Source organism: Humulus lupulus, chromosome X, assembly GCF_963169125.1.
Source record: "Humulus lupulus chromosome X, drHumLupu1.1, whole genome shotgun sequence".
Taxonomy (NCBI): domain Eukaryota; kingdom Viridiplantae; phylum Streptophyta; class Magnoliopsida; order Rosales; family Cannabaceae; genus Humulus; species Humulus lupulus.
In genome coordinates this window covers 215901017-215973105 of record NC_084802.1, presented here as the reverse complement: position 1 = coordinate 215973105, position 72089 = coordinate 215901017, and the positions used below count along the sequence as shown (strand labels likewise).

Below are 72089 nucleotides of genomic sequence, written 5' to 3'. Positions count from 1 at the left end.
TCATTGTAGATCTTCTATAGAGGATTAAGTGATAATCATGGTTGAAACAATGGATAACTAATAACGTATATATATATTGCTTATAGAATGTTCTATGAATTCAAGAGTGCAATTCTGAGTCTTTAGTGGAGTCACGAAGAATTAATAATTTAGTAAATTTATTTGTTAAATTTATGATAACTTATTGGAGTTTGATTTCATAGGCCCATGGTCCCCACAGTACCTTAGATAAAATCATCTAGATAGTCTCAATTAATTGATTTAATTATCAATTAGAATTATGAAAGTTGACCAAGTCAATTTTGGATAATTTCACAGAGTTATGCAATTTAGAGAAGAAAAGAGATTTTAGAGAAAATTTATTAATTAAGACAAATTGGTGTCTAAATTAATAAATAAGTTTAAATCAAGGTTCAAATTATAAATATTTAATTTGATAAAGGATTTAAATAATTATTTAATTAACTAATCAATAGAAAATAATACGGGCCTTGAATTTAAGTCCAACGGGCTTATAATTACATGAGAAATTTCATAGGCTTATAGCCCATGATAATTTCAACCTAAGGGCTGATAGTTTCTATTATTTTATTAATTTTTTAACTAAATAAGTGATCTAATTGAGCCTTTAAAGGAATGCTAAGTGAGAGTTGGAAACAGATGATCAGAAGATCTAGTTTTGATGCTTTAGGGTTTTAGACTCTCTCTACAACAAAAGTCATTTTCTAAGCCTCTATATTTTCTTCTCTTCTTCTCTCTGTATCCATCTCATGTGTTAAGAATTATCCACTCTAGTCTAGGTGATTCTAAGGATTGTGGAAGGTTGTGAAGAAATTAGAAGATCGATTCAGTTTCTTGGTGATACCCTGTGACAGAAAGGATACAAGGGTTAGAGAAACTGAAGGAATGACTTATTCATTCCACTGCATATAATGTAAGTGTTCTTATCATTATCTCTATTTAAATTCAATTATAGAAACATGTTCTACGTTTTCTTATATTAATTTGTTTAATATATAATTTACATGAAAATATATAAGATCATCTATAAGTATTCACAACAGAAGGTGGGCTCATGGATTGGGCTTCAAATCACTAATTTCCTTTTCTTTTCTTTCAAATCCAACACTTTTCTTTTCTTTCTTTTTCTGAATTTTTAAACATAAAATTGCCTTATAATTTCTGCAAAATTATCATAAACTAAATATTTTCAATAATAAAATATACAACATAAATTTCATGAAAATATTAATTAAAACTTAATTTACTTTGATATTTAAGTTCAATAAAACAATATTTTTGACCTCAAACTAAACAACAATAATTTAAATAATTAAACTACAACAATTTACAACAAAATAACTATAAAAAAACACACAAAAATCTATAAAATTAAAATAAACCTAATAAATTCAAAATTACTTAATAACTTAACAAATAAATTAAAAACTCAAGAACTAAGAAACAATTAGCATATAAAATATGGTAAAATAACTATATTTTGTAGAGTTATCAGTTTGCTAAAACTCATTGTTCCTGGTTACAATTTTAAATTTTGAGTTAGTTTAATTTGTGTAGTTATTTAATCTTGCCCCTTTTTGTCAATAAGTTGCAATGGCAAATACAAGGAGTTCTCCTTCTACTTCCAAATGTAAGGTTGTTGATGTTTTCGTACTCATCTACGAAATGTAAACTCAATGCAAGGTTCTTCTTCATCTAATCCTAAGAAGGTTAAGAAAAACTCAAAGTTTGTTTGTGCTTCTAAAGCTAAGGTATCCATTTTTGCTTTAGTAGTAACTGGTTACATATGGAATTTATGCCTCTATTATTGTTTTCTTTTTTGAGTTTCTGTTATGCTTTTTTTTTTTTAAATAAAACTATTTGTAACTGGTTTTAGTTTTAGGTATTTATTGATTTCGTTGCATTATTTTTGTTATGCTTTTTGCAGGCTCTTGTTTACAATACTTCTCTTCATTCTAATCAGTTGATAATTTTGTGAAAGATTCCTGTGATAAACTAATTTTTTTGGTTCTAGGGTACAAATATTTTATTCACGAGGCAATTGAGAAGATGCCTAAGTCTTTTGATGTTGACATTATTCGTGACGACCTTGATGTGTATTTGTTTACCCATGCAACCAAGAAAATTCACTATGGTTATGTGTCTGATAATGAAGATCCAACGAGGCCTACAAAGAAGAATTAAGGAATAATAAGGGCAAGGAGAAGATGGCTGAATAGTTTTAGTTTTGAAGTTGTGTTTTTTTTTAATGGTTAATCATAGTTGTATGATTTGTTTTAGTCAGTTGTTTTAACTGATTCTTTTTTAAGTAATGTTTTTTTTCTTTCTCATTTTAGGACATTTTAGTTATGTTTTTAATGTTGATTAGTGTAACTGGTTCCAGTTTATGATATATTCCTTAGATACATTTTGTAATTGGTTGTAGTTATTATATAAAGTTTGCATTTCCTTAATCTATTTTGTAATTTTGGTTTTTTATTTATTTATTTTTTTTACTTCAAAAAAATATCAATATGTCCATATGTAATTTTTTATTCATATGTTTTAATGGTTTTAATATAACCATATACTTATGTTTCATTAAATATGTTGTATTTGATTTTGTAACTGGTTTCAGTGTAACTGGTTTTCCGATAATGGTTTCGCTATAACCAGTTAGATATCTTTCATTTGAAATTCGCTGTAACATGTTTTTGTAGCTGGTTTCAGTGTAACTAGTTTTCTATTAATGGTTTCAGTGTAATGTTACATATGTTTTATTTGAAATTCATTGTAACTTATTTAAGTGTAACCAAATCAATTACATTTGTTTTAGTAGATAATGTTGAACTGGTTACAATGGGTGATACACTAATAATGAAAAACATCAAGAATAATCTCATTACTTATCCTGCATTTCTTAGGATAATGTTTGTAAAGATTCTATGAGTAAATCATCCAAATTTTGAGATCAATATTGCAGTGTTTCTTAAAAATAATCAATTTAAATATCAACATCTAGGGTTTTCTTGGTTTTTTCCTGTTTCGGTTGCCTTGAGATTGATTAATTCCTGCAAGTTTTTAGTTGTGTCCCTTTCTCCATATCTCTCACATTTGTTCTGAACTTTGGTTTCTCTTGTTGATCTTATTCTTATTTTTTAAAGCCTCCCTGATGGTATGGTTCCCTTTGGTGGTAATACTATTTTTTCTAGATGTTCCGCTAGTTTTCATTCACTCTCGTTGGGTAATGGGTTGACATTTATTTCATATGTTGCTCTCATTGTGGATGTTTTGTAGAATTTGGAGCAATAGTCGTAGCAACTTAATCTTCTTTATGCAATTACAATCAATGCATGACAACATTGTAACTGGTTACACCTTATATTATGTATTTCTTAGATACATTTTGTAACTCGTTTCAGTTTTCATATAAAGTTTGCATTTTCTATTTACATAATTTGTGTTGCTTTTGAACCAGAGTCTTGTTCTTTATTCTTGTTTCATTATCAAATTTGAATCTTATTGGCTACCTTATTACAATTTATTTATGTTAAATTGTAACTGGTTTTGTTTGTCTTTCTCAGTTTGTTATATCAAATTGTAAAACACTGCAATTGGTTATAATAGCTTATTACAAACCAAAAATTAGAAAAAACAAGAATAAATTATTTATTTATCTTGTACTTCTTAGTATTATTTTTGTACAAATTTTCTGATTAATTCATATAAATATTGAGATCAACATTGCAATTTTTCTTTTTTGTATCTGTACTTTGAGGCTCTGAATAACCAGTTACAATTTTCATTTACACATACATACATACATTCTCTTGGTTCTGACATTTACACCTTAAACTGAAATGAGTGAAATAAAGCTAAGTAGCTCATGACAGATTTGAATACATTTTTGTCTTGAAAAACATCCCCTCGTTCATATTTAGTACTTTGTGGTCAGTAATGATTGTGCTTGGAGATTCCAAGAGTTTGTTGTCTTTGACGTTGTTCTCTCGGAGGTTCGTTGAAATCATCGGCTACTGATATTATTTGATTCTCTTGAGTGGACATGTTGGTGTTACTTGAGGCAACTTCTTGAAGGTTCATGTTCTCTGCAATTGGTTATTCATTTAGTTGGTGAAATATTGTTCCAATTTTCATGTCTTGTATTGTTGTAATGTTTTGAATGGTTGTAATTTGATTTGTTGTGTTGCTAGACCTGCCCCTTGAACTTTTGACACACAATGGTAAGCTGGTTATTAAATTTTCTTGCTTATTTAGCTCCATGTAGAAGGCTGCTGAATCGTATGTCAATATTTTGTTTGGCTGACTTTTCTTTTGTAATTGGTAGCTGATTTCTATGGAGCCTTTAGGTTGGATTTCATTCTTGATTAATTCCATCAAATATTCAAATGAGCAATTGCTAGGAAGCAACAAACCAACAAGTGTGTAGTCAACATAATAATTAAAATTTGTCTAGACTCCCCCATGATGAAGCATCAAGATTGTTCCCCAAAAAATGATAGAAAATGGGAAAAAAAAGCACAAATCAGTTTCTGTGTTACCAGTTGTGTTTATTGATTTAAATTATAATGATTTTTTTCTGTAGTGTTTTTACATTAGTTTTGTGTCCAAACAACAAATATCATAGCAAAAAAGTTTTATAAACAATTAGAATTTAATAATTGTATGTAGTTACAACATATATAAATATTTAACAAGAAATACAGTTTCTAATGGTGTAACCAGTTTTGAAATTTTTTTTTTTTTTTTTGCAACAATTTTTTTTATTCGTGATTTTCAGTGCTTTTGTATGATGTTTGCGAATCAAATAGTTTTTATAAATCAAATTGAGATTGAATCAAAAATTCAATCATATTAATTGTAACTACTTTTCCTTTCTAGTACTTTTTTTGTTTTTGCATAAACTTGTCTTTTCAATTTTGAAATTTCTGAAATTTATTAAATTATTGAATTAAATTGTGTTTCGAGTTTTACTTGTTGATTTTCGATAATTTTGATTCTCGTTTCTGTATTTTTTTGCTGGTTTTTTATGATTAGCCTTTGATTTTGGAGAGATTTGAAGCTCCAATTACCCTATTCTGCAACTCTTGCCGGAATCAATGGTGATGAAGTTTCTAGTAGATTAATTCGATCGTAGTTAATTGACTGAGCTCTGAATTCACATTCTACATATTTCTTGGATCAATTGAGGCATTTTTCTTTGAATCATACCAATAGAATAATAACATGTTTTTTTTTGTTGGAAATGAGGATAAATTTCCCAGTTCAAGAACCTCAGATAAATCTCGGTAAACCAGAGATGAATCTAAGAACACAAATCAGTAAGACTAATTATCAAACAATTATTAAACGAAAAATATGAAAGCATAAATCAACACAAGTATATATACTGGTTCAAAACAAGATCAATGTGATCTTGAACCTAATCCAATTTTAGGAACCACTATCTCTTCTTTATTCAATCAATGAAATGAGTACAAGACTTCAATGGAGCTTCTTGGAACAATCTTGGATCAAACTCTCTAAACACTCAATCACACAGGTGTTTTCCTCTCAATCCTTGAGCAAGCACTTTCCCAACAATTGTGCTTCTCAATACAGTTCCCCAAACCCAGCTCTCACAACCTTTCTCAATACTCAATCTTGATTTTCACACTTGAGCTCTCTCTCTCTAATATGGTGTTTCTGTTGTTTCAACTGAACTTTCTCTGTCTTGTTTTCGTGTCTTCCAACAAGTGAATCCAACATGTCCTTTTATAGACCAAGGACTGAAAGTTAATGAGGTTGTTATAATAGTTGAGAACTAAACAACCTATTAACAGAATTAGTTGGGATTTGGAGAAACTACTCCCACATGTTGATCGGAGGAGCTTGCTAAATCCGTATCTCCGGTGCTAGAAAAACATAAATTGAAGATGGACAATTGAAGTACAAGGTTGTTGGATAATCAGAGAAGAAGACTGATGGAGATTTGATTTTTGATCAATGGATGAGCTTCATGAGAGAGAATCTGAGAATCGTGAATGGGAAGGATAATGTGATTGCCTCAAAATTTCAAAATCAAATTTGAAAAATTTTGTTAAATTTGATTATGATTTTTTTTAGAAACTCAAGCACCATACTGTATCCCTTACTGGTTTTTTTAAAGCCAAGATTTTAAAAAAATTTCTCTATGCTAATACATAATAATTTATATATTAAAGATTAAAATACCATATTTATAAAAATTTACCTTTTTCTTTTTGGTATTAGTTAATTAATGAATGAATGAATCTACAAGTGTTAATAAGAATGACAAATAACTTTTTCTTCTTCCTAAATTATATGTATGAATCAAAGAAGTTACTTTTTTCAGTGCATAAATATGGTATGCATTTTGCTATTTTAATAATTGACTTATATTATTTGATTAAGATACACGTGTCATATTACTAATATTTACATAAAAATAGGGACTGTCCTTACAAATAAACTTAAGATAAACTATCCGTGCAGCTCATACTCATAATCCAGAGAAGAGCGCAGGTGGTTCGCAAAAGTGGCGAAAAACCAAATATCAATATGGATACTCTGCTCAAGTGCTACAAGCCCTTGTTATCAATCCAATTGCCTTCAATTTACTACCACTGGGGCGATTCAAATCACAACTCACCGACCTTACCCCTTGTTCAAGCCTAGTAGTATTACTACTTCGAGTATCCGTAGCCTTAGTTCTTCATCTACATCGTCGATTACTCAGAAAACTCGAGGTGAACCTGAAGAAGGTGCACCAGAGAATCCATGTTCGTCGGAGATATGTTTGTACAACACAATGAGCAGAGAGAAGGAGGTTTTCAGGTCCACAATGGAAGGGAAGGTAGGGATGTACGTATGTGGAGTCATCGCTTACAATCTCAGCCACATCGGCCATGCTCGCATCTATGTCACGTTCGATGTTCTCTACAGTTCCTTCTCTTCCCTTTTTTTAGGTCAAATTTTGTATTCTTTAGATATTAGTTATAATGGTATAGGTGTTATCTTTGTTTGGAATTAGGCAGATATATGAAGCATTTGGGATACCAAGTATGTTATGTTCGCAATTTCACCGATGTAGATGACAAAGTAAGTTGCGTATTACTGTTGAACACCACAACACGTGAAAACGTAATTACTTTGTTATTACAAAAGTAATTTCATCAAGACTCACTACACCAAATACCTATTTCCATAACACATCAATATAATACTAATAGAAAAGTATTATGGTAGAGTATTATATTGGGCAACTTTTTATGTAAAAAGGGCGGTAATATATACATCCCGACACTTAGAAATTTTTTTTCATTTCAGACCTGAGAATCCCGAGACACCCATCTCCTTTCTCTTCCCCATTTTTGAGACCCGAGACACCCATTTCTGCCCATTTCCTTCAACATATCAACACAGCACACAAATTTCTTCAACATATCTGAGCTTTCCTTCAACATTTCTGCCCATTTCCTTCAACATATCGACACAAAGAAGAGACCCATTTCTTCGGCTTAGTCGTACGGTCTCCGAACTCCTCACCCTCTCTCTCTCATCTTTCTCTATCACTCTGTCAACCTTCGATTTCCAGTCGTTGGGCTTTACAAATTTGTTCTTCTCTTCGCTGGCAAGCCAAGTAAGTAATTAGTTTAAGATGTTAGATTTATCAACTTGAATCTCATAGAATCTATAAAATTTGTGGTTTTCAAAATTAATTTTCGATTTTGCATATGTGTTTTCGATTTTGCATATTGATGTACATATTCCAAGATTTGCTTGGTGTTATGCTTTGCCACTGAGAACTTGATTTTATGTTGTTTGTCATAGACACAAGCCTCACAAAATGGTAATGCACATGTTTTTATCTTGTCTATAATTCTCTGGTTGTGTAGTTCCCTCAAGCCTTGTTCACTTATATGACCTATCCTTTGGTGCCATAGTTGCATCTCATTTTCTTGAACTTTAATAGCATCAGCTTCAGCAATAGATACAGTTTACCCATCTAACACATACAATCTATTTACTTTATTCCATTTCATAACTAGCAGTGAGCCTTTAGTAATCTTTATGATGTCATTTGAAGACTTGTAGTTGGAGCCTTCATCCTCCAATGAGTCGAGAGAGATTAAGTTGTAGCCCCAAGCAAAATATAATTCATCAATCCAGTGGATCAATCTGGGGACAGATAGCTAAAGCGACCATGGTTTCCATCATCTTTTTCGCATTGTGTTTTTGTCCTTTTGTTCTGTTTCATTCTTCTAAGTTAGACTTCAGCATTGCAAATATGACCTCCTTTCACTACTTCCAGTTCAGGAAGTCCTCTGCCAAAAGTATTTTCAGCTCAATCATCTACGAGTCTTTGGATGGTTATAGTTGAGATGAGATTAGCCTAACCAGGTTCCAGTAGCCATGTTAACACTGCAACCTATTCCACATTTGGAGCCAAACCCCATCACAGCTTTACAAAAGGATCCTGCAGATTCTTTAGCACCAAAAGCAGGGACTTCCAGTACAAATCAAATTGAAATGCATGGCAAACTATCCTCCAAATCTCATAAGCTAAAGATTTAAAGAATAAGAAACATGATTAACAATGTATGTTTAACAAAATAAGCATTGTCCTTGTCATGTATTGTGTTCTACATATCTATATTATTATGTCAATCTTTTCTCTCAAACATCTTTCACTTGCTTTAGAATATGTTCTTTTAATAAATAATCTAATTGAAGGATAACATGTTCAACCTTGAAAAATGAGAAGGCTGAATCTGAAATGGTGGATGGTAGTTTATCCCAATAATTAAACAAATATCCATTATACATAACCAACCCTGCAAAATCCAACTCCTCAAAGGAGCAAAACTTGTATTCCCACATATTGCTCTGGAATAATGAGCTACAAAATTTCCATTTTGTCAACTTCAATGAAACGTTAGAAAGGCTACCAAATACAGAAAAACCAGAACAATCCATTGGATATCTGGTTTCATCCCAAGCGAAACACGCAAAACTACATCATCAACCACAGGACCACAAAGAATACCATCTTTTGTTTGGCTTGCAGCGTAACTCATAAAACTGATTGTTGTCACACTTGAATTGTAAAGAACGCCCTAGACTAGTACTTATTAAAACGTTCACATATCGTTGGTCCATAAAGAAAACCACTTTTTATAAAGGTCTCAGTGGGGACTTGCTTAAAACAATGCAAGTTGGGCCCATTAGTTTAAAAAGAAAATATGAGTTTTTATGCAAAGTTCAAAAGAAACAATATTAAATAATTAAGTCCCACCGATAATTTAGAAAGTCTCTTAAAACATAACATATTTAAAATGGCGTTCTAAAGTGATCGTTTATTTCGTCCATAGGATACCCCACGCCATACACCCTACGACGATAGAACTCCTCACGTCACCACGCGTGCCACAGAGAAATCCTATTTGCTACCTGGAAGGGAAAGTAAGGGGGTGAGCTAAAAGCCCAGTAAGGAAGTACAGACAATAAGCAAGTAAGGATACAACAAATACGAACACTAACGTTCATCTAACACATCATGGCATATCATAACATTTTCATAACATATCATCATAGCATATCATAACGTAATCGTAACATATCATCATAGCACATCATAACGTAATCGTAACATATCATAACGTAATCGTAACATATCATCATAGCATATCATAACGTAATCGTAACATATCATCATATCACATTCATACAGCATACATGATGAGCATGGCCCGCTAGTTGTCCATGTCACCCTATGAGGTAAACAAGAGTCTCTGGTCCTTGAATAACCTCGGCGCGCCCGCCCTAGGAGTTATGTCTTTATATCCTTAGTAACTCGGGTTACGTCTTTATATCCTTAGTAACTCATTTGATGTGTCGCGTTCATCACGCTAACATCCATAAACATATCATATTCATACAAGTTACATATCATCACATTATAGCATTCATAATTCATAACAATTCATTCATACAACAGTCTTACCATTCATAGCATAAAATCATATAATCTATCTAACTTCCTTTCCTCAGGTCCGAGCTAAGAAATTTCACAACCTCTCAATGAGCCTATACCATAACCAAAACAAAATTTCTTAGGTTCATAAAATTACTATTTTGCCATTCCATACAACTCATGTGTGCATGGGCCATGCACACATAATAATATTTGCACATAACATGCAATTATTCTTAACTACACATAAAGCCATAAAAGAATAATGCTCATTTTTACCTATTTTACATGCATGATATTTCTATAAAAACCATATAGTTGAATATTAAACATAATTTTGGACGTAAAAGTGGATTTGCATGTAACATGCATATGTGGGAACATTGCGTAATTGAGACGTTTTAAAAACGGTAATTCTACATTTCTTACTTTTATCGTTTTAAAATTAATAGACATATAACATGCTTTATTTTTCTTAAAATTTCTAGGTTGATTAAATTTCTCAAAACATTATTTTAATTTATAAAATAATTTGATTTAGCTTTAAAAAAAAAATGTGACAATTTCCTTTATTATTCTCAAATTATAAAGAAGTAACAAAAAGCTCGGAATTAATTAAAATACCTATGGTTAATATGTTTCTTTAGAAAAATAAATTTTAACATTGGTTAATTGTGTTACATAAATAATGTGAGAAAAATATATCTTTAAGTGTGAGAAAAATATATTTTATTTAAATTATTTAAGACTTAGTTTTATGTAACATAAATCCATATGTGACAATTAAATAATCATTTTTAATCATTTAAACCAAACTTTCAGCCACTATTTAATTTCTTTAAAAATCACAAATAAATTGAATCTAAATATTTTTCTCAATCAAAATAAAGAAAAATCATAACTTATCAAAATATGCATTCATACCATATTAAAATACCATTTTTAATATTACCATAACTTAGGATAATAATTTTGTTTCAAAAACTCATCAAATTCATTTTAGTGAAACACACTTCACATTTTTTTACAAAAATTCTTGCAACCAATTTTGTCTTTAAAAATCACCATATTCAATTTAAAAACTCCTATTTTTCTAAAAATTCAATAAAAATTTTGTAGGTATTTATTTGAGTAAAATATCATTTTATTGGGACTTAAAATACCCTTTTTAATTCCATAAAATTAACATAACATCAAGGACATTACTTATGCATGCAAATTTTTTTTTTTTTTTATCAAACTTTTACCCAATTACTTACAAAAATCAGCAAGCTTAATTTCTCGTGAAATTTATCTTTTATCCCAAAAATTTCACATAAAATCATACGTGTCCAAAATCTCATCATACTCTTATTATATACATAATTCTATGAATATTACTAACATATTCACATGCAATCTTATAAAATCCCATTTTTTTCTATTCCATTGAATCTACACATGAAATCCAACAAAACACTAGCAATAACAATAACATACATTAATTCATAAACACCATATTCACATATGCCTTTATTTTAACCTAACATGTTTCTATCATTATTTTCATGCATCTTAAAATTTATTCATTCACAATATCACATGCATCCTATCAAAATTTCATGGATCCAAATAGCAAGATTTCCAATTATCATTTTACCCAAATTAAATAGGTCCTAAAACATGGATCTAATATATTGAAAATCATACAACATCAAACAAAATATCAAGATGATCCTTAGGTATGCCTAGGACGAAACCCCATATTTGCATTCATAATTACCACTAATCATTATACATAGAAAATCAACATCAAAACACTTTTATACATCAAACCATAATACCCTTCATGCAAATCAAACAACTTATTATCATCAAGATATCAAGAACACAAAGTACCCATTTTTTTCCTACCCAAAACATAAATCCCCTTTAACCATTATCCCTCTAATAATCTATCCATCAAAACCAAAAATCACAAAATTTAGGGAGGGATTTCAATACCTCTTCTTGATAGAAAATCAAGAATCCAATAACCTCCTTGCTCAAACCCTAGGGGTTGTATATTTTGAATAATCAAGATGGAGAAGAAGATGAACAAGGTTAGAGACAACCCAATCAAAATACTAGATTAATCATAAGGAAAACAACCAAAAACCTTACCTAGCTTGAACCTTTTTTCTTCTTCTTCTTCTCTCTCTAGGTCACGCCCTCTCTCTCTCTCTCTTCTCTCTATAATTTGGCAGCCCTCCATCCCAAATGAGCCTTCAACCTCTTTCTTATTTTCTATTTAAATGACTCAATCTTCAAAGCCTAGCTAAGGAAAATGTAATTATCATTTTCCTTTATTTTCCCTAAATCAAAATATAATTCAATTAAAAATTATACTCAGCCAATCAATCCATTTTATCATTGACAGCACACTAATTCCTCTCTTGTCTTCCTTGGCTGTCCATGGCTAATAAAGGAAATAATGCTATTCTCGTAACTCTAGGGTGCTGAGACTTGGGACTGGGTTTTGACCCATTTCTGTTACGTTTTAGGAAAAATGATATTCATAGAAAATGTAGATAATTTTATTAGCTTTCTAACGGTATAAGTTGTGTCTAAATTGGATATCCACAGCCCATTTTATACCCATTTTACCAAGGCTGGGTCTAAGGTTACGGGAATTCAAAAAAATGACAACTCTATCATTTCTCACCATTTGTTTCCCAATATTTTTCTTGTGTGAACACAAGCCTCTTTATTTCCCTTTCATTTTATTTTCTTTTTAAATCCCTTAATTAAATAAAAATAAATAAACCAATAAAAGGAAATTAATGTGTAGAAAACTATTGCATGCACACCATGCAATCATGCACATGCACATACTCAATCACTAGGGTGCATCACTACCTACCATGCACCTTAATGCATTAAACCAAAACTCACACAATCACATTTTAAAATAAAAATAAATATATATCATTTAACAAGTAATTTAAAAAATATATTCTACCAACAATTCTAACAATTAAATAAAATATCAAACAATCAAATAAAACAACAACAACTAAATAAAATAAACAATATTTAAATAAAACAATTCATCACACTTAACACTTAAATAAAATAAATCACAAAATTTTAATAAACTAAAAAAAAAATTTGGTGCACTACATGAATCTGCCTTGAACTTCATTGAGAAATTCTTGGCTGAGCCTGTGCCACTGCTGAGAAGAGTAAAATTTTGAACTGTTGACCCTGCTTGGGCAGACACTAGGAAATATTTCACACACAAGTTGTTGGCATCTCCTAGAATAAATTCCAAATTATAACTCGATCCCTCTTTAAGGCTTGCTGCTGTTTGTATGCCGGTTGAAACAATCTCGATTGCAGCATTGCCTTGTGGGACAAAAAAGTGCTTGGAATCTATATAGTTTACAGTTCCTAACACAGACCACTCTTGCAATGGGGATTGGATTGGATCAGACTAGGTGCTGGTTCAATCAATATTCCCTCTTCACTATGATGTTCTTTCCCTAGTCTATCTATAAGTACTTTGTTCAGTTTGTTCTTGATATATTGTCAATCCATTTTCCTCAATTTAAACCATTTTATTATACTTTATCTGATATAAGAACAGAGAAGTTGTCCATGAAAAATGTTTGGGTGCATGTGATACTCTTACCAATATGTTTGGTCTTTAATCTTTATGAGAGTTTGCTTAATGTTTGGGACTGTAGAATGCGCTATTTTTTGTGTGTAAATTATAGTATTCTCTGTTATATATACTTAGGCAAGCAAGGCAGCATTTTTGTGAGACACTGAGAAATGAAGTTGGTTCAATCATTGGCATAACAATTGTCACACCTGGGCTCATTGGGACCAAAATCTCACGTGAACAGGTAGTAATTTATCAATTATATATGTATATGGATTTATATTCAATATATTTTTTGTGATGCATGAGTTTGTAACTTAATTTGTACTTAAATTGTAATTATGATTGGTCTGTGAAATCTGGCTGAACAAAACATAAATTTGGGGTGACTTGTCCCAGAAGAGTCAGTCGAGGGTTGTGCTAAGGCCATAGTGAGCCGAGGAGAGTCTTACTTGACGGAGCCGAGGTGGTTCTGGTGGCTATTTCCGGCACAGATGATATGTCCTGAGGTGATGGAGTGGTGCAACTGTTTTATCTCAGCTTATTTAATTTAGCAAAAGTCTTCAATAATTGAGTCAGCAATTGTAGAGAGAGACCAAGAAGCTTCCCTCCATTTAGAAGTAGTAAGTACTTTTGTTTCTCCATGTCTACCAGTCTATAACTTGTTAATAGAAATGATATTCTTTGTATCCATTCATTTATTAGAGAATTGAACTGTGTCTTTTATTTTATTAGATAAAATAGAAGCGAATAGAATATCTGAGTAGTATCTGCTCAAGCTTTTATTAATTAGACTAACTTTTTATGTACTAAGGAAGGCTTATGTAGAAAATTTTATTTATTAGATTCAGCATGCCTATTTACTTGAAATAGAAAAATTAAAATGAAAAACTCAATGTAAAGTTAAAAAAGAGTTAAGGTTCAGCCAATCATTTTGTTCACAAGAGAGCATAAACATTTATTTTTGGGGGCAAAAAACAAGTGTTGATGAACTGTTCTTGAGTTCATTTATCAACATTACCAGTTTATTTTGAGTTTTTATTTGGGCATTTACCAGTTTATGTTTAAAGATCATATTTTGATTGTTATTTTGAACTGTTCTTGAGACAAGATACTTTGATTGATTTTTGGCTCTGAAATATACTGGTATAAATGTTGGGAATGCCAAGTTTCATGAAAATGTCATTCTTTCCTTACCAAAACTACTGTGACAAGCTAGGGTGAGATGGGGGGCCAATGTTTTAGAATGGTGCCACTACAGAAGAAAAGCATGTCTGTTAAAAAAAACCATTTGGGGTTGTAATAAGATAGTTTTATTTTTGAAAAATAATTTGACTTAAAAGAAGAGAAAGCTGAATGGAGAATAAAAGAACATCAACCATCCAAGAATGAAAACATATACAAGTTAAGCTAAAAATCAGGTCAGATTTTAGATCTCAAAAAATGCTAAGTAATTAGCTATTAAATGTTGTATGGCTCTTGTCAATCATAAATGATAAACAAGTAATTGCTAGTCGGGGTTAAGCAAGTTTGGACTAGTTAAAATAGATGACATGTATAACAAGAGCCAATCACAACACAAGACTTCTGTAGTTGCTAAAAGATCATCACACTATCATGCATGTCTTTTGCCAATTATTAAAATTAGTTTCCTTTTCAGTTTTTCAATAGCTCTCCTATAAATATTTGTCTTTGTATGGTTCAGATTAATAAGATAGATTATATTCATTCATATTGCTCTTTGTAATTAGTTGGTCAATCCACATTTTCCCATTAGTGCCACCTAGAATTGAAACCATGTCATTGATATTACTTTTTACTACTCAATTTCTCTATCAGTAGTAATTAATGCTCTACTACTTTATCAAAGTCATTTTACCAATGACTGGATCTGTAGCACTGTCCTTTTGGCCCTCAATATGACAGAAAACTGAATTTCACCATCAATAGTGATGTATTATACATGGTTAGTGAGTGGTGATGACAGTTGTAGGGAATTATTTTTTTGAAAGTTGCATGGATTAGATTGAAACATACAAGTTTGATTGGAAATATGAATCCATATTAATGAACGTTAACAATGCATATAAAATTTTGATCCTAATTGATGTTTTGAAAGAATATCAGCACCCAATTTTTATAGTTTGGGTTCTTACAATCTTTATATCTGTACTTTGCCTAGAAAGAATATCACTTCTAAGCTCTTTTTTTTACTGCTTATATTCTGCTGGTTATTTCTCATTTTTAGCTACGCTTGATGAATTTATGTCTCATTTACTTTGCCTTGAAAGAATATCACTTCTAAGTTCTTTTTTTTACTGCTTATATTCTGTTGGTTATTTCTCATTTTCACTCATTAGCTACGCTTGATGAACTCATTCTCCCTGCTGGTCATTTCTCATTTACTTTGCCTAGATTTTGGTTATCACTTCTAAATTTCAGTTCAGCCTTTACCCTTTCAATTTCTCTCTGTAATTTCAGCCAGAGTATATACTGAATATACTCTAGCATCCCCTAGAAAAAAAATTATTGGATAATAACATATCAATCATCCCTAGAAAGAAACAATTCAATTATGGAAAAATTACCATTTAATCCCATATATTTAGAAAACGATCAAAACTTACTGTTGTATTGTGTGAAATAGGTACACTCTCCTATCCATTTTGTCAAAATTTACTAAGTCATACTTAAAATGCCTTTAAAGTAAATGTGTGTATATATTTTATCCCCAAATTTTAAGATCGAATTAGATAAATTTTGGATTTCAAAGGCTGTTTTAATATCTATTGACAAATTTTAATTTTGTATTAATCTTTTAAGTATTGATTATATTCTTTAGGTTGGGGATTGAATTGGCAAGGAGCATTGCAAAGTTAATTTGCAAGAGGTACGGAATTTGTTCTTTTAACTCTTATTATTAATATCTTAAAAATGTTAGAGGAGTTTGAATATCTTAAATATTCATCCATAGAGAAGTAGGTTCTGAGATTAAAATTGTGTGTTGCGGTGATAACGGAAGGTTGAAAACTTATGTGTATTAGAGAAGTAGGTTCTGGAAAATTTGTTTGTGTGTTGTGGTGATATAAGGAAGAAAACTTATTGTGTGTTGTTTGAATTTTTTGACTTGGTATTGATAGATGGTTAGGTAAGCTTTTATATGTATAGATTATATTTTTCATTATATGTATAGATTAAATTTTTCATTTAGTCATATTGTTTTCATTATTTCCATATGTATAGATTAGATTTAATTGCCATAACAAAATTGCCATACCCCAAGCTAAAATCTTGTCTTTGATCCAAACCCAATTAGTTAGTGGCTACCATTTTAGAATCTGATTTTTAAATTAAAAACAACACTAGAATCTCTTGAACTAGAGACTATTAAATGGATAGAAAATAAACCAGCAGAATTAACAAAAAATAGTGGTCAAGACTTGTGTTTAGATAAGCCTCAAATAAGATAACTAGATAAGCATTTAGATAAGCCTCCAATAAGAAAGACTTGTGTTAGAAGTTGTCTGGGCTGTTAGGTTGGGAAGATTGTAGATAGGGAGTGAGATTTACTTAGAGAAGAATTTGGCAATCTTTGGGAAAGGGGAGCCTCTCAATCTAACTCAACCTTGTAATGTTTAGGGTTTTGGTCTATACCAGCACTGTCTATTAATTAATAATGAGGAATTTCAGTAGTTCTCTCTAGTATTTGGTTCCTCAAAAATTACTATAAGGTTTTCAATCAAAGGAAAATCTATCTAAAATAAGTGAAACTCACTCTGCCTTACTGATTTCAACAGAAATCTCCATAATAAAATGCAAACAAGCTTTTCAAGCCACAAAAACAAAAGTAATTTACACATTCAGAAATTGTACACAATATTTTACTATTTATTATCTTTAATATTGATCTCAAAATGAATCCTTATTAACTAAACTATTTGTATAGTTTTTAGTTAAAAGAAACTGAATACAGAACTAAGACTTAGAGCAGGATTCATTCTGAGATCAATACTACAAAACCTACATAATAAGAAGACCAAAATCATCAGCAATCCCTTACAATAGTGTATAGACAGAGAATATAATATAAAATCTGACTCAAAATTACAAATCTATGAAACAAGTATTAGATAGTGTACCCCACGGAGCCCCTTTGCTAGCTTCAAAATCTTACCCTTGTTCATTGTTGAAACTTCCTTTTACTGCAGAATCAAACACACTCCAAAATGTATTCTGATTATCTATATAGCCTATAAGTAGGTCCAAACAAAGTGAGTACAATAGATTGAATTTATAATGTATACTAATAGAAAATGGTCACACTAACAAACAGATGGATATGTATGCTTCTTAAATTGGCCCTGAATTGTGAGATATATGACACTTGTTTTGTTAAAAATGCATGCTCATTCCATAAGAAACAGGGGCTGATATGATTAGTTTAACAGAAAATAGAAAGCCATAATTTAACAGAAAACCAAGAAATGAAATGCTTTTATTTATTCAAGAGAGTAATTAGCTCGTAGAGGGAAAACTGCCAAGACTAGAGGGAAAAAAACTGGTAAGAATATGATGGTATGGTGGAATAAAATTACAATTAAAAAGTGTAATTTCTTCAATTAATTATAACCCAAATCTGAAAGTACTTAGCCATATGATGGTATGGTGTATTCTTATTATCTATATAGCCTATAAGTAGGTCCAAATAAAGTGAGTACAATAGATTGAATTTATAATGTATACTAATAGAAAATGGTCACACTAACAAACAGATGGCTATGTATGCTTCTTAAATTGGCCCTATATTGTGAGATATATGACACTTGTTTTGTTAAAAATGATGTTTAAATGCATGCTCATTTGGTAATGTTTTGTTAAAAACAATATATCTTTGAAAAATTTTGTATTTAAAAGCAGTCCAATATTTGGTAATGTTTAGGGTAAGGGAACGCTTATCTTTTTCTAAAGATTACTTCTTATTCATTGAAAAGAAAATAATTTCAACAACAAGTTTCTGGGTCAGCCATTTCTTTTTATTTGAAACAAGTAAATAATAATATGCTAAAATTAGTACATATGTAAGAAAATAGGTTCACCATAATCCAAGTAAAACTTTACCCACCATTTATATTCTTGCTCATAAAAATAAAAAATAGGAAGAGAAATCAAAGATCATAGATGGAATATTATACAAAGACAAAAATCTAAGTCTGACCATTGATGATACTGAAAGGTTAAAAAATTTTGTTTATAAAAGAAAAGATGGTGATGAGGCTGACATTCTCATCCTTCATGTGATCTATTCTATCATACAAAAATAGTCCACACTCCACACTACACACTCCACAAGCTGCTAACATGGCAATGGAATTTTGGAGGGGACCACTCTAAATACTAAGAAATATAATAATAATAATAATAATCTTGAGCAAAAATATAATAACAAAAAAAACAAAAGAGATCAATGTCTTTTCCTTTTCTTTCCTTTTGGTTGGTTTCCACCATTTGGATCATATAACCAATTGTTTTTACAGAGTTAAAAGACTGAATTAATCATATTATACTCTCAAGGAAAAAGTTCTTAAGAGCACATGATGTAGAGTCTGCTGCCCACTAGACATAATATCCCTTTCTTTCTTAATCAAATTAAAAGGGCCAGTGCCCACTAGGCCTTTTCATTGATATATTTACAACCCACAAAACAATTGAGGTCGAAAATAACAATATGGTCAACTTCTCTATTAAACAACATTGACTTAATGACCTTTCTTTTCTTCTTCTTCTTCTGCAACTAACCCCAAAACAATAAAGGAATTCTTCCATTTTTAATCATTCATAGAATAAATAGCAAATATAGGATATTTAACTGAAGAAAAGGATCTTTTTAACTGGTATGACCTTAAATTCTCTTTTAAGATGACCTGAAATTCAACCAAGGCATGTTTTCTTTTAAAAGCATGTGTGTTAATGACCTTGTCATGACCCTGAAATTGCAACCGCAAATAATGTGATTGTCTTGTCTAATAGTTGTTAAACCCAGACAAAAAACAAGATTTTATTAAGAGAACAACATCAAATTCAAATTCATTGGAGATGGATAAAAGTTGGATCCATCTTAACATGTTAGTAACCAAAATCATATAGTTTATTTTGGGTATAAGTTTAAGTGTCAGTGCTTGATTATTGACGTATGCTCTAAAATTGTAGAGCAACGATGGAATATGAGCAAAAAGCTAGGGAGTTTGTTAAGACAGCCATGACGAATCTTCGATTTCCAGCCAAGATTCTTTATCCATGCAACAAATGTCACAATCTAAGACATCAACTTTTAGACGAAGGTGTCGAACACTTAGTTTTGTGGGGCATGGACCAATCTTACAAAACATGGTTTCATCATGGGAAAGATCCAGTCCAAAGCAGCACGACAAACACAAGTTTTGAATATGATTTATTTCGGGCAGCGGGAGTATTTTCAAGTAACGCCAATGATTTTGGTGATGATAACAATGGTGCTGATTTTCAGAGTCTATATTAGCAGATGTTGAATCTCCATTGTATGAAGGTTGTTCAAAGTATACAAAAATTTCGTCTATCATTGGGCAGTATAATCTAAAAACAGAGCATGGAATCTCAGATGTTGGCTTTAGTGAGATGTTGGAGATGATCAAAGAAATGTTGCCGAAAGATAATCTCCTACTGACATCAATATATGCAGTTAAAAAGTTTCTAAAGATGTTTGATCTGAGCTATAAGCATATCCATGCTTGTGTCAACGATTGTTGTTTGTATACAAAATAGAATGTTGATGCCCAAGTATGTCCCACTTGTCAATATCCAAGATGGAAGCAAAATGAACAGACTAAAGAGATTCTATAAGGGCAGCCTGCAAAATTGTTGAGATATTTTCCTATTATACCAAGGTTTCAAAGGATGTTTAGAAAAGAAGAGACGACTTTAAGCTTAAAATGGCATTCAACCAATAAAAGAACAGACGAGAAAATGCGGCACTTGGTAGATTCAGAGGCTTGGGATGCAGTTTATGAGAGATGGCCAGATTTTTCAACTTGAACCTAACAACCTTCGATTAGGACTTGCTGCTGATGGGATCAATCCTTACAAAAATATGAGTTCTACATATAGTTGTTGGCCTATAATGCTCATTGTATATAATCTGCCACCTGCGTTGTGCATGAAGGATGAATTTACCTTTCTAGCTATGTTGATTCCTAGACCTAAACAACCCGGGAATGACATAGATGTTTACTTAGAGCCCTTAATAGATGAGTTACTTGAATTATGGAATGGTGTTTATACATATGATATTTCTACAAAGAAGTTTTTTAATTTAAGGGCCATGTTGCTATGGACCATAAATGATTTTCCAGCTTATGGAAACTTAGCTAGATGTGCGACTAAAGGAAAGTATGGTTGTCCTGTTTGTGGCGAGCACTCAAATGTTGTTTGGTTGAAGCATAGTAAAAAGATGTCATTTTGCAATCATATTCGATTTCTACCACAAGAACACGTTACAGAAAGAAGAAATATACAACAACTAGGGCAAGGGAAAGAGCACCACAATGTCCAATTATATTGACAGGTGTTGAAGTAGCTGAGCAGTTAAGCAAAGTGACTAATGACTTTGGAAAGGGAAAAAAGAGGAGTCGTGGTATAGACACAGAACAAATCTGGAAGAAGCATTCTATTTTTTTTAGGCTGCCTTATTGGGAAATATGTAATGACCCACTACTCTAGACTTTTGGACCATTAACGAAACTATACATACAAATCCTTAATAAAACTTACATTTGCGAAAATACCATAAATTTATTAGAAACTTGTAGAAATAAAAATTACTCTCATAAAATATCAAGTAGGATATGGGATCCCATTGTCTTTAAAACAAAACATAATTTAAAGTGAAAAGGAGTTACATAGAAAGTGCGGAAAAATACATGTAAACCCATAAAAAAGGTAAAACAAGACTACATCCTCGAAAATCGAACTCTCGACTCCTTGACTCCATTCACCACCGATACATATTCTCCCAAGCATCCATGAATCTTACCGCCACTACAGCTATTTTCCTGCACATATAAACAAAAATGAATGAGCCTAATGCCCAGCAAGGAAAAATCTAACACATAGTTCATATACATAATTTCATAAGAAACATAAAAACTTAACATAACACTTTATCATACACATACTATAATGGCCATTATTACTTGGGGTCCCATAGACTAAACAAGTCATATGCCCATGAGATTAGTGGGGTCCTACTAGCTAAGTAGGTCATATGCCCATAATCTATTTGGGGTCTTGTTAGTCATATGGGTCATATGCCCAAGCCTACAAACATACATATTCATAACATATTTTATAACATAAAATATAAGATAACATAAGCATAAAACATATAGATTCTATCCTATTTTCCTTACCAAAGTTACCAGGATAAGAGGACAGCGTTGGGACTTTTGGAACACTCCTAATAACCATTAAGAAAAGGTGAGTCTATAGAAGAAAAAGAGAAATGAAAGGAATGGAAGGACTAAACCTTGGAGAAACATACTTACCAAAAACTTATGTGCAAGTTCTTAGATTTCCTAACCAAAATAAGAATAAGGTTAGAAGACTGAGTAGAAGACTATGAGAAAGAAAATAACATAATACCAATGAACTAGGGTATAGAAATACCTTGAAGACTTGTAGACCAATCTAAACCTCAAACCGAAATACTATGAAACCTTACTTCCCCAAGTGTTTGATAAGCTTATGATGATGAAGCTTATGATTTCCCCACCCAAGTGTTTAACTCTCACACTCTCCTAGCACTTGCAGCCTCTGAACTTAGAGTAAAAGGTGAATAATGGCTGGGTACTAGGTCCTATTTATAGAGTTTAGGAATGAAAGGATCTTAATTTTACTTGAATAAAAATAATAGCTTTTTAGGTGAAAATAATTTGAATAATCGCTCAGCAGAGGCTGAAGACTCGTTCAAAAAGGTGCTGGACTTATCAAGAGGTTGAATGGCTGAATGGAAAACAAATTCAAAATGTTTCAAAATATGCTGAAGGAGGCGATATATCGCCCCCTGTAGGCGATATATCGCCTGGGCCAGTATGCCCGAGGCTGTCGTACATCGTCTCGTGTTTTCCGTATCTACGTGCTGCGATATATCGCCCCCTATAGCTGCGATATATCGGCACACGCTAATTAATTAAACACGAAATTACACATTTTTAGGTAAGTTTGAATGGAGTAAACAGCCTTGACTAAGCCCTCAACGTATTCAAAGCTGCTGACTGACCTTATAGCATTCAAACTTTTACCTTTATTAAATTTAATCCTCAAAATACTTAATCCTTAATCATCCATACATAACATGTGCTTAAAATCCTATTGGTCCTTATCTAAACCTTATAGTATAATAAATATTATCCTTAATATCAGTCATATAATCAAACCTTAGGTTAACATTAATATTCTTAAACTATAGGTTAAACTTAGAAAATCTACAAGTACTACTATGAGTGTCCAAATAATTCCCGGTCTGAACCAAAAATCCACAGTTACAAAGATAATGCTATAAATACTATAATACTACTATCTAACTAGCTAAGTAAAGTTCTTGGACTCTACAAAATATTAGTTGTTCGTCATAACCTTGATGTTATGCATGTTGAAAAGAATGTTTGTGAAAGCATACTTAACACATTGCTCGATTGCAAAGGAAAATCTAAAGATCACTACAACTCGAGATTAGATTTGACAGAGATGGGCATTATGCCTCATCTCCATCTGTATGAAGAAAATGGTGTTACTCGTCTTCCTGCTGCAGCATATACTCTATCAAAATCTTATAAGAATTTTCTTTGTGAGAGGCTATTTGACTTGAAATTGCCTTATGGATATAGCTCTAACATTAGAAACTGTGTAGATGTGGAGAAACAGAAGCTGACAGGACTTAAGTCTCATGATTGTCATGTGATTATGCAACAACTATTACCTATTGCTATAAGGGTTTTAATGGAAGAAGGTTGTAGAGAGACAATTCTTTGGCTCTCTAAGTATTTCCATGGATTGTGTCAACGTGTGGTTGATAAGGAGGAAATTATGAAATTGGAACTAGAAGCCTTTGAAATTCTTTGTGAACTAGAAGAATATTTCCTTCCTTCTTTCTTTGATCCAATGATTCACTTGGTTGTTCATTTAGCACGAGAAGTTAGACTTTGTGGTCTGGTGTAATTTCGATGGATGTACCATTTTGAGAGATATATGAAAGTATTTAAAGGATTTGTAGCAAACTATGCACGGCCAAAAGGATGTATTGCAAATCGCTATCTTGCTGTTGAATGTGTACGCTTTTGTGAAACATTTTTAAAGCAAAATGATAACCAAGATAGTACAATACTAGAAGAAAATCCACTATTAGCAGCAGAGTGCTTTGAGCTTGACCAATTGAACTTGGCAGTAGCGCATCGGTATGTGTTGTTTAACTCGGATATTGTAGAACCATTTCTCAATGTCCATATGGATGAGCTGAAAGAAAGACACTCAAATCTGAATAACAATCAAACTTTGTTGTGGAATCGACATTCTGAAGGGTTCCCGTTATGGTTTTATGAAAAGGTTGTATTCTATTGCCAAGATAAAAGTTTACGTTTTGTTTTAGTGTACAAATTTCTTACAAGTATATTTTTATTTTCAGATTTCTAACATGAACAAAGTAGATGACATGTTAGCTCAATTGGCTGAAGGTCCAAGTCGCGGTGTCACTTCCTACAAAGGGCACATGATTAATGGAATTCGATTCCATAAAAAAGGAGCTGAAAAAACAACTCAAAACAGCGGTGTATACTTGGAAGCACATGACAGTGGGCAATTGAATGATAAAGAAGAGTATTTTGGTGTTATCAAGGATATAATTATGCTTGATTATCGTACTTTTAAGGTGCCATTGTTTTGGTGCGATTGGGCGAATATTCGAATGGGTGTTAAGAAGTCGGAGTTCTATACGCTTGTAAATTTTAATATAGGACAAGCTCAATCCATTAGGGATCCATTTGTATTAGCTTTACAAGTGAAAAAAGCTTTTTATGCAAGGGTGAATGAGTCAAGTAATTGGTATATAGCTTTAAATGATTCAAATAGAGGGTGTTTTGGACTTGAATCCAATGAAGAAAATTGAGTTTCCTGTTGTTTCTTATGTACTTTGAATGAAACAAATCTGCTTACACTTTTTGTATGTAATTTTGGTGTATTATTACTCTTTTGTTGAATGAAACAAATCTGGTTTTATTACTCTCTATGGTGTACTTTATGATTTTATTTTAATTTGAATGAAATAATTCTGGTTTTATGGTTTTGGTGTATGTTTATTACTCTTTGGTGATCCGCATTTCTGATTTATATACTTATGTTATCTTTCTTTTTATATTGCAGCAATTTCAACTTGAAGAATGAGTACATTACGAAGATCTCCAAAAAAACACCTTCGTCCAGGTGCTTTATGCAATCTTGTGGCCAAAAAGCGAAAAGCATCATTGAAGACTCAAGCTGATTGTGACGATATGTTGCTTGGAAGCCCTGTTTTAAAGAAAAAGAGTGTTCTTCGTAGGTTTTCTGCACCTGTTAGAGTTGTAATTGACTCACCACCAGCTCTTAGTTCTAGAGCAGCAACTCGTCGTATGGTCTATAATACAGAGCTAGATCCAAATGATGATGTGGAAGACATGGAGATGTCACTTAGAAGTTCAAAAACTAGACGATCTCTTAATTATGAAGTAGATAAGGTAGTTGATAGTGTTTGTGAAAAGGGAGTAAGGGAGGAACATGAAGAGACAGCTGATGAGGAAAGGGTTGGTGTAGAATTTGAAGAAGGGGCTGTTGCACAATGTGAAGAAGTGGCTGCTGCAGAATGTGAAGAAGTGGCTGAGATAGAACTTGAACAACCTCTTAGAAAATCTGTTAGATTACAAAAAATAACTGATGAGGCAAATCAAACTGAGATTGAAGAAATACCTCAAGATGTAGATGGAAATGTAATGAACTTAGCCAAGAAGACAAGGGGAAAAACTCTATTGGAAAATCTTACCAAGAGGAACAATGACTTAAGGATAATAAATTGGAATGAAAAAGGGCAACCAATTGGTACTAACTCAGTGCAATTTTCTTCTTTTGTGGGCGCTCTTGTGCGAGAGGTTGTTCCTTACACTATTTCAGATTGGAGGAAAGTTTCACCAATTATGAGAGATGTTCTTTGGGCATCTATTCAGGTAGAATTACAAGTTTTATGAGTGTATTTTTTTATATATATTCAGCTCTACACTTAAACATATAATATGTTATTCTATATTCTATTGTAGGCACAATATGACTTACATGATGATTGGCAAAAAAAAGATGTGCTTTGAAATGATGGCAGAACTATGGAGAGCTGGGAAATCTAGACTTGTAAAGGATATTATCAATGCAAAAAATGAGAGTGAACGACTAGCCTTAAAGTCGGATTGCATAAAAAGTGATGTAGAATGGAGAGCATTTGTTGCCAAAAAAATTAGTAAAGAACATTTGGTAAGAAATATGATGTAAGAAGTGATGTTGCTGCCTCTTTTATCTCTATTGGTGTTAAATTAAATATAGTTATGCCTCTTTTACTTATTTATTAAATAGGATATAAGGGCCAAATACCAAGAGAGAAGAAAGAAAGTTGTTCCACACACCTTAAGTCGAAGAGGATATGCTCGAACAATAGATGATATGGTAATAATTAAGTTTTATACTGTTTGTATTTTTGCTTCCATTATTGTAGTCTCTATTTTATAATCTCTATTGATGTATTGTGTAGAAGAAAGAAAATGAGGATGTTAAAATATCTAGAATCGATGCTTTTCGGAGAGCCCATACCAAGAAGAATGGTGAACCTGTAAACCCAACGACATCTGATATTTTTGTGAGTATTAGTCATTTAATTTTTGTGAATTTTTACTTATTTTCCATAATGCATACATTAGTTATACTAATTTATATGCATGGTTCATTGAATGAGATTCTCCTTGAAGACCCAAAATCTGGAACTACAGACAACGCTGATGAGGATGCCTTGACAAAATTGTTTGGTAACCCAAAATCTGGTCGTTTAATCAGACAAGGAAGAGGCGTAACAAGGTCAAAGCTAACTGTTGTTAATATGTGTAATAGAAAGATCTCCAAGTTAGAAGAAAAGCAACATAATATGAAGCTCAAAATGACTGAAATGATGAATCTACTTAAAGAACACTTGGTGGTATTTCTATCTTGCACTTATAAACCTTAGTTTTCTTTTCTTCCAATGAAACTTATCTTGGTTTTATATTTAGGTTGGTGGTAAAGTGACACCAAGCGAAGGACAGTCTCGCACTGTACCGCAGTCAAACAATATTCAGTCCCCTAAGGTAAATTATAAAAGTTGTTATTGTTTTAAATTTTCATTTTAGAAGAACAAATACAGAAACTAATATATTATCTTTAAAATAAATTTGGTAGAGTATTGCACTAGAAAAAAGACATAACTTTACAGAAGGGAAGAATGCTTGCTACTTGCTTGACTGGGCAGATGTAATTGTTGCTGAAGGTCGTTGGGATTCTAGTGATCCAAAGATAATTGTACATGGAAAGCCTCTTGGACCATACTTTATGCGAGTATGGGTTGATGTTGATATTGTACCAGAATCTTACTTATTTCGTCCTAATCATGCGATGCTTACAATACAAGAAGCAGTTGGTTCCACAGTTGCATGGCCTTCTAAAAAAATTATTCCAAGAGGTACATTTTCATACTAAAAAAATAACCAATGTATTATAATTTAGTGTTTGGTTTCTTTGTTTGCTTTGGTGTAGTTGTGAATCCATTATTTTGTATGTGGTGTCCTTTCTTGGATATAATTTCCATAGCATTTTTCTTGAAGTAATTTGTGATGCTAGATAATAACAATAAAATATTTCTTTGTTTATTTTGCAGATGTGACAAGCAAAGTAGAAAAGGATACTTAAGACTCCTTGAAAGTAGTAACTTTGTTTATTTCTTTGTGTTGAAAGTAGTAACTTTTAGACTCCTTGAATACTTAAAGAACATTTTATTGTTGATGACAGTGTTGAATGTTTTAAACTAATTTGTGGATTGTTAATACAATGTTGAATGTTCTTACTTTTTGTTATTTGAAAATCAAGTTCATTTGATGATGCTAGTATATATTAGAAAACTAATTTTAATTATATAAAAAAAATTAAAATATAATAGAATAAATTAGTGTTATATAAATAAAATATATAATGAGAATTTAAACATATTTAAATATAACAATAATACGAAAATTGAGTTATAATATCTATTTAAATAACACTTTTTATGCAAAGAATTATGTTATGCAAACTTCATTATATAACACAAATAATGTGTTATACTAAAGTATAGTATAACACAAAAAAAGTGTTATACTAAAGTGTTGTATAACACAAAAAAAGTGTTATACTAAAGTGTAGTATAACACAAATTTATAAGTATTGAAATGTGTTATATAATCGACTATAAATAACATAATTAAACACTTATCTATATATTAAAATAACACAGAAAGTGTGTTATCGTTGACAGTATAATAACACATTTGTATAACACTGATAAAGTGTTATGTAAAGTACCCTGACCTATGATAACATAGTCGGTATTAACACATCAAAAAGTGTTATGGCATGTTTTGATAACACATTTTCGGTGTTATTAAAAGAATTTTTTCTTGTAGTGACTTGAATACAATATTTGACCACAACACACTCTAAACACTTACTCACTTTGTTTTAGAGCACTTACTTAATAATTTATCTCACACTCTTTTTAGACACACTTATATAATACTTACTTAGACTCACACTTTTGGTACACTCACTTTGCTACTACCTTGGACACACATTACATTTGTATTTATAGGCTACAAAGGAAACATCCAAATCTTTCTAGAATTTTCTAACTTTATAATTTATTTAACTACTTTCTACCCTTTTCTAAATGATTCTAGGACTCTGTATATATTGTCTAATTAGTTCTAAGTTTCTTCAAGAGCTTTCTAGAATGTTCTATGTTCTTCCTAGTATATTCTAGAACATTCTAGAACTCTAGAGCATTCTAGATAAGGTAATGACTTTTAACACTCCCCCTCGTTACCGAATCTCTAAGCTTCTTCTTCGAAAACTTGATTGTGCTTAGTCCTTTGGCGAATATGTCAGCAACTTGATCATCTGTGTTGATTTGTCGCATCTCTATTTTTTCTTGAAGCACTTTTTCTCTCAGAAAATGATAATGCACTTCCACGTGCTTTGTCCTTGCATGAAATACTGGATTTTCTGCTAAGCGAATAGCAGACTGATTATCACAATAAAGCGACATTGCATTGTTTGTAGATTGGTGTAGATCCTCCATTAGTTGCATCAACCACGTACTCTCCTGAGCTGCCATTGTTGTTGCTCTATATTCTGCTTCTGTGGTTGACAGGGACACTGTTGGTTACCTTTTACTACACCAAGATAAAGCTCTAGATCCAAGCTTGAATACATACCCAGTAGTTGATCGACGGGTATCATGATCTCCAGCATAATTAGCATCATAGTATCCAACTATCTTAACCTCGTCACCTTTCTTATATAAGAGACCATAGTTAATGGTATCTTTGACATACCTCAGCATTCGCCGCACTGCTTCCAAATGAGGTTTCTTTGGGTGTTGCATATACCGACTTGCTACATCAACTGCATACGAGATATCTGGTCGAGTCCATGTTAGATAAATTAGACTACCAACCAACTGTCGGTATATTGCTCCATCTTGCAAGTCCTTCCCTTCATGCGCGCATAACTTGGCATTAGCTTTCATAGGTGTTGAGATGGGCTTGCACTCGAGCATTCCAAACCTTTGCAATAAATCTCTTGCGTACTTTTGTTGACAGAGAAATAAACCTTCCTTAGTTCGGTCAACTTCTTATCCAAGGAAGTGTTTCAATTCTCCAAGTTCCTTCATTTGAAAGAGAACTGACAAGTTCTCCTTTGTTTGGCAAATTTTTGCTTCATCATTGCCAGTGATGATGAGGTCATCAACATATACCAAAACAACTGCGATCTTTGCTCCCTTTACTTTAACAAATAATCTTGACTCTGCATGTCCCATGACATATCCACTCTCCACTAAGAACTCAGCAATCTTGCCATACCATGCTCTTGGAGCCTGCTTCAATCCATAGAGCGCCTTTTTCAGTTTACAAACATACTCAAGATGAACTTTATCCTCAAATCCTCTTGGTTGGACCATGTATATTTCTCGATCTAGCTCTCCATGTAGAAAGGCGTTCTTCACATCCATCTGCCATAGTCTCCAATCTTTACATGCTACAAGCACCAGCAGGACTCGTACTGTTGTAATCTTGGCTACTGAGTTGAACGTCTCATCATAGTCTAGCCCATACTGTTGAGAGAATCCACGAGCTACTAACCGGGCTTTATATCTCTCAATTGATCCATCAGGACGAGATTTTACCTTGTATACCCATTTGCAAGAAATGGGTTTTACTTCCTTTGGCTTTGGCACCAACTCCCAAGTTTGATTATTCTCTAGTGCACTTATCTCTTCTTTCATAGCTTCTATCCACTTGATATTCTGGGACGCTTCTTCATATGTATCTGGTTCTCTGAACTTTTCTTCTTCGGCTACAGTAGCATTGGCATACTTAGGATTCGGCTTCCGTGTTCTTGTTGATCTCCGAGGTTGTGGGCTTACTTCTTCAGGTTGAATATCACTTGCATCGTCTGCTGCTCTTTGATGCACTCCTGTTTGCCAGGGACTCTGTGTTACCTCTTCGTTGTCTTCCTCACTTTGTTTTTCTTCATCCATTTCTGGAGTCGAATGTAGCACAACAATTTGCTCCCTCATCTTCTTTTGCAAATTGTCTTCTATTTCTTTAGAATCTGGCAACTCTTCCTTTTGTGGTGACCACCATGATGAGGCTTCATCAAATACCACATTTCTTGACGTATAACATTTTCCAGTATTAGGATCGTAGCACTTCCACCCTTTCCTTTGGCTATCGTATCCCACAAAGATACATCGAATTGCCTTCTTGTCAAATTTACTACGTAGATGACTTGGCACGAACACGTAGCATACACAGCCAAACACTCGAAAGTGACTTACTGCAGGTTTACAACCCCACAGTTTCTCAAAGGGTGAAACGAACCCTAACTTTGCTTGGGGAAGTCTATTGATCACATGAGCTCCTGTCTTCATACCTTCTGCCCAAAATCTTCCTGGAAAATTCTTTGCATGTAGCATGCTTCTACATGTCTCTGCAAGGTGTCGATTCTTCCTCTCAGCTACTCCATTCTGTTGTGGTGTATTGGCACATGTGAATTGATGGCGTATGCGACACTCTTGTAGGTACTGAGAAAATTCATCTGATGCGTATTCACCGCCATTGTCTATTCGCAGACATTGAATTTTCTTGCCAACTTCTCCTTCGACTATTTCTTTGAATTCTTTAAATTTTGAAAAAGTTTCAGACTTTTCTTTTATAAAGAACACCCATACGTACTGTGAGAAGTCGTCAATGAATGTAACCATGTACTGCATGCCGCTGATCGATGGTTGCTTGACTTAACCGAATACGTCAGAATGGACTAGCTCCAACGGTGCTTTGGCTTTGAACTTTGAGTCTTCATATGGTAATTGATATGCCTTACCGTATTGGTAGCCAGCACATACAGTCTCTGTTCTAACTCCAAGTTGAGGAAGACCCTTCAGCATAGATTTCTTCATCATCACCTTGAGTTTATGATAGCTGACATGTCCTAGCCTTGCATGCCATAAATCTGTTGTTTCGTTCTTTCGAGTCTTGTCTACATAAGCATACTTTGCTGACATTACATGGACAGACTCTAAACGTCGCCCTTTCATCATCGGTGTTCCAGAGATCTTAAGGTCTTGATATATCTTGACATCATGAGCACCGAATACGATGTGGTATCCTGATGTCGTAAGTTGCGCTACTAACAATAATTTGTTCTTCATTCCAGGTACATGGTAGACATCCTGGAGTCAAACTTCATTTGTACTAAATCATGGCACTATTTTTGTTTTACCGATATGGGCAATCAGTAATCTTGAGTTGTTGGCTGTCACTACCACGCGACCACATTTGTACTCGATCATGCTTTGCAACTTCTCTTTGTCCCCTGTCATATGATTTGAGCAGCCAGAGTCGATTATCCAGTCATTATTGTAGTCGATTGGTCCATGAACAGTAACTGCCAGAGCTAATTCTCCTTCCTCCACAGCGAAAGATGCTTCAGCGTCCCATTCTTCATCGCTTGCTCGTCCTGTGTTTGACGTGACTACATTGCCCTCTGCTGTTTTCTTCTTGGACCAACAATTTTTAGCAATGTGGCCCTTCTTCCCACAGTTGTAGCATTTACCATCAAATTTATTGTTACTCTTAAATTGGCCACCCCGGCTATCTTTCTTTTGAGCTCCCCATGTTTGGAAGCTTCCATGATGACCATCTTTGTCATCATATCTTCTAGAACCTTTGCTAAAACTTGGCCGGGGTCGACCTTTCTTATTACTACTAAAGAGTGCTTCTTCATCACTCTTTATCGAGACTCCAGATAATTTCTTAGCCAATGCTTCTTGGTCAGCTAGCAAGTTTTCTAATTCAGTAAGAGAAGGTTGGCTTGGCCAACCTTGTATTGCGACAATAAAACTTCTATATTCAGCTTTTAATCCATGAATAATTATTCTTCTAATTCTGGAGTCTGACATACCGGCAGTAGAGTCTAATGCAGAGATTTCGCGACAAAGAGAATTTATCTTGGTAAAGTATTGGCTGATCGTCATGTCGCGTTGTGTGATAGAGAGAAGCTCGTTCTCTAGAAGTTGCAATCTCACATCATTCTTCTTTGTGAATAATGAAGCGAAAGTATCCCATGCTTCCTTTGGTGTCTTCGATTCCCTGATGTGCTCCAACATTTCATCTTCGACTATGGTCCGAATAGCAAATAATGATTTTCCAGCTTTAATCTTCCATTTCTTTAGAGCACCGGCATCCTCTGGTTGTGTGACCTCGTTTCCTTTAACGATCTCCCACAAGTCTTGGCCTTGGAGATATGCCTCCATATGCAACGACCACATGTTGTAATTTTGATAGTTAAGTTTCTTAATTCCACTGACCACTTGAAGGTCACCCATCGTGGCATGGCGAAAATTCTATCTTTTCCAAGTAAGTTTGATTTTGACAACAAACTTTGTAGTATTAAACTACACACGATCTCTCAAAGAAACTTAACAAACGACTCTAAGAAAGTTTTCTCAATGACAATCTCAAGAAATCTTTTCTGATGTGGAAGTTCAGTCAAAGCTGCAACCACAAAGCATACTCAGGATTTCAAAAGATCTCACAACCTTAGCTCTTGATACCAATTGTTGAACACCACAACACGGGAAAACGTAATTACTTTGTTATTACAAAAGTAATTTCACAAAGACTTGAATACAATATTTAACCACAACACACTCTAAACACTTGCACACTTTGTTTTGGAGCATTCATTTAATAATTTATCTTACTCTTTTCAGACACACTTATATAATACTTACTTAGACTCACACTTTTGGTACACTCACTTTGCTACTACCTTGGACAAATGTTACATTTGTATTTATAAGCTACAAAGGAAACATCCAAATCTTGATTCTAAAGCTCTCTATATATTGTCTAATTAGTTGTCAGTTTCTAGAATGCTTTATGTTCTTTCATAGTATATTCTAGAACATTCTAGAAATCTAAAACATTCATTCTAGATACCGTAATAATTTTTAACAATTAATTGGAGCAAGAATACGATTCGTGGTTTATATATGCTGTAGCTTTATTGGGTCCGTTGCCGATTATGCGAATTTGAGTTCTTAGCTCTGTAAAAGTAAAATGTATTACAAAAGGTTGTTTGCCAAATACCAATTACTTTCCATATGGTATGACAGGATAGCATAACTGAGTCTGCACTTTATCAAATTCTGTAGATAATAGCTAGAGCAAAGGAGTTGGGGGAGGATCCAATCAATTTGAGTAGACTCTTCTGCCAAGAGTTCAATCAAGAGATATGGTCTATCTTCATTGCCTACCACCTTCTGTAGAACCCCGAGTGTCAGATCAACATGCCCCAAATTGTAGATATGATTAAACAGGTAGTTTTCTTCTTTCTAATGTTCACTAATAACTGGGAAGTTCCTCACTGCTAAAAAAATAGGAAGTTACACCATTTGCATCTTGCCCTATTCTGTGAAAGATTTATCACTTAAAGTTTGTTTTTGCCTTTTGTCACCATGCTTTTGCAATTGAGAATTGTTATCACCTGCGTTCCCCTGCTAAGTAACATCTTTGCAAAAAGAATATGGATTCAAGTTTGGTTTATAGCACTATCATTTTGTTTTTGTTCTTGTTTGTGTTTTGGACAGGTAAAAGCATATTTTCATTGTCTTTTTTTTTTTTTTTGAATAACATATTTTCATTGTCTTGTTCCATAATAAAGCATCCCTCTTTATTGATTTGTCATTGCTTTATTCACAGATTATTGATAATGGGTATGCATACCCAGTTGATGGTGATGTCTACTACAATGTAGACAAGTTTCCAGAATATGGATGCCTATCCGGACGGAAGTTAGAAGATAACCGAGCTGGTGAGCGGGTAGCTATTGACTCAAGGAAGAAAAATCCTGCTGATTTTGCATTATGGAAGGTAAATATGCCTAGCTGAAGTGTTGGTAGAAATGCTCATTGTAAAGTTCATTGTTAATCTGAGTAAAGGATTTTGAAGTTTTGATATAATAATTACAAACTAGTGGAGTAAGTTTTTTATTGTGAAAATTCAACATTCTCCTTTATCACTCCTTGCAGCTACAACCAAGTAAATTAAATTTAAGAGAAGAGAAAAGTTGTAAATTTGTAGATGTTATGAATAATAAAAGTTCTCCATTGGCTTGCAGTCTGCTAAGGAAGGTCCTTGGGGGCCTGGAAGACCTGGTTGGCATATTGAATGCAGTGCCATGAGTGCTGCATATCTGGGTTACACATTTGACATACACGGTGGAGGAATGGACCTTGTGTTTCCTCACCACGAAAATGAAATTGCTCGGAGCTGTGCTGCGTGCAGGCAGAGTATAAGTTACTGGGTACATAATGGCTTTGTCACTGTTGACTCAGAAAAAATGTCTAAATCCCTTGGAAACTTCTTCACATTTCGCCAGGTAAACCAATTAACCACTTTGATTCATCACCTTTTTCTTAAAAGGAATCAAGAATCATATTATTCGCATCCTCTATTTTGAATCAAACTTTATTTTGCACTGACTGTATGTTTCCAGGTTATAGATCTCTACCACCCTCTTGCTTCTAAGACTTTTCTTGCTAGGGAGCCACTATCGGTCTCCAACTAACTACTCTGAGGTACAGCTTGAAAGTGCTTCAGACCGTATGTTCTACATCTTTCAGGTATAATACCATACCATGGATATCATCTAAAAAAAAAAAAAAAAGAGAACAGAAAGAACAAATCTTGCTTGCTGGGGTTATTATTTATTTCTCCTTGTTTGGTTGTTGATGGAAGATGTACATTCACTAGTTTGTCATGACAGCATTTTAAAAGATGTTGGTCATTCTTATGAAATCTCTCTTTGAACTTTCCGTGATTTTACATGTTTAAAAGAGGTCACCGCGGACTTTTCTTTTTCTATAATAAATCTCTAGCTTTATATATTCTCTGAATTGGACGTAAATTACTGAATCTAAACTCATTTTATTTTAGACTTTACATGATTGTGAAGATGTTCTGAGACAACACAACGTAACAGCTCAGAAGGATTCCATTCCACCCACCATCATTGATGAAATCAACAAGTTCCAAAAAGGCTTTGTGGAGTCAATGTCAGATGATCTTCACACTACTGTTGTTTTGGCTGCGTTATCTGATCCATTAAAAACTATCAATGATCTGCTACATACTCGTAAGGTATTGGACCATGGGTATGAATTTATAATTTTGTCATCGTCGCTGATTAGTGAATGTAGCTAGTTATGTCATCTATGTTGGATTTTTTAGTTTCATTTTATGCTTGGAACTGTAAATTATTTGTGTATATTTTGCAGTATATAACATTTTAGGATACATGTTATGTTACGTGCAGGGTAAGAAGCAAGCTTTACGAGTAGAATTGCTTGCAGCTTTGGAAAAGATAATCAGGAATGTACTGGAAATGTTAGGATTGATGCCAACTAGTTACACCAGCGTATGTACATTCTAGAAATTGCCCTATAAATCTATAATGTTAGCTCTCTCTTTTTCCACATTATTTCCTGATTTGAATTTTTCTTACAAGTGAATGAGCTGCATAACTGCTTGTTGCTGTGATCAGCCAAATTATTGTGGCTAATTATGGACTTCTATGCCACAGATTTTGCAGGAACTGGGGGAGAAGGCCTTTGAAGCGTGCCAAAATTAACAGACGATCAAGTCTTTCGTAAAATCGAGGAAAGGACTGAAGCTAGGAGGCAAAAAGAGTATGAAAAATCAGATGCAATTAGAAAAGAATTAGCTGCTGTAGGTATTGCTCTTATGGACAGCCCAGATGGGACAACTTGGAGACCGGCCGTACCACTAGCGCTTCAAGAGCAGCATGGTACAGCAACATGAATGGCATGTGGTGATCAACTTCGTTATTACTTGCAAGTGTAATACCATGGTTTATCTGGGCCAGAGCTTTGGTTTTTGCTTATCTAGCCATTTTAAGACGAATTCAGATGTTTGAATGTGCATGCCAGTTGAAGGTGACTTCATGTCTAGAAGTTAGAATCGAACCTTTGAAAAGAAATTTAGTTGAGCATGGAGAGGAGGTTTGGCAAAGTAATTAGCCTTTGCTTTTCCTCCAATTATTTATTTATTTATTCAAGTGCAATTCTTATTTTTATTAGAGTAGTTTCTGACAAGGAATGTCTGATTGTTATGTATATTTTAAAATCCGTTTAAACTGAAGAAAATGAGATTATATCACTGATGCTTTCTTGAAATATTTACTGACAAAGCTATTCGTCTGATCATAGTGGAAGATGATTTGGCATTCCACAACTTTTGATGAGTTTCAGTTACTAATTTCACCATATTTATGGCGTCATCAAAAATAAATTTGAGGGGATAAATGGATTAGAATATAAGAACATGGAGACATTGCCTTCTAAGTAAGCTCCATAAACCTTTTTTACTATGATGATAACGAAAATGATTCGATACAGATATTCTATTTCAACTCTTCCAACAATTCAGATTGCATTACAAAGATAAATCGTTGGGACGAAAGGATAGGCAGTCAACATGGGTAAATCCTAAAAGGAATTGAGGCCAACGTCTAAGTAAATCTATAACAACAAATATGTCAATTTCTTCACACAAATCATTCACCGAAACGAACAAAGATTGGATATCTCTTCTTGACAAGCTATATGCATCTCCTTGATTAGGCTAGGGAACACACTTTGTCTGCAAACAGAGTAAAATGTCAGCTTCGCCAAGCAGAAATCACAACTTTCACCACATATTTGAGCAAAACTTGCAAGAAAGCAAATTTACCTTGTCTAACGCTACCACAGCAAAATCGATTGTCATCTATATATGTTGCTTGTAAACCCATCATCCATGAACCTATTGATACATCATCATGAGCATAAGTCTTCAAGGAAGCGCTGCATACACGTAAAGAAAATAAATATTAGACTATTGGTTGAAAATAATAAACAATAGTATATTGTATTATTAACCATAACTGTACTTGATGACACAATATTCATACAATTTTACAAGGGTTGGCTATTTATAAATAGAAAAAGTGCTTGCCGTGCCAAGGCTTTGATGACTTACCTGTTTATGTAGACATACTGAGCCAAACTCTTGGAGAGAATCAAAAGAGAACCAGATGCATGCCGGAAGAACCTGAAGAAAGGAAAAAAAATCAGGAAAGGCCATTGTAATTGATGCTGAACACAAATGTTATAAACGTACATACATAAAACTGAATGCATATACAAGTACAGTAGCGTATTGAAACAAATATAACATCACTTACGATTTCTCATCACCAAATTTCCACCATTCAGGTTCATACCAAGGCTTTCCCCTAATGTCAAAATCAATTAAATATTCCGATTAATTTAGGATGTAGAAAGCACAAAACAATCTGAAAAATTCACATCTAACAATTCATAGAAAAAAATGAAGGAAAAGGAAAAAAGAAATTAGAAATCCAAACATGCAAAAGTGAGAACGGGAAAATAACAAGATATGGCACAATAATAGAAAGTGGTCAATTTTTATATGCTATTTAATTTTTGCATAAACAGAAGCAATTTTTAATTACTTTTTTTAATACACAAACAGAAAGTAACTTTTAGACCCCAGTAATTGGGAAGCATGACAGAATGTATTAAAAAAAAACCACAGCCAATATCATCACTATAATAATTGTTGGGGTTGAGGGTTTGAAATCAACAATAGAGAAAGTGACACAATGAACAAAAAAGACAGAGACTTGAACAAGTTGAGAAACTCTGCCAAAGAATTGGGATGTAAAAAGCCTTTGAATTCTTAAAGCAAGCCATTTCTTGATGAATTTCTTGGAGAAAATAATTAATCTTTGAAAGTAAGAGAGGGGTTAGAGAGAGTACAAAAGTGTGAATAGTCTCTTTAAACCCTTTAAGGCCCTTTATAGTGTTGGCACTGACCTAGGCTTGTCTCACATATTGTAATTTATAAAAGTACAATGTTTGGAGCCAAAATTTCAAGAAAGCAGTAACGTGCCACCGCCTTTGCATGTCCCAGGCGACATGTCGCCACCCATACGACGATGTCGTCTCTTTGGTCCTGCGATGCGTCGCCTAGGGACATGCAACGTAACACAGGTCCACCTAAATTTTGACATTTTTTTCTTGCCCAAATCGTCCCAAAAATTTCTAAATTGCTCCCAACACGTTTAGATGTGTTTATATACCACAATGTATTCCTCCAAACTTAATTTTGTCAATTTTTTATGCAAATTACTAAAATTCAAAATTCACACCTACTTGTGTGTAATTTTTTTCAATAACATTACACCTCCTTGTGTTTTGTTCTATTCTATATTTAACCAATCATGACAATAATTAATTGATGAGGGTATAATGTAATACATACTCTTCAGCTACAACATCTCCTGACTTCATGCAGCCAATAAAAGAACTGTTTTGATCACAACGACGTTCAAGAAGTCCAATTAGCCCCTCTGTCAGGTTAAGAAAAATATGTAAATAATATGATAAAAATTATTGATTAATAAAGTAGGCCTACATTGCAAATATATATTGCAAGAGTGAAAAATTTAGAAGCTCAACCAAGATCAAGGTCAATGTTGTCATCAACTTTAACATAGAAGTCTGCATTCCAATTTTGAACCGCTGTGCCAAAGAAGAACTTAGCTTTCTTGGGTAACTCTTCTTCAGCTTCCTCATGACCTTCCTAATATCAATCAAACATATTCAAAATTTTAACTTCTATGTTTAAGTCAATTGATCAATTATTATTAAGAACCAACACTAAATTGAATAGGGAACCTTTTCTACAATCAAAAATCAACAAATTAATTAATCTGTTTCAAATAATAGTTAATTGGCAAACAAGACATTGTTATTTAACATTCACAAATAATCTCTTCTGTCTTTTAGGATCCTTTCTTTTCTGGGCTTACAAAGGTAGCCTATTACATTATTAATTCTGGTACAATTGGTTCAATATAATTCAAACACTTCCTGGAGGATCAATTAAGAATAAAATCATTACATAACAAAATTATGGAAATATTTAGACCACATACAAATAAATGCGCATATATATGGAAAGAATAAAAGCTGAGTTGTAGTAACAGTAGCTGAAATTATAATGCTTACCAGAATAAAAAAATCCTTTGTTGAACGATTTTCCTCATCAATATTACGATCTAAGCTATCACCCCTGTTAGCACTGTCATTTCCAACCAAAAAAAAAAAAGAAATAAAGAAAAAAGAGAAGTTTGTAAAATAATTTTAAGCTTATCACTGATGACGTTCAAGAAATAAAGCCACAAATTACATAAAAAAGAATAAGAAAGCACAGAGTTGATTAATAACAGAGATTAAAGTTTGCGAAAATCCTCCGACCAATTACAAAACGTTGACTACACCTCTTTCTTCTAGTTTTTTCAAAGCATCTCCTGCAAAAACCAAATAATACACTTAAAACGTATTATTTGTTATGGAAAGACAAACATACTCCTGAAGCAAAAGCATTATAACTTTCAATAATACATTTCTACTTTGAAGTCTGCACAGCATTTTTTTCCCTTTTCTTTTCATTCAAACTAATTCAAAATTTCCACTCGTAGAAATTGTAAATGTACTACTCCGCACCTGCTTAACATATTTGAAATCATTAAAACATCAATTTTGGAACATATTTCCTGCATTTGCTGCAATAAGAAATCCCACTGACCTCTGGGCATCCAAGATCCTCTAAACACATTTCTCTTCAATCGACTGCCAAATCCAGTATACACTCCTATAACAGCTAGAATTCGGGGAGAAGAAGAGCCACTTTGTTGCAAATGATTCTTCAGATACCTTTGATTCTTCGCTACTGTCAGATCCATCTCAGCTTCCACAATCCTTCTCTCCAGATCTCTAAAGACCAATATAATTAATTCATATAAAAATACTGGATAAAATGCAATTTCATGAAAATCGATTAGAGGGAACTTACTTGCAGCCAAGGACTGCCAACTTATCGTCAACTGATAGGACTTTGGGTCTCTATTAACAAAAGGTGAACATCATAATTAAACAAACGATCTTTATATTGAATACAAAGAAGACACAAAGAAATCTTATACAGTTGATCTTCACTAGTAACTAGTCCAAACTCTTTTTCAGCAATATATAAAAAGAACCTTTCACTTGAACAAATTCTTATTATTTTAGTACTAATCAGATCACACCACATAGATCCCCAAACAAACCTGGCCTGCATTTTTCTTAAGAAGATCAGCAAGTAACATTCTGTTTTCCGCATCCTGCCACAACCTGAAGCAAAAGAGGATAAAATGAAATATTGGGTTTAGTATTATCAAATCCGAAGCCGGGATCGAAGTCCAATACAAAATGCAGTTATAACAACAAAAATACCAATGGAAGTAAATTTCCTCAAGGCATCCATATGTGCGTATTAAGAAGAAAAATCATCATTAGAGAGAGAGAGAACACTTTGAACATCATATACAATAAGTACCTCGACCCTTGACCCGATTTGATATTATAGCCAACAACAGCCAAAAATCAGTATAACGATTTCACTGTTGAGGAAAAGAAAACTTCCAAAATCTACATTTATCATCAGTTTAATTTCATTTTCTTCATCAATACAAAATTTCCTAAATTTCCTCGCCAGCCAAACAAGGAACTAAAGTAAATTAAAAAAAAAATAGAAAATGAAAATGAAAAAAATGAGAGGAGAAAAGGATCGGACCTGCCAGCTACATAGAGCCAAGCCATGCAAGAAAACAAGGCCATCAGGAGAGAAGGTTTCGATGCCTGAAGAGGCTTTGACCTCCATCGTCTGTCTGACTTCGTCGTCGTCGTCGTCGGCAAGCTCTCCATCTTCTCAGTAACACTAAAGCGAAACTATGCGTGCTTAACAATCGCCGACTGAGAGAGCAGATTATCTAATTTAAATACTCATTTTTATTATTATTATTATTATTATTTCCTAAAAATGAAAGAATTTAGGGAGTAACAAACAAGCTTCCGACAACAACACTCGAATTTTTTCAGAAGAGCATGCTCAGTGCCGAAGTCGTTCTACTGGAAAAATAGCATTAGGAAATGATACGTAAATTGGGGCTTGTACGGGACTATTCTTGGAAAGAGGAATTTAGATGGGAAATTTTGCTAAACTTTCATAAATATGTTTTTTTATATGGTATTTTATATTTTCTTACTTTTTTATGGAATTTGTTTTCACTTATTTATATTTAGGGAATTTACTCATTTAGTACCCTATGTTTTTGTAAATTATCATTTTAGTACTCTCTGTTTTCAATAATGCTTATATGGTACCCTGTATTTTAAAATTATACATATTTGATACCCTAGACTCATATTTGATAGATAAAATTTTGTCAATATAATCAAATTGTCATCAGTTATATGTAATTAAGTAATTAAATTTCAATTTGGAACTTACATAATTGACAGCAGTTTGATTAAATTGGGAAAATTTTATTAATTAAATTTGAGTTTAGGGTACCAAATATGTACGATTTTAAAATACAGGGTACCATATGAGCATTATTGAAAACAGAGGGTACCAAAATGATACTTTGCAAAAACACAGGGTACCAAATGGTTACTGTACGCCCTGATTTTCCCACGGGCTGATTAGCGAGCTGAGATACGGCCTAATCATGACTACCACGTGGACATCCCCAAGACCGGAGCTGCCATCGTAAGGTCCTACCTCCTTAGCTCGAGGTAACCTAAGGGTTCGCCAAGATTGCTTAAGGACTGTCTGGACTCTGAGGGCAACAGGTCGAGAGAAGCATCCAGCTCGTGGTACGAGCTAGAGTTGGAGGCTGTGACCTTTTGTAAAGTCAACCACGCAAGGTAAACGTGCATATATCAGACATCACGTGTCTGATATACCCCTGACTTCTCGGACACGCAGCAGGAACGTGCGTATTCAGACACCCACGACTGGTTTGGGCCGTACGGCCCATTATCCCCTTACCTATTGATTTGACCACACTTATGTGTCAGGTTTAGGAATTAATCATGAATGTCACAGAGTTGACATGATAGATAAGAAGGTCACGGGATGACCTTCTCACCAACTCTCAGGTGCCTTCTCCTATAAATATGGAGACCTTGGGAGTTATAAGAGGTTGGATTATATATTGTAAGAAATACCCTGTAAAAGAATACCCAGTATATAGTAATAATACTGACTGGTGGAGTAGAAGGATTTTAACCTTTGAACCACCTAAAAAACATATTTTTGTGTCACCATTCCAGTTCCAAGATCATTCATCTATTTCGGTTCACATAAGCACTAATCCCTTTCACTTTCTTTTCTTAATTACCTGTTGGCGAACAACCGCGTCAACAGTTTGGTGCTTTCATTGAGAACAAGTTAGATTGGTGCTGTCGCAAACATCCAACTACTGTGACCACTCGATCCAGACACAGTAACGAGACGGAACAACATGATGGGCATGAGGCTCATCATGTCGCCATCCCCGACGAACAAATTCCTGAAGTCCAACAGCGGCCAGGAAAACAGCCGGCGGGCCAAGATGACACTGGAAGTTCGGCGCCCCGGCCACCTAATCCAAACCCATGTTATTACACTGCGGTGGAGATGGAGAATGCTCAGCTGAGGAGCCAGCTAGCAATAGCTAATCAGCAGATCAAGGATGTGCTGGCCCGACTACCCCCTCTCACAACCGATGCTAACGTCGGAGAGAGGCAAGGCGAGGCTCCTAAGTCTTGCCGGGGTAATCGGTCCAGGCATAGCCACACGGACAGACTTCCGACAGCCAACTCCATTCCTTCATCGCACCATCGAGAGGCAAACTTCGGAGAAATGCCTAGAGCCGAACAACAGCAGTACAGTCGTTCGGTCAGAACTTCAACTCCCAGCTCCCAACCAACCTCGAGCGCGCCATGGAGAGCCCGAGGAAATTCCAGAAGGAGATCCGGGGAGGGCTCGCAGCATCAGCCCATCCCCAACAGTCGTCCTGCGCCTCGTCCTGATCGCCAGGCGCGGGACCCGCAGGTTGGCAGGGCCGAGAGGCCCCCACCTAACCTCATCTGTCCTGACGGAACTAGGATCGCCTCTCCGGTCAGGCATCCTCCCTCTCCAATAAGATATCCATCTCCTCCTCGGCCCGTCCGAGATATCCCGGCCTATGGAAGTAGCAGGAGAGACCCGCCTTCCGCAGGGCCCTCCCGACGTAGCAGGGCGCCGAGGGAAAGCCCAGATCCTCACCACCAAAGTCGGACTCCAAACCTCTCCAACAGGAGCTACTGGACTGGCAGTCGCCGTACTGACCTTTCTAGCGGAGACCTGCGTCAGCGTTTGAGCTTAGCACAAAGTCCTTAAGCCACCTAGGGGGGCGACCTGCGAGATCGCCTTAACTCTCATAGAGGGGAGCTAGCAGGAGGTGACAGCCATGCTCACTCAGGGGGATCCCTGTCCGAAGTACGTAACGGCGGGAATGCCCCAAATAACCTATCTCAAGATAGGAGGGGCAATAAGCCACAAAATATGTACAATGGATCTGAAGCTGTTGAACAGCCCCAGAATAACCAAGGACATCAGGACCAAACCCTCGAGCGCCTGGCCCAGATGGAGGAGCTGATGAGGAAGCTCCTGTCGGAGAAAGAGAAAGATGAGTACGATTCGGGGGACGAGATGGAGCTCTTCGCCCCCAGCATAGCAGCAATGACTTACCACCCTAGTTTCCGTATGCCACACCTGTCCAAGTTCAATGGGGACAGAGACCCGTCGGATCATCTGGGGATGTTCAACACCCTGATGATGGCCCACAACATTGGCCCCGAGCTGAGGTGTTTAATCTTTCATTCCACACTGACTGGACCAGCCAGGCAGTGGTTCAAGCAAGGCAAAAGACAGTCAATCAGCTCCTGGAAAACTTTCTCGGCTGACTTCAAAAGGGCATTCCGAGCCTCCCAGGCTGCTCGCGTTCAGGCCGACTCTCTGGCTAACGTGAGGCAGCAGCCCGACGAAACTCTGAAGGCTTACCTGAGCAGGTTCGCAAACGTTGCTGCTCGGGCCAGAGATGCGGATGACAGCTCCAAGCTCATGGGCATGAGGACTGGAATCCTCGTCGGAGGGGAACTCTAGAAAGATATACAAAGAAAGGGAGTTAGCTCGGTGAACAAATTCCTTAACAGGGCCCAGGAATTGATCAACTTGGAGGAGGCCGAAGCCTCAGCTGCAGGGACCAGCCAGGTCCCTGATCAGCCCACTGGAGTGGGGACGGAGGTCGTGGCAGCGACCCAAAACGTCACACAGAACAACCAGCTCGGTGGAGGCAAAAGAAAGGGGAATGGCGAGGGCAGCCAGCACGGCCCAAAGAAGAATAAGTCCGTAGACAAGTTTAAGCCCGTCTACGCAACTTATACAGAGCTCACCCAGTCTAGGGAGAATATCTTCCTAGCTAACTCTACTCGCCTCCCCTAGAAGAGGTCGGAGCCGTTGAAGCACCAAAAGAGGAAGAGAGACACCTCCAAGTTTTTCCATTTTCACAACGATGTTGGCCACAATACCGACGATTGTAGGCATTTAAAAGATGAGATTGAGACTCTCATCCGAGCCAGCCCCTTGGCCCAGTACGCGCGGAACAGGGTTCCAGCAAGTCGACCTGCTCCAGAAGTCCCGGCCAGTCAGCCCAGGTCTCAGGTAGATCAGGACGTCCCTCCTCCCGTGATGGGAGGGGAGATATCCACCATCTCTGGAGGTCCGCATATGGCTGGCATGAGCAGGGGTGCCCAGAAGAGGTACGTAAACAAACTCAAGGCACACAATGGAGTAGAGTTCATCCCGGAGCAGCGTCTGCCAAAGCAGCAGCAATTGGAGAGACAACCAATTATTTTCACTGAAGAAGATGCCAACCATGTCCAGCTCCCTCACAATGATCCTCTGGTCGTAGCAGTTCAGCTCGCTAATCGGAGGGTTAGGAGGGTGTTGATCGACAATGGGAGCTCGGTAAACCTCCTATTCCGGTCCACGGTGGAGAAGATGGGTTTGACTGTTGCCGAGCTAAAGGCGACCTCCATGATGTTGTATGGTTTTTCGGGAGAAGGATCAGCGCCCATAGGGAGGATCGAGCTGGTGATCACCCTAGGAGAAGGACCTCGGACAGTCTCCAAACTCTTCGAGTTCGTGGTCATTGACTGCTCCACTGCGTACAACGCAATTTTGGGACGACCCACACTCATAGCCTTTGAGGCCGTCACTTCCATTCGTCACCTCGCGATGAAATTCCCTACTTCCACGGGAATATGCACTGTCCGTGGCGATCAGCTCGCTGCCAGGGAATGCTACAGCATTTCCATGAAGGGAAAGTCGAAACCCGGGCAGCTGGCAATGGCCATCCAAAGTGGTGAAGAGGAATCTCAGGAACCCTTAGCTGATCCTGAGATTGAAAAACCTCAAAGCGCCGAAGGGGAAAATATCGTCTTAAGTGAGGATATTGACCCCCGAATAGGCGAGGACAGATCCGAGCTCCAGGCTATCGAGGAGCTCAAAGAAGTAAACATCGATCCGCATAACCCATCACGGATGGTCAAGCTCAGGAAAAACCTCTGCAGCAAGAGGAAGGTGGAGCTGATCAGATTTCTGTAGGATAACCTGGATGTGATTGCGTGGTCACACGAGGATATGGTGGGAATTAGCCCGAGTGTCATCATGCACACACTTCATCTGGATAAAAGCATTCCTACAAAGTCCCAGAAGTAGAGACGCCTAGGAACAACCCGGGCTGAAGCCTTAGAGGAAGAAGTAGCCCGGCTCAAGAAATGCGGCTTTATCCATGAAGCCAAGTTTTCGATTTGGGTCGCCAACCCCGTGCTGGTCCCAAAGCCCAATGGGAAGTGGCAGACTTGCATCAACTTCTCCGACCTAAATAAAGCCTGCCGTAAGGATTGTTTTCCATTGCCAAGGATTGACCAACTGGTGGATGCCACGGCGGGGCACGAGCTCATGTCCTTTATGGACGCGTACTCAGGCTACAATCAGATCGCCATGAATCCGGTGGACCAGGAACACACCAGCTTCATGACCCCGACTAACGTTTATTGTTATAAGGTCATGCCATTCGGGCTGAAGAACGCCGGTGCTACGTATCAAAGGTTAGTAAACAGAATGTTTGCAAACCAGATCGGGAAGAACATGGAAGTGTACGTTGATGACATGCTAGTCAAGTCAAAGACTGCCGATAACCATGTTTCTGACCTGGAAGAATGCTTTAAGATACTACGGGAGTATGTCATGAGGCTTAATCCACAGAAGTGCACTTTTGGAGTCGCATCGGGAAAATTCCTGGGTTTCATCGTCAATACCCGAGGAATCGAGGCAAACCCCGACAAGATCAGATCTTTGCTCGAGCTTCCCTCACCTAGGTCGCGCAAAGATGTCCAAGGCCTGATAGGAAGGGTGGCAGCCCTCAATCGGTTTATTTCAAAATCTACCGATAAGTGCTTGCCATTCTACAACTTGCTCTGAGGAAATAAGAAGTTCGAATGGACAGAAGAGTGCGAAAGCGCTTTCCTCGACCTGAAGGCACATCTGGCCGAGCCACCCGTATTATCCAAACCAAAAGCAGGAGAGCCTCTTTTTCTCTACCTAGCTGTCACAGAGGATGCAGCTAGTGCCGTATTAGTCCGGGAAGAAGACCGGGTTCAGAAGCCAGTCTACTACATCAGCAAGAGACTTCTCGGAGCTGAATCCCGGTACCCGTTGATGGAGAAATTGGCGTTCTGCCTTATCACGGCCTCGCGAAAGCTCAGGCCGTACTTCCAGTCCCACTCAATACACGTCATGACCGATCAGCCTTTAAGGCAGGTTTTGCAAAAACTTGAAGCATCGGGACGCTTGTTAAAGTGGGCAATCGAACTCAGTCAGTTCGAGATTTTGTACACTCCGCGAACTGCTATAAAAAGTCAGGCTCTGGCCGATTTTGTAGCAGAATGCACAGGATTCCGGGAGGATCCTGCAGAAGACTCACCCCAAGTCACCTCGTCCCAGGCATCGTGGAGGATCTTCGTGGATGGTTCATCCAACGAGAACGGCTCCAGAGCTGGAATCATTTTGTTATCCCCTGAGGGACATAGATTCCACTCGGCGCTGAGATTCAGATTCAAGGCCTCCAACAACGAGGCCAAGTACGAAGCTTTGTTGGCTAGGCTAAGGATAGCCCAGGAGCTGAAGGCGGGCTCCGTCCAGTGCTTCAGTGACTCCCAGCTCGTGGCAAACCAGGTTCTAGGCGAATATCAAGCACGAGGACCCAAGATGGCTGCCTACCTAGCAAAGGTAAAAATGGAACTGTCCGCGTTTGGGCGAGGCTCGATCGAGCAGATACCTCGGGAGCAGAACGCTAATGCAGACGCTCTTGCCAAGCTCGCCACCTCCAGGGAGACGGAGACCTTGGGGTTAGTGCCAATAGAATTCTTGGAGAAACCAAGTATAGAAGAAGCCAGGACGGATGTCGAGATGATCGACGCCAGGCCAACCTGGATGACCCCCATCCTTGAGTATCTCGCCGAGGGAAAGCTGCCTGAAGGGCGTAATGATGCGCGGCGAGTGCTGTATCAAGCTCCCAGGTATACGATAGTAGACGAGGTGCTATACCGACGTGGGCACTCCTTACCTCTCCTACGATGTGTCCTTCCAGACGAAGCAAAGGCCATCCTGCAGGAAGTGCATGAGGGTTTTTGCGGAGATCACACTGGGGGGCAAAGCTTGGCCTTGAAGATCCTGAGGCAAGGATATTACTGGCCTACTCTGTCCAAGGACTCGATCTCATACGTGAAGAAGTGCGATAAGTGCCAGCGATTTGCCACAGTTGCCCGAGCTCCCCCAGTCGAGCTGAAGATGATCTCGTCCCCATGGCCATTTGCAGTTTGGGGGATCGACTTGGTTGGCGCCCTCCCTACTGGAAAAGGCGGGGTCCGTTACGCCATGGTGGCCATCGACTACTTTATGAAGTGGGCTGAGGCAGAACCTTTGGCAACGATAACTTCCAAAAAAGTCCTTGACTTCATGGTTAAGAGCATTATCTGCTGATTTGGGCTGCCCAAGAAGATTGTTTCCGAAAATGGGACTCAGTTCGACAGCGACCTGTTCACCGAGTTTTGTGAGAGGTACGAAATTGTGAAAAGTTTATCCTCCGTGGCCTATCCTCAGGCGAACGCCCAGGTCGAGGCTGTCAACAAGACTCTAAAGGCGAGCCTCAAGAAGAGACTAGACGAAGCGAAGGGGGTTTGGCCAGAACAGCTCCCCCAGGTTCTGTGGGCGTACCGGACCTCACATCGGACTCCTACGGGTCATACTCCTTTCTCCCTGACCTTCGGGAGTGAGGCAGTCCTCCCTGTGGAGATTAACGTGAACTAAGTCCTATCCTGGATTTAACCATGTCGCCTCAAAACTTAGAAGTTGATTTAAATCTATTGATCATTGTTCTTCTTAAAGAGCACGAGATATTGATAAAAGTTAACACGAACTAAGTTTTCAAATTAAGTTCCTGGATATAACCAGGTCATAAAACTTAGAAGTTGACTTAAATCGATTGATTGTTGCTTTTCTTAAAGAGCACGAGATATTGATAAAAGTTAACATGAACTAAGTTTTCAAATTAAGTTCCTGGATATAACCAGGTCATAAAACTTGGAAGTTAATTTAAATCGATTGATTGTTGTTCTTCCTGAAGAGCACGAGATATTGATAAAAGTTAACACGAACTAAGTTTTCGAATTAAGTTCCTGGATATAACCAAGTCATAAAACTTAGAAGTTGACTTAAATCGATTGATTGTTGCTTTTCTTAAAGAGCACGAGATATTGATAAAAGTTAACACGAACTAAGTTTTCAAATTAAGTTCCTGGATATAACCAGGTCATAAAACTTAGAAGTTGACTTAAATCGATTGATTGTTGCTTTTCTTAAAGAGCACGAGATATTGATAAAAGTTAACACGAACTAAGTTTTCAAATTAAGTTCCTGGATATAACCAGGTCATAAAACTTAGAAGTTGACTTAAATCGATTGATTGTTGCTTTTCTTAAAGAGCACGAGATATTGATAAAAGTTAACACGAACTAAGTTTTCAAATTAAGTTCCTGGATATAACCAGGTCATAAAACTTGGAAGTTAATTTAAATCGATTGATTGTTGTTCTTCCTGAAGAGCACGAGATATTGATAAAAATTAACGCGAACTAAGTTTTTTCAAAATAGTAACTAAAGTGCACAAAGACAAGGAAATAAGTCAATTAAAAATAAAATTGATAATTGGATTATCTCGAGGTGGAAACACCTCGTGCAAAAGTTACACAAAAAAAAATAATAAGAATAAAAGATTGGGAGCAAAAAGGAAGGCCCTAAGCTCCACTAGGCTGCCCCGTGGAGGTTGCCATCTCGCCCTCCTGCTCAGCTGCGCCGGAGACTTCCCCGGCCTCAGAAGGTGCTTATTTCTCAAGGCGAGCTTTAAACCCTTCCAGCAAGGGCTCCCAAACGTCCGCTGCCAAGAAGGAGAAGTCGTCGTCCGGGTTGTAGGCCCAGCAGTTATAGAGCATGTCCTCCAGGGCGGTGCCAGAGGCCGCCTGCTCGGCTTCCAGGGCAGTTTTGGCCTCAGCCTTCGTAATATCTAACTCCGCCCGCGCGGCAGCGAGATCGGCTTTGGTTGCCTCGACCTCTTGAAGCTTGGGACGGGCTTCTTCTAGCTCAGCCTGCGCGGCCGCCAGGGCGTCCTTAGCCACCTGATGCTCGCCCCGCATATCTTCGAGCTGGGCCTTGGTCCTGGCTATGCTCCGATGAAGGGTGGCGGCACTCTGCGAAAACGGAGAGGCAACTGCCTTAGAAAGAAAAAAGAGAAGGGAGAAAGGAAAAACAGGGTAAGGCACGATAGTCCAGAAACCATAAAAGGTTGAGGTCAGCTTACCGTTAGGGCCATGCCCAGTGAAGATTCCAGCACACCCACTGGGCTCCTTGTTTCGATGGCCCTGAGCTCCTTCTCGTTGAATTTGTAGATGTGGCTGACAACGTAGTTTGCCGTCTCATACACTGTCCCCCGGAAGGCCTCTGGAATCTTCTCCAGGTCCTGGGGGTCAACCAGGATTCGCACCTCGGAGGTTGAAATTGCCGAAGTCCCGAGCTCCGCCCCTGTGTCCCGGACGAAGGCCGGAGCTCGCGGAGGGGGTGGGGGCATGCTGCTCCCCCCTACAGCAGGAGGAACAGTTCCCACGACCTGAGCGGCGGGGGCTGCTCTTTCTCCTTGGCAGGAAACTTGGTTGGGGTCTCGGTGGCTTTCTTCGCCATCTGGAGCTTCTTCATTTTGGGCCCAGAGGCCCCAGCTGGGGAGTTCCCCCCAATGAGCGCGGCCCGCAAACTTTTACCCCCGGACTGAGACATCTCTTCTGTCAAAACAAAGATATGGTTAGTACAAAAGTTAGCAGTCATGCAAAAACAAAACAAAAAAAAGGGGGAGAAATTCAAGTATATATATATACTAAAGGGAATCCTACCCCCCGAGCTAGAAGAAGAACCTATGGTTATGACCATCGGCCCCGGAGCTCCTGCGGGAGAATCTAAGTCAACTACTTCCCGAGCTGGTGCAAGTTCTGGATCCGAAGCTGGTTCAGGGCTAGATTCTTCTACATATTGCCTAAGTCCCGGAGCTACGGCACCCCTCCGGAGTGATGGCCATGACCGAAGGTTGGTCCCATACTCCTCAAATAAGATCGACCTAAAGGCTAGGGTGTTATCTACGACTACGGTACCCCTAGGGCGGCTATCTTAATAATCCAGCACGAGCTGGTCGACACAGTGGAGCAGGGTTGTATCCAGGTCCGGATCACGTCGGTGGCGTTGGACGATCTGTTTGGGATTATACCTAGCTAGCCGGGGGTCAGCAGTGGCCCTATCTAAATTCCTAAACATATAAGGGCTACCTTGGCCAGAAGGACCCGCGGCTGCTCCGAACCGAATCCTCTCCTCGTCCGTTCTTTGGACGACCTCCAGCGCCCGCTTCCTCGTCCTCACGAGGGGCACTTCGTCCACCTCGTCCTCCTCATCTTCATCTCCTACGACCTCCTCCACAATGATAGGCCTCGTATCGCAGGCTGGGGGAAGCGCCCGAGACCTCCTCAGGTTCAGAGTCTGACCTTCGGAGATCAGCTTACAGGCCAACATCGTTTCGTCTGTCATGAGCAGACGATAATCCTTTTCACTGGGGGGCAAGCCCGCCAGTGTCTTGTACTGGGCCCCGAGGGTCACAGATTTCTCTGTCCTCGCGAAGATAGCTGCAGAGTTATCCTAAGTCAGAAATGGATATAGGGGAAGCTAACCAATACTTAACTTACGAGCTAAGGTTGAAAAGCACTTACGAGGACGATTGAAGTAGTGGAGCTCGCAGTTTCGGAACCCCGTCGACATAAAGAATTGATCTTTGAAGTCGTTGGGGTGGCTGGGCAGCTCGATGACCGCAGCCGTGTTGGGGAACCGGGTTAAGTAATAAAACCCGTCACCTCGTCCCCGCTGCTCCGGGCTGGCCTTGAGGCAGAAGAAGTACAGGATGTCCGCAGGAGTAGGGACCTCCCACTCCGGTTTTAGGAACAAGTATCTCAACCCCGCCAACAAACGATAAGAGTTGGGGGGGGAGCTGGAATGGGGCCAACCTCACGTAATTGAGGAAATCGGAGAAATACTGATCCAGCGGGAGGAAGGCCCCCGCCTTGAAATGCTCGTCGCTCCAGGCCGAGAATGCCTCATCAAGCGGCGCGTAGCTCCGCTCGCCCTCTGCGGGAGGTCGGGCAATCACGAATTCTCTCCCCAGCTCGATCTTGTGGGAGAGGAAGATCTTGTTTACCTTCGCCTGGTCGGTAATCTTTGAGACGATCCTCTCCGCCTCAAAGAACGCGTCAGGGGCCACCTCAAGCTCCTGTTCCACCGCTGGCCTGAAGTTGGGGATCGGGGATTCAACCATCACCGCCTTTCCTTTGTCTTGTTGGGAGGCCGAGCTACCAGCGGTCCTCTTTGGAGCATTCTTCTTTGGTGCCATCTGGTCGCCTAGCGAACAAAAGAAAAGATTTCAGAAAAGACGACCTAAGCATGAGGAAGAATCAGGAGTGTTCTTTGCACGAGCTGAGGTAAGCCCAGCCCATGGAGAATTAGACCACGCGGTTCTATGAACACGCGCCTGTGCTCCCAAGAGATCCCTGATTACTCAGAATTCGTGTGTCAGGAGGGTTAGGATAGAATTTGCCTTGGAAGGAAAGTTTCAGTAGGCAAGGAAGGCAAAACCGCCTATGAAGCGTATCCCCTAAGCTACCCAGTTTTGCACCCAAAATACTGAACACTTTAAACCAGCATACCAAAAATCCTACCCAGAAATTTTCCCCAGAAAATGCATCCTATAAACCATGCTCCTAAATGGTTTTCTACTACAAAGATACCCTAACCTAAAAGGCTTTCATTCTTCATTCCCACAAAATCCAGCAAACCCTTGCATGCGGCTACAGTAAATATTTACCTAAGCTACAGTGAAAAATAATTTCAAAACATGCACAGTCAGGAGACTTACAAAGTATTTTGGTTGAGAAGAGGGTGAAGGGATCGCCTGGGTTGGGGCTTCGCCGGAGCAGTTGGTTCCAATGCTTCAAAGGAGTCTTTGCACCTGAACTTCTTGAACGCTGGGGGTGGCAGTCGGAAAGAAGAGGGTTTCTCTTTTGAAGATAATGAAGAGAGAAGAAGAAGAAAATTTCTGAAAATTTTCAAATGAACGGGTGGCCCATGCGTAAGGTGGCCACCCCTTTTATATACGTGAAGGGTCACGTGAAGAGGGCCATTGGATTGCCCTGATGTGGGATCCGAGGCCCTCCACTCGAAAGACGAAACGATGGCTGGGTATAAGCTAGGCCATTAAATGCGGTTCTCGGAAGACGTACCGTCACCAACCACGATGTTCCACGTATTCAGCGCCTGCGTAGAATGTGGAATATGAAGAGTTCTTGGGGAATCCTAAAAGCCCCTACTGTGGCCCTGTGCGACGTCGTGCACCACGAGCAGGGGCTTGGGGGGCAGATGTACGCCCTGATTTTCCCACGGGCTGATTAGCGAGCTGAGATACGGCCTAATCATGACTACCACGTGGACATCCCCAAGACCGGAGCTGCCATCGTAAGGTCCTACCTCCTTAGCTCGAGGTAACCTAATGGTTCGCCAAGATTGCTTAGGGACTGTTTGGACTCTGAGGGCAACAGGTCGAGAGAAGCATCCAGCTCGTGGTACGAGCTAGAGTTGGAGGCTGTGACCTTTTGTAAAGTCAACCACGCAAGGTAAACGTGCATATATCAGACATCACGTGTCTGATATACCCCTGACTTCTCGGACACGCAGCAGGAACGTGCGTATTCAGACACCCACGACTGGTTTGGGCTGTACGGCCCATTATCCCCTTACCTATTGATTTGACCACACTTATGTGTCAGGTTTAGGAATTAATCATGAATGTCACAGAGTTGACATGATAGGTAAGAAGGTCACGGGATGACCTTCTCACCAACTCTCAGGTGCCTTCTCCTATAAATATGGAGACCCTGGGAGTTATAAGGGGTTGGATTATATATTGTAAGAAATACCCTGTAAAAGAATACCCAGTATATAGTAATAATACTGACTGGTGGAGTAGAAGGATTTTAACCTTTGAACCACCTAAAAAACATATTTTTGTGTCACCATTCCAGTTCCAAGATCATTCATCTATTTCAGTTCACATAAGCACTAATCCCTTTCTCTTTCTTTTCTTAATTATCTGTTGGCGAAGAACCGCGTCAACAATTACCTACCCTTATATTTATGTAATAATTTATTAATTTGATCATATTTAATTATATAAGATTATTTTGGCTAATTTTGAATTTTTGTGAGGGTATTTCAGTAATTGTAGGTATTATTTTTTATTTTGGTTCAGACATTGAAAAACGTTTTGTTTTCTTCTTTTCTTTTATTTTTTATTTTTTATTTTCTTCGATCAATATTTTCTCCACTCTAACTGGTTATCACTATCAGAATAATTTTGATATTTTTTTTTGTGGTAATGATAGAGAAAATATATGCAGAAATGATATTTTAGACTAAATTTAGTGAGAAGAAGTAGCTCGAATTGAGACTATTAAAGTATTCGAATATATATAATATTATGTGAATATACAATTACAAAAATGGGTTCCAATAGACTTTATACATGTTGCTATAAACTTCAAACAGAAAATATTCTAAATAACAAGAATTTGTTACAAAAAGATCATTTGCTCATCTTGTGGTCTTGAATGAATATTCTAGAGTATTTGAGTCATTGGCAGAGTCATCAAGAATGTCTAGTGCAGGTGTTGATTTAGCAGCTGATGTGGTTTCTTTTACACCTCCCCTAAAATGAAAGGGTGATGACAGTACTCCAAGTTTGGAAACCAGAAACTGAAATTGAGTGTGGGAGAGACTCTTGGTAAGGCAGTCAGCTACTTGATCTGCAGAGGGAATGTATCGGACTTCAAGTTCTTTCTTCAATACTTTGTCACGTACAAAGTGTACGTCGAGCTCAATGTGTTTCATCCTTGCGTGATACACCAGATTTGATGCTAAAGCACCTACACTAACATTATCACACCAGGTAATTGGTTTTTGAATAACAGGAAACTTCAGCTCTCGTAACAAGGACTCAATCCATGCAATCTCAGCAGCAACTTGAGCTAAGGCTCTATATTCGGATTCAGTGCTGGACCTTGACACAACAATGTGTTTCTTAGAGGACCATGACACCAACGTGTTTCCAAGATAGACACAATATCCAACCATTGAACGTCTATCATTTGGAAAGCAAGCCCAGTCGGCATTTGAATATCCTGTTATATTCAAACTCTCACTGTAAGCAATGTGAAGACCAACATTAGCACTACTTTTCAGGTATCGCAAAATTCTCTTTGCAACACTCCAATGTGTGTTGGTTGGTTCTTGAAGGAATTGACTCGGTTTGTTTACTGAGTATGCTATGCCCGGTCTTGTGTAACAAAGGTATTGAAGGGCACCTATAAGACTTCGGTAGTGAGTTGGATTTTGCAAGAGCTCTCCATATGTCCGAGATATTGGCCTTCCCGCGGTCAAAGGAATGGGGACTGGTTTCAGATTCTTCATGCCAAACTTAGTTAGAAGTTCTTCAATGTATTTGGTTTGAGTCAAATACAGCCCAGTGTCATCTCGATGAACCTCTATACCCAGGAAGAAATTTAGAGATTTGAGATCTTTGAGAGTGAAGCTTTTATTGAGAGAAGCTATGAACCCTTGTACTTCTTTAGAATTGTTCCCTGTAATGATAATATCGTCCACATATATGAGGATCAATATCTTGATCTTGTCGTGAGTATAGAAGAACAACGAATTGCTTGCCTTCGAGTTAATGAAGTTCCAGGAAACCAAAGTTTGTTTGAGTCTATCGAACCATGCACGAGGTGCTTGTTTCAGTCCATATAACGACTTGTGGAGTTTGCACACATGATGAGGCTTATCTTGATCTTCAAAACCTTGTGGTTGAGCCATAAAAACATCTTCCTCAAGGCTGTCGTTTAAGAAGGCATTATTGATTTCGAGCTGTCTAATCTCCCAATTCATAGAGATAGCTATTGTAAGCACTATCTGAACAATAGAGGCTTTTACCACAGGGCTGAATGTCTCACCAAAATCGATGACTGGTTGTTGGTGAAAGCCATTGGCAACTAGAACCATCAGAATTGGTTTTTACTTTGAAAACCCACTTATTGCCAACAAGATTGTAATGATCTTGGTGAGGTACAAGAGTCCAAGTTTTGTTGTCTATCAAGGCATGAAATTCCTCTTGCATAGCAGCACAGCAACCTTCATGTTGTAGGGAATCATCAATAGTGGCAGGTTCATCACTATTGGGAGTCCATTTTGCTTGCCCAAGATACACTTTGGGTTTGTAAAAGCCATGCTTGGACCAAGTGACCATGGGGTGAGTTGGTTTGGGTGGAGCTAGAGGTAGAGGTGAGTGAGAACTGCTAGAAGATAGCTGTGAACCAATAGGTGAAGCAATAGGGCAAGTAGCGTTAGGTGTACAAGGTGAAGGTGAAAAAGACGATACCTAAGTGTGACTAGAAGAGGAGCTGGCAGAAGGTGGTGCTACTGTAGGGCCATCATCAGTAAGAGGACTGCTGGTATGTACGGGTTCAGGTCCAACATATGGCAAGTGAGACCATCCCGTATATGAGGTTTCAGCCAGAAGTTCTGAGTTGTCCGTGTTTAGAAAAGCATTTTGGAAGGGGAAATCAGACTCATTGAAAGTGACATGGTGAGAAATATACACCCTCCCCGTTGAGCTAAGGCACTTGTACCCCTTAAAGGTTTCACTAAACCCCAGATTAACACACTTGAGAGCACGAAATTGGAACTTGTGGGTGTTGTAAGAGCGTAGGCACGGGAAACAAGCTGCACCAAACACACGAAGGGAGGTGTAATCTGGTTGTTTAGACAATAGGACTTCAAAGGGTGACTTGTTTTCTAGGATTGGTGTGGGAAGTCTATTGATCAAATAGACTGAAGTTTGGAAGGCATCAACCCAGAATTTCAGGGGCATTGCAGCTTGGGCAAGTAATGTAAGACCCATCTCCACGATGTGCCTATGTTTGCGTTCAGCTCTTCCGTTCTAAGCGGAAGTATATGGATAGGAGTGTTGAAACACAGCACCATGGTCATGCAAGAATTGAGAGAAAGAAAGGTATTCCCCTCCCCAATCAGATCTAATTGTTTTTATTTTCCTGTCAAACTGGGTTTCAACTAGTTTCTTGAATTCAATAAAGGCAACAAAAGCCTCAGATTTTGCCTGTAATGGATAAATCCAAGTGAAGCAGCTGAAATCATCAATAAAGTGAATATAAAATTTGTATTTGGTATTGGACAAAACTGGTGCTGGACCCCAAAGGTCCATGTGGATCAGATCTAGTGCATGAGAGGCTCTAGTAATAGAGATTTTAAATGGTAGAGCATGAGATTTTCCCATTTGACAAGCATCACAGAAATGTACAGAGGTATTGAGCAATGGTTTTTCATTAATTTTCTGTAAAACTTGATTCAAAACTCGAAAAGAGGGGTGGCCTAGTCTCCTATGCCATACATCATTCTTGGAAATACATAATAGGTCAGACTTAGGTGTTTGATCTACATTATTCTTAAGGACTGAGCTAAGTAGACACTTGGTAACATGGTTGGTTGGAGTGGAGGAGTGCAGCTGGGAAATGGAAGTTGGGATGTCAAACTTGTAGAGACCATCGTTAAGATGCCCTTGAAGTAGCACCGCCTTTGTCACCTTGTCCTTCGCACAACAAAAATCAGAGCGAAACTAAATGAGAACATTATTGTCTGAGGTTAGTCTTGAAACACTTATAAGATTTTTGGTGATATGTGGGACATGAAGTAGGTTCTTAAGAACAAGTGGGTTAGGCAAATGAGTGTACAAGTTGCTAGAACCAATATTTGTTACAGGTAGTGCCTTACCATTACCAATGACTATCGATTCCTTACAATTATAACCTGTTGTCGTGGTGAGTTTGGCCAGATCTGAAGTGAGGTGGTCACTTGCTCCACTATCAACATACCAGTCAGCATTATCAATGATCTCAGGAGATGCTACAAATTCAATATGAGGAGAGGCTGGTTGGGTAAGAGTGTGGTTTGGATCTGAACCCATGTAGGCTTCATTGAACCGGTTGTAGCACACAACTGCTGTGTTTCCAAGTTTCCCACAAACTTGGCAAGTTGGACGAGAGCCATGACCTCTGCCTCCCCTTCCTCGAGAGCGTTGGATGAACCCACAATTAGAACGAGGACCACCAGAGGAAAAGGAACGACCCTGAGCAAGGACACCACCACTAGAGGAGGATGTTTGGACGAAAATGACGAGACAGTCTTGGTGGCCTTGTTGGTAGTAACGGAGTCGAGCAGCTTGGGCGTGGGTAAGGCATGACGACGCTCAAGGTGACTGTCATAGAGAAGCAACACATCTTGGAGCTCTTGCCAGCTAATAGACGGACATGCTTCAATTTGAACCAAAATCGACAAGTAATCGGAGTCCAAGCCATTCAGAACGTTAGTCACCAAATGAGATTCAGGGTAGGGACTACCTGCAAGGGCGAGAATGTCTGCCCACATGCGCATCTGGTGGAGATATTCAGCCATGGACTAAGAGCCTTTTTGAGCGATTTGAATCTTGGTGTGAACATCATCTTTCTGAGCCTTGGAGTGAGCTCTATAGAGCAGCTCGAGAGACCGCCAGATGGCTGCAGCGGTGCGGCATCCCATGACTTCTGTGGCAACAGCTTCCATCATGGACCTATAAAGCCAGCCCATAATGAGCTAGTCATGGACAATCTAGGTATCAAAACTGGGATTAAGGCGAGATGGGGCAGGCGTAGGGTCGAAAAAAGTAGCAGAGGAGTCGAGTATGGTCTCAGGTGGGCAAGGCAAGGTGTCGTCGATATACCCAGAATGTCGGTGGTCGCGAATGATGGTAAGAACCATCGTCTTCTAGAGGGAAAAATTGTGGTGGTCGAGCTTAAGAGAAAAATGCTAGGATAGGGTGTTTGTATTGAAGAGAGCAGGTGGAGCAGGGGCCACAGAAACCTTGACGGCGACAGTCACCGAAGTCATAGCAGCGGCGTTGGCGGAGGTGGAATCGACTAGAGCTTCAAACATGGTGGCGTAGGCCTAAGGCTTCTAATACCAAGAGAAAATATATGCAGAAATTATATTTTAAACTAAATTTAGTGAGAAGAAGCAGCTCAAATTGAGACTACTACAGTATTTGAATATATATAATATTCTGTGAATATACAATTACAAAAATGGGGTCCAATAGACTCTGTACACGTTGCTATAAACTTCTAACAGAAAATATTCGTAATAACAAGAATTTGTTACAAAAAGGTGATTTGCTCATCTTGTGGTCCTGACTGAATATTCTAGAGTGTTTGAGTTATTGGCAAAGTCATCAAGAATGTCTAGTGCAGGTGCTGATTTAGCAACTGATGTGGTTTCTTTTACAGTGATCATTTGCCACTGTCAATTTTTTTAGTGATGTGTGGTAACTGGTTATATCTATAAAAATCAATTTTATTTTTTAAGTGATGTTGTAGTAACTAGTTACAACTATAAAAATAAATTTGATTTTTTAGTAATGTATTATTATCAAAATACTAGTTGAATTGTAACTGGTTACTTAGTGAGATTTGGAGAAAAAAAAACTTATATGAAAAAAATAAACTAAATTGATCGTGAAGGTAATTGGTTACAATTAGGTTTGAAAACAAAATATGTGAAAAAAAACTAGTTGCGATGGTAACCGGTTACCTAGCCAAACCTGAAAACAAATAAGATCCAAATAAAAATCTAAAATGATCATAATCGTAACTGGTTATAGCTAGGCTTGAAAAAAAAAATCAGATCTGAAAAAAAAACAATTACGATGCTAACTAGTTACTTATCTAGACCTGGAAAGAAAATTAGATCTAAAAAATAAATCTAAATGGATCGTTATTGTAACTAGTTACAACTAGATCTAAAAAAATATAAGTTATGAATAAAAAGAATCAGACGTCATTGTACCTGGTTACTTAAATAGATCTGGAAAAAAAAAACCCAGAAATCAGAACAGATCGTGATTATAACTGGTTACAGTTACATTTAGAAGGAAAAAAAATTAAATATGAAGTGCAAAAATATATTTTAAATGGAGAAATCAGATGTGAAAAAGAAGAATAAGAATAAAGAAAATAAAAATAAAACTAGATCTGAAGAAGAAGAAGAAGAAGAAACAAGAAGAAGAAGAACCAGAGGGAGAGGTATTGTAACTAGTTACAACTAGATCTAAAAAAATATCAGTTATGAATAAAACGAATCAGACGACATTGTACCCAGTTACTTAAATAGATCTGGAAAATAAAAACCCAGATTTCAGAACAAATCGTGATTGTAACCGATTACAGTTACGTTTAGAAGGAAATAAACATGAAGTGCAAAATCAGATTTGAAATGGAGAAACCAGATGTGAAAAAGAAGAAGAAGAACAACAAAGAAAATAAAAATAAAACTAAATCTGAAGAAGAAGAAGAAGAACCAGAGGGGGAGGTATTGTAACTACTAGTTACAACTAGATCTAAAAAATATATCAGTTATGAATAAAAAGAATCAGACGTCATTGTACCCGGTTACTTAAACAGATCTGGAAAAAAAACCAAGAAATCATAATAGATCGTGACTGTAACTGGTTACAGTTACGTTTAGAAGGAAAAAAAATTAAATATGAAGTGCAAAAACATATTTTAAATGGAGAAATAAGATGTGAAAAAGAAGAATAAGAATAAAGAAAATAAAAATAAAACTAGATCTGAAGAAGAAGAACCAGAGGGAGAGGTATTGTAACTAGTTACAACTAGATCTAAAAAAATATCAGTTATGAATAAAACGAATCAGACGACATTGTACCCAGTTACTTAAATAGATCTGGAAAATAAAAACCTAGATTTCAGAACAAATCGTGATTGTAACCGATTACAGTTACGTTTAGAAGGAAATAAACTTGAAGTGCAAAATCAGATTTGAAATGGAGAAACCAGATGTGAAAAAGAAGAATAAGAACAAAGAAAATAAAAATAAAACTAGATCTGAAGAAGAAGAAGGACCAGAGGGGGAGGTATTGTAACTAGTTACAACTAGATCTAAAAAAAATATCAGTTATGAATAAAAAGAATCAGACGCCATTGTACTCGGTTACTTAAACAGATTTGGAAAAAAATGCAGAAATTAGAACAGATCGTGACTGTAACTGGTTACAGTTACGTTTAGAAGGAAAAAAATTAAATATGAAGTGCAAAAACAGAATTGAAATGGCGAAACCATATGTGAAAAAGAAGAAGAACAATAAAGAAAATAAAAATAAAACTAGATCTGAAGAAGAAGAAGAAGCAAGAAGAAGAAGAACCAGAGGGGGAGGTACGTCGTCGTCAGGGGCGAGGGCGGAGGGGCATCGTCGTCGGGGGCGGAGGCGGAGGTAGCATCGTCGATGAATGGCTGAGATGAGAGAACCAAATGGAAGAGGAGAGAGGAAGAAAAGATAAAAGAAAGAGTTTTGTGTTTTTATGATTCTGGTAATCAATTTTTTATATTATATGAAATTACCATATTAATTTTTTTTTTTCAAAACTTACAATATTTTATACAATTATTTTTTTCCCCATAAATATAGAAACTAAGTTTATTTTTCCCATATTTATGTAAACTTCTCAATTTTTAATATTATGTGAAAAGAGAAGGTTTCGATGCCTGAAGAGGCTTTGACCTCCATCGTCTGTTTGACTTCGTCATCGTCGTCGGCAAGCTCTCCATCTTCTCAGTAACACTAAAGCAAAACTTTGCGTGCTTAACAGTCGCCGACTGAGAGAGAAAGTTCTCTAATTTAAATACTCATTTTTATTATTATTTCCTAAAAATGAAAGAATTTAGGGAGTAACAAACAAGCCTTACAACAACAACAACACTCGATTTTTTTTAGAAGAGCATGCTCAGTGCCGAAGTCGTTCTACTAGTAAAATAACATAAGGAAATGATATGTAAATTTGGCCTTGTACGGGACTATTATTGGAAAGGGTGAAAAATGTGTGTTAAATTTTGCCTTGTACGTTTATTGGAAAGGGTGAAAAATGTAATGACCCACTACTCTAGACTTTTGGACCATTAACGAAACTATACATACAAATCCTTAATAAAACTTACATTTGCGAAAATACCATAAATTTATTAGAAACTTGTAGAAATAAAAGTTACTCTCATAAAATAAGTAGGATATGGGATCCCATTGTCTTTAAAAACAAAACATAACATGATTTATAAAATAAAGGGATTACATAGTAAGTGCGGAAAATACATATAAAGACCATGAATAAATGACTACATCCTCGAAATCGAACTCTCGACTCCTTGACTCCATTCATCATCGATACACAATCTCCAAGCATCCACGAACCTTACCGCCACTAATAGCTATTTTCCTGCACATAAAACAAAAAGGAATGAGCCTAATGCCCAGCAAGGAAAATCTAACACATACATCATGTACATAAATTTCATAATAAACATAAAGACATAACATAACACTTATTACATACACATACTATAATGGCCATTATTACTTGGGGTCCCATAGACTAAACAAGTCATATGCCCATGAGATTAGTGGGGTCCTACTAGCTAAGTAGGTCATATGCCCATAATCTATTTGGGGTCTTGTTAGTCATATGGGTCATATGCCCAAGCCTACAAACATACATATTCATAACATAAAACATAAGATAACATAAGCATAAAACATATAGATTCTATCCTATTTTCCTTACCAAAGTTACCGGGATAAGAGGACAGCGTTGGGACTTTTGGAACACTCCTAAAACCATGTATAACAGGGTGAGTAGATTGAAGAAAAATTAATGAAAAGGATGGAAGGAATGGAATGACTAAACCTTTGAGAAACATACTTACCAAAAACTTATGAGCAAGTTCTTAGATTTCCTAACCAAAATAAGAATGAGGTTAGAAGACTGAGTAGAAGACTATGAGAAAGAAAATATCATAAAACCAATGAACTAGAGTGTGGAAATACCTTGAAGACTTGTAGACCAATCTAAACCTCGAACCGAAATACTATAGAACCTTACTTCCCAAAGTGTTTGATAAGCTTATGGTGATCAAGCTTATGATTCCCCAACCCAGGTGTTTACACTCTCACACTCGCTTAGCACTTACAGCCTCTGAACTTAGAGCAAAAGATGAATAATGGCTGGGTACTAGGTCCTATTTATAGAGTTTAGGAATGAAAAGATCTAAATTTTACTTGAATAAAAATAATAGTTTTTAGATGAAAATAATTTGAATAATCATTCAGCAGAGGCTGAAGACTCGTTCAGAAAGATGCAGGACTTATCAAGAGGTTGAATGGCTGAAAGGAAAAAGAATTCAAAAACTTTTGAAATATGCTGAAGGATGCGATATATCGCCTGGGCCAGTATGCCCGAGGCTGTCGTGCATCGTCTCGTGTTTTCCGTATCTACGTGCTGCGATATATCGCCCCCTATAGCTGCAATATATCGGCACACACTGATTAATTAAACACGAAATTACACATTTTTAGCTAAGTTTGAATGGAGTAAACAGCCTTGACTAAGCCCTCAATGTATCCAAAGCTGCTGACTGACCTTATAGCATTCAAACTTTTACCCTTATTAAATTAAATCCTCAAAATACTTAATCCTTAATCACCCATTCATAACATGTGCTTAAAATCCTATTGGTCCTAATCTAAACCTTATAGTATAATAAATATTATCCTTAATATCAGTCATATAATCAAACCTTAGGTTAACATTAATATTCTTAAACTTTAGGTTAAACTTAGAAAATCTATAAGTACTACTATGAGTGTCCAAATAATTCCCGGTCTGAACCAAAAATCCACAGTTACAAAGATAATACTATACATACTATAATACTACTAAATAATTAGCTAATTAAAGTTCTTGGACTCTACAATTCTCCCCTACTAAAAAGAATTTCGTCCTCGAAATTTACTTACCAAATAATTCCGGATACCGGCCTTGCATGTCCTCTTCCAACTCCCACGTTGCCTCTCGTTCAGAACTATTACTCCATAGGACTTTGACTATAGGAAAGCTCTTGGACCGTAACTGCTTCATCCCTCTATCTAGGATGCTAACCGGTCGTTCGTCGTAACTTAAGTCTTTCTGGAGCGCTATCGTATCATACTTGAGGACGTGAGATGGGTCTGACACATATTTTCGTAGCATCGAAATGTGGAACATGTTGTGACTATCGGCTAGTGCTGGCGGTAGGGCTAGTCTATACGCAACTGGTCCCACTTTGTCCAATATCTCAAAAGGACCTATGAATCGGGGACTAAGCTTGCCTTTCTTCCTAAACCGCTGGACACCTTTCATAGGAGATATCTTAAGGAAGACTTGATCTCCAACTTGGAACTTCACATCGCGTCGCTTGGTATCCGCATAGCTTTTCTGACGGCTTTGAGCAGCAAGCATACGCTGTCTAATAAGCGCTACTGCTTCTTGAGCTTGTCTAACAGCTTCGGGCCCTAGAAGCTGCCTTTCTCCTACCTCGTCCCAGTGCAACGGTGATCGGCACCTTCTTCCATATAGCAACTCATAAGGTGCCATCCTGATTGTTGACTGGTGGCTGTTGTTGTACGAGAACTCGATCAGTGGTAAGTAATTGTTCCACGATCCTCCGAAATCAAGTATACACGCGCGTAGCATATCCTCTAAGATCTGAATCGTACGCTCGGACTGCCCATCTGTTTGAGGATGAAAAGCTGTACTAAGACTTAACTTAGTACCCATAGCTTGCTGTAAACTTCTCCAAAATCTTGATGTAAACACCGATCCTCTATCCGACACTATCGTCTTGGGGATTCCATGCAATCGTACAATCTCTTGGATGTAGATGTCTGCATATTGGTCTGCCGTGTATGAAGTCTTAACAGGCAGGAAATGAGCCGACTTGGTTAGTCTATCTATTACTATCCAAGCGGAATCATGCTGCTTATTCGTTTTTGGCAGACCCGTCACGAAGTCCATGGCTATGTCGTCCCATTTCCATTCTGGTATGCTAAGTGGTTGCAATAAGCCTGCAGGGCGCTGATGCTCCGCTTTCACTTGCTGGCATACCAGACACTTAGATACATACTCCGCTATGTCCTTCTTCATCCCTGGCCACCAATAGATTGCCTTGATGTCATGAGTCATCTTGGTAGACCCTGGATGAACTGAGTTCGGGGTGCTGTGCGCTTCTTCCAGAATCGTTTTCTTAATACTTTGATCATTTGGCACGCATATCCGATCCTTATATCTCAATAAGCCTTGGCTAGATATTGAGAAATCGGTATTCTTGCCTTCTCTGACTGCTTCCATATGTGCTGCTAGCGATTCATCATGTCTCTGACCAATCCGTATGTCCTCTAGCAGATTCGACTGGATAGACAAGTTAGCCAGCTTGCCTACAACCACTTCTATTCCGGCATTGATAAGCTCCTGCTGTAGCGGCTTTTCTATTCTGGATAAGGCTGCTAAGTTCCCATAGCTTTTCCTACTAAGCGCATCGGCAACTACGTTCGCCTTTCCTGGATGGTATAGGATTTCGCAGTCGTAATCCTTGACTAAGTCTAACCACCTGCGCTGCCTCATGTTAAGCTCCTTCTGCGTAAAGAAGTACTTTAAACTCTTGTGGTCCGTATAAATCTCGCACCGTTCTCCGTAAAGATAATGGTGCCAGATTTTTAACACAAAGACCACTGCTGCCAACTCCATATCGTGAGTTGGATAGCGTTGTTCATACTCCTTCAACTGACGTGAGGCGTAGGCTATCACCTTGTCATTTTGCATCAGCACGCATCCTAATCCTAGCTTTGATGCATCGCAGTAGACAACGAACTTATCGTTGGGTGTTGGTACACTAAGTACTAGTGTTGAGCAAAGCTTATCTTTAAGCAACTGGAAGCTTTCTTCACACTTATCGTTCCAGTTAAACTTTTGTTGCTTCTGGGTCAGGTTGGTGAGCGGAGTGGCTATCTTTGAAAAGCCCTCTACAAACTTCCTATAATAACCTGCTAGCCCTAGGAAGCTTCTTACTTCAGATGCGTTCTTTGGTCTGGGCCAATCCTTCACGGCCTCTACCTTTGATGGGTCTACTGCAACTCTGTCTTTCGATATAATGTGCCCGAGGAACGCTACTTGCGAAAGCCAAAACTCGCATTTCTTGAACTTTGCGTAGAGTTGATGCTCCTTCAATCGCGTCAGAATCATCCTCAAATGTTCCTCGTGCTCTACTTCATCCTTGGAGTAAATTAAAATGTCGTCGATGAACACAACGATGAATTTATCCAAGTAGTCGTTGAAGACCCTATTCATTAAGTCCATAAATGCGGCTGGTGCGTTAGTAAGACCAAAAGACATAACCAAGAACTCGTAATGTCCATAACGAGTCCTAAAGGCTGTCTTAGGAATATCTTCTCCCTTTACCTTGAGCTGATGATACCCTGACCGTAAATCGATCTTTGAAAATACCGTCGCACCTCGGAGTTTATCAAACAAATCGTTAATCCGAGGTAGCGGGTACTTGTTCTTAATTGTTACTTTGTTCAGCTCATGGTAGTCTATGCACATCCGCATACTTCCGTCCTTCTTCTTCACGAATAGTACCGGAGCTCCCCATGGTGAATGGCTTGGCCTAATAAAACCCAAGTCTAGGAGTTCTTGTAGCTGCGTCTTTAACTCCTTGAGTTTCGTAGGTGCCATCCGGTATGGTGCCTTAGAGATAGGCTCAGTGCCTGGTACTAATTCTATCGTGAAGTCTATTTCTCGATTTGGAGGCAATCCTGGCAAGTCATCGGGAAATACCTCTTGAAATTCTTGTATAACACGGACATCTCCAACCTTAAGCGGCGTCTTCCTTTCCACGTTCGTGATGCTGGCTAAGAATGCTTGGCATCCTTTCTCCATCATTCTCTGAGCTTTGAGAGATGACACTAACGGGGTGCGCAATCCTGAAGCTTGTCCCATGAAGCATCGTCTCTGGCCGTTAGGAGTCTCGAACATCACCTTCTTGCGTTTGCAGTCGATCGTTGCGCCATGCCGTGCTAGCCAATCCATGCCTAGTATTACGTCGAAGTCCTTGATCACTAGCTCTATCAGGTCTCCTTCTAGTTCTATGTCCTCAATCTTGATCGGTACGCCTCGTACTATTCGTGATGATAGAACTACTTTGCCCGAAGGCAACTTGGTTACAAACCTAGTTCTAAATCTTTCACTAGGTTTGTCTAGTTTTTCTATCATTCCTAACGAGATATACGAGTAAGTGGCTCCCGAATCAAATAATACATGACATAAGTTATTGAGGATAGAAACCTGACCTGTGACCACCTTGTTGCTAGCATCGGCCTCTCCTTGGGTTAAAGCAAAAACCCTAGCAGGAACCATCTTTTCGTCCTTCTTCCCTTCTGGCTTTTGCTGAGGACAATCTCTTTTACGATGCCCTTCTTGACCACAGTTGAAACACTCCTTGGTGTTGGCACGGCATTCTCCGGGATTCTTCTTCTGACACTTAGCACATGGCGGGTATTCCACGTAGCCCGGCCTATTCCCTCCGTTATTCGTATGTGCCTTCTTATCGCTGTCGAACTTCTTGTTATCAGGATGCCGTCTTTTCTGGCCGTTACCGTTGTTGTTGGACTGATGGTTGCCATTATGGTTGTTGTTGTTCCGACTGGCCTGAGGTTGACTCTGCTGTCTAGGTTCCAGCTTGCTGGCTTCTTCTTTGCTTACATTGGCCTGCAACCTTTCTACTTCGATTTGGTCTCAAGAACGTCGGCATATGTAGTGTTTCCTGGGTTTGCTAGCTTAACCCCCATCTCGATCTTCGGTCGAAGTCCTCTAACAAACTTGTTTACTCTCAGGAAATCGGTTAGAACCATCTCAGAGGCGAACTTGGCTAAGCGGTCAAACTGACGAGCATATTCTGCCACTGTTAAATTTCCTTGCTTCAGGTTGGCAAACTCCTCAACTCTTGACGCGAGTACAGCTGAATTGTAGTACTTTTTGTGGAACAGCTCCACAAATCGGGTCCATGTCATGGTAGCAGCATCATGGGATTGCTGGACCAAGTCCCACCATATCCTAGCATCCTTCTTGAGCAAGGACGAGACGCAGGATATGCGATCCGCATTACTAAGGTTCATGTGTGTCAGAATCGGCTCCACATTCCTTAGCCACTCTTCTGCCTCAAAGGGGTCTGTAGTCCCTTTGAAGTTTGGAGCATGCTGCTTGCGGAACCTTTCATACACTGGCTCCATGTGCTGTACTGGATACGGCGTGTAATTCATCATTGGCCACCCCCCATATGGACCAACTTGTTGGGGTGCTGGGGCCATTTGTTGTGGCTGCGGCTGTGGCTGTGGTGGAGGCTGAGGCTGAGGCTGAGATTGAGCCTGTTGGCGTTGTTGCTGCAAAAGTTCCTCGACTTGCTGTCGCAGTCTGGCAATCTCCGCAGTGTTGTCAGCTGGCGGTGCCGGCGCGTTGCGGCGGGCAGTAGCACGCACTCCGCTTCGGCGAACTGGAGGGACTTCATTGGTTGCTGGAACATCGTTGGAGGCGTTTCCGTTGGTGCGTGCAGATCTTCGGAGCGACATCGTAGCAGAGTTCTAACAGTTGAAAGAAACATGTTAGAACCTTACCTAATAGGCTCTAAGGCAAAAAATTATTCTAAAACAAACATATCTCGGACCTATTTATTATGACTTCTTATGAAAAAAATTATATAAGTCTTTATTATTATTATAGTGGGTTTCTATACTTAGAAAAACAAGCCATCTTTATTTTTCTAAGTCTGTTTCTAATTATCCTATATGACTTAATTCTCAGGCTCGAAACTTATCTTTGTTCCAAAGTTAACCATATTGAGGGAGGGCTGGGATCAGTAAAATCGTTCCCACTACTATGGCCCCCTAACTCTCAATAAGTAAACTTGGTTCATTGATTTGTATCCACCCTCACCGAACTTAGTCATTATTCATTTTATTTATTACTTATTATGATTGCGAAAAAAAAATCAAACTCATACATGGTAATAAAATAGCATGTTATTCATTTGGAAAAATAGTTTTCACTTATTACAATCATAAAAAGTAAATAAAACAAACAATAAAAACTACTAATCTAAAAATCAGGATCTTCTACATCCGATCCTTCATCTAGCATATCGTCGTCTATCTCCTCGTAATCATCATTGCCTTGAGCCTCAAAATTTCCTCGGGGAAGATTCAAGAAGATCCGATGTTGTTGCTCATTAGTGAATTGAAACTCTAAATCATAGGTGAACTTAAGTATGAGAGAATAATATCTTAGGGCTACTTGTAAGTCATCATCATTATTTATAGTCTCCCATATTTCTTCTAAAGTTGAAATTACTGAAGGAAAATCTTTTAAAAGCCTAATTACTAGGGCATATTGTTTTGTAGCTCTCATCATGATTTGCTTAGACTCTTGAAGGTGACCTATCTCTTTGTGGAACAAGATCAATCTCCGAGTGATTTTCTCTAGTGTTCCTACGGTGTTCCTTGGCTCCCTTATTCTTTTTAAAGCCTTAATGGCTCGGATATCCTCATAGGTTAGAGCTCCGTTCATACTTAACTGAAAACATAAACACTAAAGTTGTTAGCTATATACATAAGAAAAATAACTTGTAACTTAAATACTTACTTGGCGGTCAGATTCGGAGCTTTTGAGTGTGTGTATCAAGGAGAACTTCATGCGAAGGAATCGTTTCTCTGATACCAACTGTAATGACCCACTACTCTAGACTTTTGGACCATTAACAAAACTATACATACAAAATCCTTAATAAAACTTACATTTGTGAAAATACCATAAATTTATTAGAAACTTGTAGAAATAAAAGTTACTCTCATAAAATAAGTAGGATATGGGATCCCATTATCTTTAAAAACAAAACATAACATGATTTATAAAATAAAGGGATTACATAGTAAGTGCGGAAAATACATATAAAGACCATAACTAAATGACTACATCCTCGAAATCGAACTCTCGACTCCTTGACTCCATTCATCATCGATACACAATCTCCAAGCATCCACGAACCTTACCGCCACTAATAGCTATTTTCCTGCACATAAAACAAAAAGGAATGAGCCTAATGCCCAGCAAGGAAAATCTAACACATACATCATGTACATAAATTTCATAATAAACATAAAGACATAACATAACACTTATTACATACACATACTATAATGGCCATTATTACTTGGGGTCCCATAGACTAAACAAGTCATATGTCCATGAGATTAGTGGGGTCCTACTAGCTAAGTAGGTCATATGCCCATAATCTATTTGGGGTCTTGTTAGTCATATGGGTCATATGCCCAAAGCATACAAACATACATATTCATAACATATATTTCATAACATAAAACATAAGATAACATAAGCATAAAACATATAGATTCTATCCTATTTTCCTTACCAAAGTTACTGGGATAAGAGGACAGCGTTGGGACTTTTGGAACACTCCTAAAACCATGTATAACAGGGTGAGTAGATTGAAGAAAAAGTAATGAAAAGGATGGAAGGAATGGAATGACTAAACCTTTGAGAAACATACTTACCAAAAACTTATGAGCAAGTTCTTAGATTTCCTAACCAAAATAAGAATGAGGTTAGAAGACTGAGTAGAAGACTATGAGAAAGAAAATATCATAAAACCAATGAACTAGAGTGTGGAAATACCTTGAAGACTTGTAGGCCAATCTAAACCTCGAACCGAAATACTATAGAACCTTACTTCCCAAAGTGTTTGATAAGCTTATGGTGATCAAGCTTATGATTCCCCAACCCAGGTGTTTACACTCTCACACTCGCTTAGCACTTACAGCCTCTGAACTTAGAGCAAAAGATGAATAATGGTTGGGTACTAGGTCCTATTTATAGAGTTTAGGAATGAAAAGATCTAAATTTTACTTGAATAAAAATAATAGCTTTTTAGGTGAAAATAATTTGAATAATCGTTCAGCAGAGGCTGAAGACTCGTTCAAAAAGATGCAGGACTTATCAAGAGGTTGAATGGCTGAAAGGAAAAAGAATTCAAAAACTTTTGAAATATGCTGAAGGAGGCGATATATCGCCTGGGCCAGTATGCCCGAGGCTGACGTGCATCGTCTCGTGTTTTCCGTATCTACGTGCTGCGATATATCGCCCCCTATAGTTGCGATATATCGGCACACGCTGATTAATTAAACACGAAATTACACATTTTTAGCTAAGTTTGAATGGAGTAAACAGCCTTGACTAAGCCCTCAACGTATTCAAAGCTGCTGACTGACCTTATAGCATTCAAACTTTTACCCTTAATAAATTAAATCCTCAAAATACTTAATCCTTAATCACCCATTCATAACATGTGCTTAAAATCCTATTGGTCCTTATCTAAACCTTATAGTATAATAAATATTATCCTTAATATCAGTCATATAATCAAACCTTAGGTTAACATTAATATTCTTAAACTTTAGGTTAAACTTAGAAAATCTATAAGTACTACTATGAGTGTCCAAATAATTCCCGGTCTGAACCAAAAATCCACAATTACAAAGATAATATTATACATACTATAATACTACTAAATAATTAGCTAAGTAAAGTTCTTGGACTCTACAAAAAATGTGTGTGAAAGTAAGTAAATGTTTATGTTGTTAAGTTTGTAGTAAAATAGCCTAACCACCTTTTTAATATTACATATTATCAAATATGTCCTTTAGCAAATTACTATTTTATTCTAAATATTTTAATATTATGGTATATGTATATTAGTTTTGTTTAATTAGCTTTTATTTT

The 72089-nt window shown here is 37.4% G+C and overlaps 2 protein-coding genes and 1 pseudogene across 3 annotated transcripts; 1 reads left to right on the top strand and 2 right to left on the bottom strand.

Moving 5' to 3' along the window:
• Positions 1–29160: 29160 nt before the first annotated feature.
• On the bottom strand, positions 29161–29526 carry LOC133806760 (secreted RxLR effector protein 161-like). Its single transcript, XM_062244850.1, has one exon. It carries the CDS (start codon positions 29524–29526, stop codon positions 29161–29163), a length of 366 nt encoding a protein of 121 aa, XP_062100834.1.
• A 4068-nt stretch (positions 29527–33594) lies between these two features.
• Positions 33595–36799, top strand: LOC133803539 (cysteine--tRNA ligase, chloroplastic/mitochondrial-like; annotated as a pseudogene).
• A 101-nt stretch (positions 36800–36900) lies between these two features.
• LOC133803941 (hydroxyproline O-galactosyltransferase HPGT3-like) lies at positions 36901–41685 on the bottom strand. 2 transcript variants are annotated; one of them, XM_062242084.1, is made up of 12 exons: positions 41270–41685; positions 40764–40827; positions 40508–40557; positions 40159–40428; positions 39933–39962; positions 39661–39733; positions 39109–39232; positions 38912–38999; positions 37809–37859; positions 37604–37675; positions 37316–37428; positions 36901–37225 (listed from the first exon to the last, which is right to left on the bottom strand). In XM_062242084.1, the coding sequence occupies exons 1-12, from the start codon at positions 41398–41400 to the stop codon at positions 37203–37205; spliced, it is 1089 nt and encodes a 362-aa protein (XP_062098068.1). In that variant the 5' UTR covers positions 41401–41685; the 3' UTR covers positions 36901–37202. The 2 variants fall into 2 exon arrangements, with proteins under 2 accessions (XP_062098068.1, XP_062098069.1); XM_062242085.1 differs by having other exon boundaries at positions 39661–39758; positions 39924–39962; positions 40241–40428.
• Positions 41686–72089: the final 30404 nt, after the last annotated feature.

Excerpts from the sequence above, each read along its gene's own strand:
- LOC133806760 (XM_062244850.1), bottom strand. The coding sequence starts at position 29,526 with ATGAAAGCTAATGCCAAGTTATGCGCGCATGAAGGGAAGGACTTGCAA.
- LOC133803941 (XM_062242084.1), bottom strand. The coding sequence starts at position 41,400 with ATGGAGAGCTTGCCGACGACGACGACGACGAAGTCAGACAGACGATGG. Across the intron at positions 40,828-41,269 it reads TGGCTCTATGTAGCTGGCAG|GTTGTGGCAGGATGCGGAAA; the intron begins GTCCGATCCTTT and ends CTTTTGCTTCAG. Across the intron at positions 37,860-38,911 it reads GGAGATGTTGTAGCTGAAGA|GGGAAAGCCTTGGTATGAAC; the intron begins GTATGTATTACA and ends TTTTGACATTAG.